At 34.5% G+C, this 72,089-nt stretch overlaps 1 protein-coding gene and 1 long non-coding RNA gene across 4 annotated transcripts; both read right to left on the bottom strand.

Annotated features, from left to right (window-relative positions):
• Positions 1–24,415: 24,415 nt before the first annotated feature.
• Positions 24,416–63,921, bottom strand: LOC114309616 (uncharacterized). Of its 3 annotated transcripts, none has more exons than XM_082882560.1 (6): positions 63,662–63,919; positions 62,049–62,127; positions 47,842–48,075; positions 47,523–47,607; positions 25,221–25,482; positions 24,416–24,741 (listed from the first exon to the last, which is right to left on the bottom strand). In XM_082882560.1, the coding sequence occupies exons 3-6, from the start codon at positions 47,854–47,856 to the stop codon at positions 24,705–24,707; spliced, it is 399 nt and encodes a 132-aa protein (XP_082738686.1). In that variant the 5' UTR covers positions 47,857–48,075; positions 62,049–62,127; positions 63,662–63,919; the 3' UTR covers positions 24,416–24,704. The 3 variants fall into 3 exon arrangements, with proteins under 3 accessions (XP_082738686.1, XP_082738687.1, XP_082738688.1); XM_082882561.1 differs by having other exon boundaries at positions 63,695–63,919; XM_082882562.1 differs by lacking the exon at positions 62,049–62,127 and having other exon boundaries at positions 63,662–63,921.
• Positions 63,922–66,763: 2,842 nt separating this feature from the next.
• Positions 66,764–68,855, bottom strand: LOC114309577 (uncharacterized). The gene is made up of 2 exons (XR_014336996.1): positions 68,428–68,855; positions 66,764–67,028 (listed from the first exon to the last, which is right to left on the bottom strand). It is a non-coding gene; the product is annotated as an uncharacterized LOC114309577 (long non-coding RNA).
• Positions 68,856–72,089: the final 3,234 nt, after the last annotated feature.

Genomic DNA, 72,089 nt, shown 5'->3' with positions numbered 1-72,089 from the left:
TATTAGAAGGGTACTTGATCAATACTCATTCTACTAAGAATTCTTACTATTTCGTGGGACAAATCTCATCGTAAAGGAGTAATCCACATGTGTTTATGTGATTACGTACTTATAAGGGGTAACTCAAAATGAAAAATCATGCATGCATGTACATAATTCAACTCAACTCTTCCAATTCATAGTAATTCTAGCCTCCATTATGCAATTACATGGAAATGAGCTTAAGACGTAGATGAATTCAACTTCTATATGTTTTATCTACAAAAATTAAGGGAGAATTTCATACTTAAAGTGTGAATTCAAGTATATTCTAGCTTAATTCTTCAAATCTCCTCACAATCTCCTTCAAATTATCATTTCTCTCTCTAAAGTGTTGAGTTCACTCTCCCTTTTCTCTAGAATTCTCAGCCCATATGTTGTAAATATGAGTTCAAAACATAATTAAGGCCTTATATATGGTGTAATTAGCTTAGGTTAATTAAGCCTAGTTAGGGCTAATTAATTCCACTTAGTTTTGATTAATTCTAATTATTTTGGTCCGAATTAAATTTCAATTAAAGTTGTCACAAAATTCTAAATATTCTAATTAGCCTATTTGGTCAGTCAATTTCAGTTTCTAAAGTTGTTGAGGCTTTCAATTTGTGTCTCTAAGTTGGCAATTCTAATAGGTATTCCACAATATTAAATAGATATTCACAATTTAAGCATACAATTAAGCAATTAAACTTACACAAATAATATATTAAAAATACTATACGGGTTGGGGTTGTCACACTCTCTTTCTCTCATTTCTTCTTAGATCTCACATCTCTCTGCTCACATCTCTACAGATTTATCTATGTTCTCACATCTCTAAAGATCTGGCCGACAGATTATTTGGATTGTTTGGATTGTTGTATCCAAATTGTTAAACCTCAAATCTCTTTTTTTATCGTACCTCAGATCATTGTTTAGTTGTATATATATTGTTGAAAATATGACATATAAGACCTCATGTGATGCAGATTTGTATTTTTATCTGTATATTTAACTATAAATCTATATGTATGTATATCTACGTATGTATTTTCATCGTTAAGGATCTAGAGCTACAAGGATCCAATGCTTTGACAATCCATTGTGTAGATTTTCCACTGTTTTGATGATGATGATGATGATGATGATGATGATGATGATGAAACAGATTGCAATAGATTAAACAAAAAAAATTATACAGATCTGTTTATATATGATTTTTTTGTTGATCTAGGTCAATACAAGACAACAAAAGGAAAGAAATTTTAAACAAGAGAATAGGAAACTTGAACAGATTTCCTAGATCTAGATTTGTGATTTGGTTTTTTTTTTTAGTTCTTGTTGTAACAAATAGATTGAGTTGTTGAACATATTTTTCAAATTTAGATCTGTTCAAATTATTATTATTATTATTATTATTATTATTATTATTATTATTATTATTATTATTATTATTATTATGTAGTTCTTGTTGTTTGTTGTTGTTGAGTTTGAATTTTATTTGTATATCTATAGCCTTTCTGATTTAGACCCAACCCATTTGATGTTTTAAATCCAAGTTTCATTGTCTCATATAGTTGTTCATATTTTGTTTTCCTTTATCTCTCTTCGAGTTCAGCTTTTGGGATATGTTGGTCATATTTGGAATAGGTTGGTAGCTTGTTTTTTAAGTTGTTGTTGCCCAAAATTTTGTTCCTACGCTCGAGCGGTCTTTGTGAACTCTTAGTACTTTGCAAGTCTGCAAAAGTACTGGGAAGTGGTATTCTACGCTCGACCGAAGCTTTTTGCGCTCAAGCAGTGTAGGATCAAGCGGTCCTTATTACACACGAGCATTGGCCTTCTATCTGTAAAATTATTGAGAGTTTGTATTTCACGCTCGAGTGACAACTTCTTACACTCGAGTGGTCACATCTTTGTGTCTGTACGCTCAAGCATCACTTCTTGTGCTCAAACGGTCTGTGCGTATATCAGTCCTTAAAAGTCACTTTTTACATCACTTTTTCATCCTTCTCTCTTTCTAAAACATTTCAAAACCCTAAGTTGACACACTCTCTCTCTAAAACTCACCTTCTCTCTACAAATACACCTAGATCCGTTGAGTTCTTCACCTGTGTCCCTTTGTTAAAAAAGTAGAGCGCGTCATAAGCTTCTTTTTGATCCGAACGAAGTTGGGTTTCGGCGTCCTTGGAGTATCTTCATTATCTCTCTTGTCTCCTAAGCTTGAGGTAGGGATATCTCCACTCTTTTCATGAGTTTTAACTTAGTTATTTGTTGTTTCTAAATAATGTTGAGATTTATAAAAGATTTGGAACAATCTAGGGTTTGGGTAAAGAAAATCAAAATAGGGGTTTTTGTTATTGATTCTTGAAAATGATTATGATGTTGGAAATAATGTTGAGTTGGGTAGAAATGGTTGATTTTGATACTTTGTGGTTGATTTTGGAAGAAAAATAATTAATGTCTCAAATATTGGTTTTGTATAAACGATGAAATTGATGTTGGAATTGTGAAATTGGATTGGTATTGATAAGGATGGTAGAGTTGGATATGTATTATCACTCACCTTTTGAAATTTGAAAAGTTTATCTTTATAGAATATAAACTATCTGTTTAGAAATACCTGTTTTGAGCTATCGATGGAGGATAGCTATGATTATTGTAGAAATTGCATGAGAATTAGGGAAAATTGAAAATGTTTTTCTCATTCATTTACATCGTTTATCATTTCATATTCATGCATTGCAAATGTATATTGTTTTAAGAAAATGGGTGAATTTGGAAAAGAGTTATTGTTACAACAAATAAGTTGGTTTGTGTGTCCAAGGTAAAAGTCCTAAAAACTGCGCGTATACATGGGTGTCGATCCCACGGACAAAATTTTCGTGAAATGGGCAATAGTAGTGCTTGTATAGCCTACACTTACATGGGTCCTGGTTTACGGTTTCCTCCAGACGAAATTTTCAGGAAAGGTTGTATTGTTTTGGGATTTCTAAAGTGTGATTCACTGTTCTATTTTCTATTGTAAAGAAAGTGATTTATGAATCATGATATTTATTTGACATTGCATGGCTTTTGAAAGGAGATAAAATGTTTTGGCACAAGCATTGCACATGCATTCACTTTATCGCTTTGTTAAAATTCATATATCGTGTTGGATTATCTCCATTAGGCATTGGCTCACTCTATGTGGGAAAAACATTTCAGGTGTTGATGATATGCTTCTGCCAAGGCAATAGCTTGGGAGGACTTGGAGCAAAGGCTTCATTTTTGTTAATAGTTGTATATGTTTTTGTACGGGAAAGAAATAATTCTCCTCATATAATCCTGTTGACTAAGTCCGCGCTCCTCCGTACGACGTCGCTTTGTCACCTGAAAACACAAACGTGAGCTAGCCGGCGGGTGTGTGCCGGAAACCTCTCCGATGCCTAAGTTAGTAAACTTGACAAACAGACAAAGCTCTGAATTCTGAAAGCAAAGTTGTGTGTTACCTCCTTCAAGATGATGTTTGTGAGCTTTTATAAGTTTCGAATGGCACAATCCTAGTAGGACTCTTATTCCTCCATGCAGAGTCCTCCTAGGATTCATACTCCTAAAGGATAATGCTTATCCTTTAACACCCCCCCCCACTGCTTAAACCAAGTGGGATGGTTTTCACCATGGCCGAACTACCATACAACCGAGATAAACCTGGCTATGCTGAGCCACAGAGTAGGCCGAACTATCATTGGTTCGGCTTTTTCGTTTACTCTTTCCTATCTCGGCTTTCTATGTAGAATTCATGGTACGGTTTAGACCGAACTAACAAATCGCGACCGGTATAACTCCAAGACCGGTCTAACTCAAAGGTACCGCTAGACCGACCTATTCAGAATACATCATGACCGGACTAACTCTGAGACCGGCCTAGCTCCAAATTGCCCGGACCGAAGTAGCTTTACAATTCCTGAGCCGAAGTAACTTTATAATTCTCGGGCCGGAGTAACTTTATCTCTCTTGGGCCGGAGTAACTTTTCGGCCTTTTTACCCAGTCCTTCATACTTTGGGCCACAAAGTCCATCTCATAGCTCGGCCCAATTTTTACCAAAAATTACCCTCTCAATTGCCCCTTAATTCCATCTGCACAGCATGATTGGGATTACCTGTCTACCAGCCGAGCTGAAGTTTTTAAGCCTTTAGAGCCAAGCTAAAAAACCGTTTAGCCTCTCCAGCCGAGCTTATTTCACTCCGGCTCAACTCGTTTGGTCAAAACGTCTCTCCAATCATAGTGACTGTAACGCTTCACTTTCTAATGACACGTGGCAGGCTCTGATAGGCTGAGGACAGCTGTCACGCTGTCTTCGTACTTCGTGAAATTTGAACAGTCCCGCCCTTTTTCCTTTCGTCCTTTTCACAAAACAACCCCTTCTATATTTTGGATTATCACTCGACTATCACTCTCTTCTCTCTCCTTCCTGTGTTCTTGCTGTTCTTCCTTTGTACTTGAAGAGGCTGTGACTTTGCTGCCATTTTTCCCTCTTTAGCTTCATCTTCCTCTGGTAAGCATCAAGAAACCTGCTTTGTTTTTCTTCTTTCTGCTTTCTATGTTTTTACGAAACATGCTTGTACATTTTTTGTTTTTACTTCTGAACTTCCATGGAAAAACATTAGCAGAACTCGTGTTTATGAAATATTCTGTAGAAAAATAATCTTAGATCCAAAGTCATGTAGCAACCGAACTAGGATACTATTTGTCTTATATAGGTAGATCGCTTTAGCAAATAACCGAACTTGAACTTGTAGAAGAAACAGCAGTTTCATTAGGTTACCAACTCCCGAATCACTTTGGCCGAGATAAGCTCATTGAACGACGTTTGAACCCGTTAAAATAGGAACCTCGGTCTTAAACCGAACTGAGCCTTGGGGCTAAGCCAGCTTTCCTAGTTTCTGAACCAAACTCGGAAAGCTGCCCCTAGAGGCTCAACCGAAGTAACAAAACTCATAGTTCAACCGATTTAGGCCTTTGGGGCTAAACCGGCTTTCTTAGTTTTTTAGACCGAACTCAGAAAGCTGCCCCTAGACTATGAACCGGTCTGACAAAATTGTTTCCAAAGCCAGTATGCCGAGATGCCTACCAAGATCTAGCTAATAAAAACCTTGCTCAAACCGAGCTACCAAGAATTTTGCTGAACCGAGATAGAGCCTGTCCATAAAGCCGAAGTAGGTCTCTTTTACCTTGCTTTTAATTGTTAGCACGGTCCAAAGATCTGTGCTTAACCCCTTTGTTTTCTACTTTGCAGACTTAGGTTGCCAGGCACTCCTTCGTGCGCTCAACCGAGCTACTGAGCACAATTTTTGTACCGATATAACTTATTCATAATTTATGGGGAAGTATAGGTACCTAGTAAATACTCCGGGCGCCCTAGCCGAATTCCGAAGGGATTATGGCATTCCTGACGATGTACACCTTATCTTAGCCGAAAAAGATGTCATACCTTGGGGAAACACAGGTTTTGTTCCCTTCACCCTACTTTCAATAGTAGAGACCGGACTAAGGTTTCCAGTCCAACCGTTGATTTGTGAGTTTCTTAGGCAAATCAGACTATGCCCAACCCAACTATCAACCAACTCTTACCGCATCATAATGGGAATAGCCGAACTGAACTGCCAAGCCGAACTAAACCTTGGCCTGGCTGAAATTTTCCACCAATACTCCATCGGTTCAAAAGAAGATGGGTGGGTCTATTATTTAAGAATACGCCGTCGCCGAGAGAAGATAATAAAACATACACCGGATAAAGACTTAAATGATGATGACTTTTTCTGGGTGTCTGGCAATTTGGAGGATCAGCAAGCCCAGATCCCAGGCCGAAGTATAAATTGGAACAAAGGAGAACCTGGTATAATTACTTTGGTTTTATGCATGCTTTGGTTTTACTTCGGTTTCCGATTTCATAACCAATCTAACCGTTGTACTCTTTCTTGCAGACTCAGCTCACCTCGCATCTTTGTATAGTTATCCCAATCTGAACATACTCCGAGCCGCATTACGTGTTGAGGAGAGGAGTTGGGCTAAGCTGTTAAATTTTGAGCCGACCTACCGATACAGCGGTCGCCGAAAAGCCAGAGTAACCGACTTTCTCCTTGAAGAGGCCCCAGAACCAGACCCATCCTTGCCCGAGATTAGACTGATCCCACTGACAGCTGAAGAAGAGATGGCAAAAAAGAACAGAGTCAGGGCGCTTTTAACCGAGACAACCAGGCCCGAAGTAACGCCACCCAGCCAATCGCAGCCTACTGTTGTGGCCCTCCCTTCTCAACAGCCGTCCTCTTCCCGCCGAACCAAGCGCGCCCGGACTGCCGAGACCGAACAAATTTTGGTTGACGAAGAAGAACCTGCTCTTCCTCCGAGCTTACCACCGAGCCCCCGACCGGAGTCTTCTGACCGAACTACCAGTTGCTGGGCACCGAAACTTATTTTCAACAACCGAGACATCCAAGCCTCAGACTCGATTGTTGCTGAAAAAGACCATCAGTTGGCCTTCAACCTGGCCAAGAGTGTGTGCCTCCCCAAAGACATGGAGCACCACCAAAAACAACTGAACACCGAACTGAAGGCCATCCGGTCTTCGACCAAATCCATGATTCTGGTAAGTAACTTCGGTCGTCTTCTCTGTCTACTTTCTTTTTTCAACTTTTACTTCGGCTAAATGGAAATCTTTGCTTCGTCAGGCCATTCAGAAAAACCAAATCACTCATAGGAAAGTGCTGGAGCTTAGGAAAATAACAAGGCAAGCCGCGGCAGAAGCTGAAGCAAAAACGACCGAGCTAGAGGAGGCCAGAAAGCAAATGGCCGAGCTCCGTGCTGAGAACGGCAGGCTGACCGGACTGGTTAGTTCGGCCGAAGCAGAAAAGCAGAAGGCTGCCATTGCTTTGAAGGACAAGTACCTGCGCGAGCTGGTGAAGCTCGAAAGGAAGAAAGATGCCGAAATATCCCAAGTGAAGGAGAGCGCAAAAGGCGCCGAAAAACAAGGCTACAAGAAGGCAGAGGACGCCTATGTCAAGTAGTGCGAAGCTGCCAAGGAGCTATTCTTCAAGTGCGGCTGGAGGGCAGCTGTTGAGAAGCTCGGTCACGATCCACAGACCGAGGTTTTCAACCCTCCAGCCTACTTCATACCGAGCTCCCTTGTGGAGTATGCTAACGCCATGCAACAGCAATTCCTCGAAGGCTCTGATTCTGACGAAGATTCCGCTTCTGAGGATACTTCGGTTGTCAATGTGGATCAATCAGTTCGGTTGGAGCCCATGGTTGAAGACCTGACTATTGAACGTCCAGGGGAAACCGTGGTTCCGACCAAAACCACCCTTGCGACCGTGAGCGAGCTCCCGGCTGAAACCGGTTTTCGTGATGATGCCGATGCAACTTTTGATGCCGAAATTGAAGACATTTTCTCCTGATTTTTGTACTTTTTCTTTTTTGTTTCCTTTTGTCTTTGTAACCGGGCTATGCCCCTGTAATTGCTTTTCAATGAATGAAAATTTTGCTTGAACTCTTATTCCGGTTTTGATTTGTATGCTTGCATTTGTAATGTCTTCTATTATTCCAACTGCTATTCCGGTTTTAAATGGTTAAACTAACTATGCTTACCAGCCAACCACTCATTAGCCGACATAATTACTTCGGCTGAGGAGTACTCAGAGTTGGTTTAATCCAGCCAACCACTCTTCAGCCATACCCATACTTCGGCTGAAGAGTACAAAGAGTTGGTTTAATCCAGCCAACCATTCTTCAGCCATACCCATACTTCGGCTGAAGAGTACAAAGAGTTGGTTTAATCCAGCCAACCATTCTTCAGCCATACCCATACTTCGGCTGAAGAGTACAAAGAGTTGGTTTTAATCCAGCCAACCACTCTTCAGCCATACCCATACTTCGGCTGAAGAGTACAAAGAGTTGGTTTAATCCAGCCAACCATTCTTCAGCCATACACATACTTTGGCTGAAGAGTACAAGGAGTTGGTTTAATCCAGCCAACCACTCTTCAGCCATACCCATACTTCGGCTGAAGAGTACAAGGAGTTGGTTTAATCCAGCTAACCACTCTTCAGCCATACCCATACATCGGCTGAAGAGTACAAAGAGTTGGTTATTCCGACCAAACGACCTGCAGCCTGGATCCTTATCCTGAGCTTAGGAAGGGTGTTGATTTATTCCAGCCAACCTCTAAGTTAGTTTTTTTCTGGCTAACTTAGAATAAGGTTTGGTTATTCCGACCAAACGTCCTGCAGCCTGGATCTTTATCCTGGGCTTAGGAAGGGTGTTGGTTTATTCCAGCCAACCTCTAAGTTAGTTTTTTCCAGCTAACTTAGAATAAGGTTTTTGCAATGTTCCTAAACTTTACTAAAGCTAACTTTTACAGAGAACAACTTATGCTGAAAAGAATCGCTTGTTTTATTGAAGAAAGAAAAAATTACACATGTTTAAAAGAGAAAAGCTTAAAAGTAAAATAACTTGAGATTGGCCATGTTCCATGACCTAGGGATTGCTTTGCCGTCCTTGTCTTCTAGGTGGTATGCTCCTTTCCCTGCTAACCCAACCACTTTGTAAGGACCTTCCCAGTTTGGCCCTAACTTGCCATCTCCTGGTACCAAGGTGTTTCCCATTACTTTGCGCAGTATCCAATCGCCGATCTTGAATTGTCTTGGATGCACCTTTTTGTTATATTTTCTAATTAACTCTCGTTGGTATGAAGCAATGTGAACCAGTGCTCTTTCTCTTCTTTCTTCTGCAAGGTCGAGTTCCAATGTTATGGCTTCTCCATTTAAGTCTGGGTCAAAATTTTCGCTTCGAATTGTGGGGAGGCCAACTTCCAGTGGGATTACTGCTTCCATTCCGTAGGCTAAGGAGAATGGTGTCTCTCCTGTCGATCGCCGAGGTGTGGTGCGGTAAGCCCATAAAACATGGGGAAGTTCATCCGCCCACTTGCCTTTTGCCTTTTCTAACCTTTTCTTCAGTCCATCCAAGACGACTTTATTTGATGCTTCTGCTTGTCCATTTGCTTGAGGATATGCTGGTGTAGAATTGTAGAACTCTATCTTGTACTCTTCACAAAAGCCTCTGAAGATTCTGCCGTCGAACTGAGTGCCATTGTCTGAGATTAGGGCTTTTGGTATGCCGAACCGAGTGATGATATTCTGCCAAACGAACTTCTTCACATCTTTTTCTTTGATTGATGCCAATGCTTCTGCTTCCACCCACTTTGTGAAGTAGTCAGTTACTGCGAGAAAGAACTTCCTGTTGCCGGGAGCTGTTGGAAGTGGTCCTACTATGTCCAAGCCCCACATTGCGAAAGGCCATGGGCTAGTTAATGGTAGGAGTTCTCTTGCTGGTTGATGTATTTGGTGTGCGAATTTTTGGCATTTCTCACACTTCTTCACATATTTTTCTGAGTCTGCCTGCATGTATGGCCACCAGTATCCTTGTGAGATGGCCCTGTAAGCTAGCGATCTTCCTCCTTGATGGCTTCCGCACACCCCTTCGTGTATTTCGTACAAGAATGCTTCTACTTTACTGGGATGAATGCACTTTAGGTAGGGTCCTGAGAATGACTTCTTGTATAATGCCAAGGATGGGGAGAGCCAAAATCGTTGCGATTTCGCTCTTATTCAGTTGGCTTCTTTTTTCTCTTCTGGTAGGATGTCGTCTTTTAAGAACAGGATGATGGGATCCATCCAAGAGGGGCCTAGTTCTGTGCAACATACCTCTTCTGCTTCGGGGTCTTCTATGCTTGGTCTAGGTAGGTAGTCGATTAGTAGTGGATGAGGTATGGAGGAATCTGCCATTGATGCGAAGCCTGCTAGTTCGTCTGCTCTGCTGTTTTCCTCCCTGTCGATTTGCTCTATCCTTACTACTTCAAATTTCTTGATTTCTGTTCTGACCAACTCTTGGTACTTGGCCATCCTATCATCCTTGGCTTCATAGTCGCCAGAAATTTGATTTACCACCAGCTGTGAGTCGTTGTAGACCATTAGTTCAGTGGCCTTCATGTAGTATGCTGATTTGAGCCCTGCGAGAAGCGCATCATACTCCGCTTCGTTGTTTGATGCTGGGAAGCCAAGGTTGATTGCTTGCTCTATAACCAGGCCGTCTGGGGAGATGAGGACTATGCCAAGCCCTGCACCATGCCGGTTGGATGCTCCATCCACAAAGAGCTTCCACATCTCTCCGGTGAACAACTTCCAGCAAGTGGAGGGGTCAGACGATGTTGTGGGGTCAAGAATGTCGCTGGTGCTTTCTTCAAGGTCCATGCTTGCTGTCTGCCCCTTGCTATCTGATTGTACCAAGTCTTTTTTTGTTGGAGAACTTTGGTTTGGTATAGCTTCTGACTTGCTGTCTTTAGTCTGGTCTGCCTTGGGGTCTGACTGAGTACCTTCTACTAGGGGTTGTGATATTCCGGCATCAACTTCCGTCCCTAGTTCGGTTGTGTCAGTTAGGTCGACTGGGTAGATATGATGACTTCCAGGAGTAAACTCTGCGACGAAGTCTGCCAAAGATTGGGCTTTTATTGCGGTTCTGGGTTGGAACTTGATGTCGAATTGTCCCAACTCTACTGCCCACTTCAAAATTCGCCCAGAAAAGTTCGCCCTCTCAAACAAAGCTTTTAGTGGGAAAGCTGTGAGGACGACTATGGTGTGGGCGTGAAAGTAGTGTGCCAATTTCCTGGAGGCCATCATCAAGGCTAATGCCAGTTTTTCCAATGGCAAATACCTTGTTTCGGCTCCCAGTAATGTCTTGCTGACATAATAGATGGGCAAGTGTTGGATTCCTTCTGCACGAACCAACACTGCGCTAACTGCGTGCTGAGAGACTGCCAGGTACAAGAAAAGTTCTTCACCAGGTACTGGAGTAACAAGCAGTGGTGGGGAAGACATATACTCCTTCAAGCTTTCCAGAGCTTGGTCGCATTCTTCATCCCACTCAAACTTGGTTCTTAAGGCATGAAAAAATGGTCGTAGTCTATCTGACGACCTGCTTATGAACCGGTTGAGTGCGGCTGCCATGCCGGTGAGATGCTGCACTTCTTTTACTGAGTTTGGCCTCTCCAAATCCTGGATTGCCTTAATTTGAGAAGGGTCTTCTTCTATACCTCGGTTTGTCACAAGGAAGCCTAGGAATTTGCCAGATCCTACTCCGAATGCACACTTGGACGCATTGAGACGTAACCTGTGTTTCTTCAGGACCTCAAACATTTCGCCTAGGTCCTTAAGATGGTCATTCTCATCCTTGCTCTTGACCACAATGTCGTCGATGTAAGCCTCCATTGTTCTGCCTAACAATGGTTCGAACATCTTGGTGACCATCCGTTGGAATGTTGCCCCAGCGTTTTTCAGGCCAAAGGGCATGACCTTGTAACAGTATAGTCCTCTGGGAGTTGTGAAAGATGTGACCTCCTGGTCTGGTTCATGCATGGCGATTTGGTGGTAGCCTCTGTATGCATCCAGAAAGCTAAGTCGGTTGTGCCCCGCCGTTAGGTCTACCAATTGATCTATCCGGGGTAGAGGAAAGCTGTCTTTTGGGCACGCCTTGTTGACTATTTTGTAGTTGACGCAGACACGCCATTTGCCATTTTTCTTTGGCACTACGACTGTGTTGGAGATCCATCTTGGGTAGTGCACTTTTCTAATTGCTCCTGCCTCCAGCAGGTTGCCTACTTCTTCCGCCACTATTTCGGCATGGTGGAGTGCCGATCTGCGGGTGCGCTGAATGACCGGTCTGGCGGATGGGTGGACATTGAGTTGGTGACAGATGAAGTTAGGATCTATGCCTGGCATGTTGTAGAGTGTCCAGGTGAACACTTCGATATTAGAGGTTAAAAATTCCAAGACCTCTAATCTCTCAGTGCTGGACAACGACGAACCGAGCAAAAAGAACTTATCCGGGTTCTTTTCATCTATTTTTACCTCTACCAAGTCCTCCACTGCTTTCTGATCCGCCGCTTTACCGACGTCTGCGAATAGCTCATTACTTTCTGGTTCTTCCACCGAATGAACGTACCCTTTGGCAGCGCGGCTGCCATTCACCGTGGCGAAGCATTGCTTTGACATGATTTGATCTCCATATACTTCTTCAATTATACCAGGGTCGTTGGGAAACCGCATCACTTGGTGGTAGGATGACGCCACCGATCGCATGGCATGCAGCCATGTTCTGCCTAAGATGATGTTGTAAGTGGAGGGGACCTTCAATACCCAGAACTCCACTTGTTTTGTCACGCTTCCTGCTCTAACTGGAAGAATTATTTTGCCGACGGGCCATTCTGGCATAGAGTTGAATCCAATTAAGGGTGATACAGCAGGCGCCAAGTCTTTGTCTTGCAGCTTTAATTGTTTGAATGTGTCATAGTACATGATCTCACATGAACTACCCTGGTCTATCAGAATCCACTTGACGTCAAAATCCTTGACTCGGAGAGTGACGACCAGGGCATCATTGTGAGGACAGTATATTCGATCCAAGTCCTTGTCCGAAAAGGACATGACGTTTGTTGCTTCTGTCTTCCCCTTCTTGATGATAGGTTGGGCACTTAACACCTCTCTAAAGTGCTCAGCCTTTTTGATTGATCCTCTGAGCTCGCATACACGCTCAGGTTCAAAAACTCCATGTATCACATTGATAATGCCTTGAGGCGGGGCGTCAATTGGCATTCCGTTGGGGTTATTGTGATCCTGGGGGGCTGGTTGCGTCCCTCCCTCAATGTATTTGTCCAAGTGGCCTGCTGCCACCAACTCTTCCAGGTGTTGTCGCAATGGTGTGTAATTCTCCGTGCGGTGTCCCTTTTCTTTATGGATGGTGCATCGCGATCTTTCGTCATAGTCCTTCTGGGCTTCTCCTAGCTTGGCTGGCCACTTGACGAAAGACTCATCTCTTATTTCGCTCAGAATCCGATATATCGGTTTCTTAAACACCGTGGTTATGGCAGTGCGGATTCTCAACCATCTCTTATCCGGGTCTTCACCGTTATCTCGTCTGCCACGTCCGTTTCTATTCTGACGATCCACTGTATTGACCTTTGCTGAGGTTTTCTTTTCTGGTACTGTGGTTGCCCCAGATTTTGCTTTGGCACGTGCGCCATCCTCTTCTACCCTGATGTGCTGATGCACTCTTTCCATCAGGGCTTCCATGGTGAGTGGTGGCGTCATGGTGATCGAGTCCCTTAGTCTGTTCCCGACTGGAAGGCCTTTTTTATACTGGACAATGGCGAGATTGGTGGGGCAGTCTCCAATCTGATTGAATGTCTCCCAGTAGCGACTATTGTAAGACCTTAGGGTCTCTTTATCGCCCATGTCGATGGAGAGTAGTTGGTCGATCTCCACTGGAGTTTTAGTGTTTGTTCGGAACCTTGTCACGAACGCTTCTGCCAATTGCGCCCAGGAGGCTATGCTGCCCTCTGGAAGTTTCTCAAACCAAGTCAAGCCTAGATCACCAAGGCTTGATGGGAAGAGTATACACATTAAGGCCTCGTTTCGCCTGTACACAGCCATGACTTGGCGAAAGTGGCTTAAGTGTGAGTACGGGTCCGTCTTCCCTTCATATGTAGTGAATTTCGGCTGAAGAAGGCCGGATGGTAGGGGCGCGTTTTCAATCGCTGGAACAAACGGCGAAGTCTGCAGCCTTGCTAGTGCTTTGTCCGTTGGTTCGTAGGCAGGGCGCGGTATTGGCATTCCAACCTCGACGCTTCCATGCGTTCGAGGAGCCAACCGCTGTAAGGCAGAAATTCTGTGTGGATCCCGTGCCCTAGCATCCTCCTTGCATCGTGCTTTTTCCTCGAGCACGGTTCGTAAGTCGGATGATTTGGGTAACTCCGTTTGTCTGGATATGGTTTGATGCGAATGTGAGGGCCAATATGTGCTTCCTTCAGTGTATGACCTTTCAAATCTCGTCCTCTCAGACCTGGAGTGACGAGTTCTGGAAGATCTGGATTGAGTATCGCCTGTCCTGAGGCTTCTACTCTCTCCTTGCGAGGGTGTGGTATTTCTACTCCGATTTTCTGAGTGGCGAGGAGGCGTCTTGTTTTTGCGCCCCTCTCCTGTCGCCACTTCTTTTTTCTTCATCTGGAGCTTCAAGGCCTCCATGTCCGCCGCCATCTTCCTTATCAATTCATCTTGCTCCTTCACGCGGTCTTCCAAAGCTTGAGGATCAACCCTCCGTCTTTGCCTGTCCAGACTTTGTGAGCGAGAGTGACGGGGGCTGTGAGTCCGTCTCCCCCTTGTATCCCTCCTGGCGTTATGTCGTTGGGACTCCAAGTCCGCCATGGGAGGAACAGAAGGTAATCCCTCACGCCTTGCACCCCCATCTGGAGTTTGCCCGTCGATGGCGAACTGTGGCAATTCTTCAATATGCGCCATTGTTTTTAATAGAGGAGAAGCTTTAATCAAGAGGTTTTGTTCTGTCTGTTACTTCCCACAGACGGCGCCAATTGTACAAGAAAGAAATAATTCTCCTCATATAATCCTGTTGACTAAGTCCGCGCTCCTCCGTACGACGTCGCTTTGTCACCTGAAAATACAAACGTGAGCTAGCCGACGGGTGTGTGCCGGAAACCTCTCCGATGCCTAAGTTAGTAAACTTGACAAACAGACAAAGCTCTGAATTCTGAAAGCAAAGTTGTGTGTTACCTCCTTCAAGATGATGTTTGTGAGCTTTTATAAGTTTCGAATGGCACAATCCTAGTAGGACTCTTATTCCTCCATGCAGAGTCCTCCTAGGATTCATACTCCTAAAGGATAATGCTTATCCTTTAACACCCCCCCCCCCACTGCTTAAACCAAGTGGGATGGTTTTCACCATGGCCGAACTACCATACGACCGAGATAAACCTGGCTATGCTGAGCCACAGAGTAGGCCGAACTATCATTGGTTCGGCTTTTCCGTTTACTCTTTCCTATCTCAGCTTTCTATGTAGAATTCATGGTACGGTTTAGACCGAACTAACAAATCGCGACCGGTATAACTCCAAGACCGGTCTAACTCAAAGGTACCGCTAGACCGACCTATTCAGAATACATCATGACCGGACTAACTCTGAGACCGGCCTTGCTCCAAATTGCCCGGACCGAAGTAGCTTTACAATTCCTGAGCCGAAGTAACTTTATAATTCTCGGGCCGGAGTAACTTTATCTCTCTTGGGCCAGAGTAACTTTTCGACCTTTTTACCCAGTCCTTCATACTTTGGGCCACAAAGTCCATCTCATAGCTCGGCCCAATTTTTACCAAAAATTACCCTCTCAGTTTTGTACAAGCTAAGGGCCTTTAACTGTATTGGATTTAAATTCCACTTTTGATGTGACCAAGTACTATCTTAGAAATTTGTAAGTCTTTAGGGCATTTATTTATCTGTTTTATTCTCATATCTTAACTCTCGCTGTAACATATGCAATAGATTCATGGGTAGGCTTATGAATGTATAACCACGTATGTTACTCTTTTGTAACTCACTTGGAATCAATGAAAGATAATTACTTATGTTGGTATAGTCATTTAATATATAATGGATGGTATATTACCTATTATTTTGGGGCGTTACAATATCTGTGACTGTGTGTATGTATGATATAGATCTAGAAAAAAAAATTGATGTTGATGAAGATGATTGCAACGGATAAACAAAAAAGTTGACATCGAATTTCAACCTATAGAAAAAAAAAATGAACAGATAGGTAGAATTTAGGAGGAAAATTAAACAGATGGTCAAAAAATTTAAATAGATAGATAGAATTTAAGGGGAAAAAAATTGAACAAATAAATAGAATTAAAGAAAATAATTAAACAAATAGATAGAATTTAGGAGAAAATTTGAACAAATAGTTAAAAAAAATTAACAGATACATACAAATTTGAACAGATAGACAAAAAAAATTGAACAGATAGATATAAATTTGAACAGATAGTCAACTAAAAATCAAATAGATAAAATAAAAATAAAAAATGAAGGGATAAAATTAGAAACAAAAAGTCTTGTAGGATTTCTCACCAAACTGTTTCACAAAGAATGGACTCGTCACCAATAAAAAAAATCACTGGACCTAATATCTTACACCCTTCTTAGATTGGATTTATCACCAATTTTCTCTTTATTCTTTATCCTTATTCTATTATTATTTAATTCATTGATGGAGAGGTTGTAGGTGTATGTATTTCGTATATATATATATATATACTGTTAAGAAATCTGAAATGCTAAATTCATGTGTAAAGAATTGGTGTAATTCTTAGTTCAAAAATCAAAAATTCTACACAAAACCATAAACTTTAGAAATTTAGAAACCATATTAAACGAATGAATTTTAAGCTAAGATTTTTATAGTAAGTTAATTACATATTGAGTTTCATACTAGAATTTTCTTATAATTTTTTAGAGTCAAAATTGTTATAAACCGATGCGTTCAAATCTGTCCAGAAAACTAGTATAAAATAGTAACTTCGGAAGTATTGTTCACTTTAGGTATAAATCAAAATAATTATCAAATCAGTGTCATTAAAACCAGTTACTAGTTTCTTAAATTTTTAGCCTTGCATTGATTGCTCTTGTAGATTAAAAGAACCGTCAATTTCTTTAAAGTGCTGCAGAAAACGACTTGTTTGGATATAATTTATTGTAACTAATTCTTTTGATAAGAAAATCGAGCAAAGCCAATTGGGTTTGAAACTTGGAATATAGTGGTTGATATCTAGCGGGTTTTGGAATTTTTCGAACGGCGTTGAGTGAGTTTTTAATTTTCAAAGTTAGCTACCAATTCGCAAAACCTGTCAAAAATTCTATTTTATCTCAAAATCACATTTAATTAAGTTTTGATCTGAACCCATGTCTTGGGTAATTTGAGACCTTAAAGAACATGAACTTAGGTATTATTTAAGAGTAATGGTGAGTTAGGTTGAGCTATGTTAGTGCGCTTTAGCTGGGGATTATTGAGTTTATTATTCTTTTTAGTATTTTTAAATTAGTAGTGACGTATAGTTTTCATATTTGGTTCAGAACACTAATTGAACTTTTATTCTATATTCAAGGATTATACTATTCCATTTTCAGGTGAGTAGTTGCATGATACATATTTTTGTAAATGTTCCGTTACCCTGAACTATCAGTTAAGTTATTATGATATTATTGAAACTGAGCTATTTCTAAAACATCACTACAACATATAAGAGTTTTAGAGACCAAATGCTTTGGTCTCTAAAAGTGAAAATTTTGTTGCAAAAGATATTTAGGGACCAATTTCCATCGTCATGAGATAGTCGCTAAAAGGTCGTCTCGAAAAGTCAAAAACAAGGCATTTAGCGACAAAATTTTGAAAATGTTACTAATAAATAGACTTTTAGGGACAAAATAATTTGGTCTCAAAATAGTTTATTTTTTAGACAAAAAATTTGGTCCCAAAAAGATAATAATTCGTCACTAATGTCTAATTTTTGTTGCTAAAAATATAATAACAACACCTTTCGCAATAAAGTCATTTGGTCCCTAAAAATAATTGTCTCTAAATTTTGGTCTCTAAAACCTTAATTTTTTGTAGTGCATGTGTAAACTTGGCATATTGTAAACTATTTGTTATGGTCTCATATTTATAATGGTGAATTACCACGTTTTCCAAAATTGAATGGTATTGATTACTGGGACAATCTATACATAAAAATCCATGGAATTTATTCCACTGTGTGTGGTGACTCTGGTCACTAAGGAATAGATCCGGGTTAGGTTGTGATGACTCTAGTGCTCAACAATTGTAAGGAAAAGACCTAGTCTAGGCTAGGTAACCTTCAATCGAATCATCCTAGAGAAAATGCCTAGGTTGCCACCCCAAGGATGACTCATGGTGCAATAGTGGATCCAACGAGCTTATTGCCTTGAGAACCTTGTGGCATGTTACTTGTTAATCATGGTACCCAAATTATTGATGATCATGTTGTAATATGTTTTAAGTGGAGAATGTCATTTGTTATGTTCTTGAGAGACATGAGTATTTTTAACTGTTGAACTGTGGAACCTTCTTTTTTAAACAGATTGTCTATATCAAAACTGTATGTCAATCTAGTTTCCGTGATATATATCTTATTTGGGAATTGAACTTTGTTTTCAAAACTATATTACTATCCATTCTTCTACTCATTGAGCTATCAACTGACTTAGTTATTTATCATTTTCAAGTGATAAAATGACTTAGAGTGGACTCATGACGTAGCGGGGACTCAATTGCATGGACCTCTAGGACATCCATTTTATTTTATTTTTATTTTTAGATTGTTATGCCAATTTTGTGCATGCCTTTTTATTGAGATTCATTTAGGATTATTTTGTTATGTGAGTTGTTTATGTGCCATTGGTTTAGATGGCATTGATTAGGGTTGGTTTTGTCGTTTATACTTGTAACATGCCACTGGATTGGGTGTTGATTTATTTATTTATGGACTATTAATACATTTATTCTATGTGATTACGGATTCGTATTTACTTGGGCTAAGGCCTTGTGGGCCATGACCGATCATGCCCAAATTTGGGGTGTGACAATTTTAACCACCTAAATACTTGTTTTACTACTTTAAATGGTCGGTTTTAACCACTTATATATCTATCGTAATTTATTCGAGTGGTTGGTTGAACCACCTACATTTTTGTTGTAATTCATTGGAAATAGTCGGTTGAACCACCTAATTCAAATCAAATATGGACATGTATAGGGGGTTGTGGTCCTCTCATATTCCTTTTTTTATTAGCATCTTATGTCGTCAATGCGTATCTACGTCTTCCTCGAACATCCTTGTGATTGGAAGGTGCAGAAAGGATGAACATCCTTTGGAAATGTCTTGTTTCCTCTGTTTTGGTTTTGTTGCACAAAACAAGAATTTCCAGATATTTGGGTTGGCCGACCAAATTATGGCCAACAAGTTTTTCATACGGCCAGCTAAATGGTGATCCTGTCAGAAATTGGTGGCCAACCAAATGAGTTTAAGGCCGGCCGAATGAGTTTTTCTAAGCAAAATAGAGCAGTCTTCCGGCAACGAACATAGCAATTTCTGGGGGATGATTTTTGAGGCGTTTGCAGATTCTGTCTTTTACTTTGTGCAGTTCGTTAGATTTATTTTGTGTTGTAACCCCACATCATTTATTCGGCTTTTTAATTATTAAGTGCTGTAATAATTCTCCACCCCTACTTTTTTCTATCTCTTTCATTTACTCGCTTTATATATCTGCAAATAAGCATTATGTTTTATTTTTCATCGTATCCATGTTTTGCATCAATATTTCATGCATTTAGATTCAGCTCATTTGCATTTGTGGGCCTAACAAATTCGTATGTGATTTTGTGCGCTACCTCATGCCTTGAGATGATTCACGTGTCATGTATTAGTAGCCGAATCTTTACTTGCATTCTTGTGTATGTATCATATTAGAATCTTGCATTTAGGATCATGTATATTTCTCTAAACTTTGTTTTGCAGTTTTCCACGAAACGCCAATAAATACTAGGTGAGTGTTTATACTTTAACATCTCGCTTGTATATGATTTTCTTACTCAGTTTAAGTATCATACCATACACCTACTTACTTAACTGATATATCTCTATTAGTGCCAGTGGATAGAGATTGTGTCGCTCAATTTGGAATAGTGTTGATCTCTTATGTTCGTGGGCTCAATTTCATTGTGCATTGCACATATCTCAAAATTGTTTCAAAATGTATGAAATCAAACTGTTCCAAAATGAATGACATAGTTTATACTTAATTACTTCACATAATAATTTTTAGTATTATTAAATAATCAGATCATGAGCATATATTATTTATAAAACTCACATCATGGTTTAGTAGAGGCCGATCTTTTGACTGAGTAAGCGGCGGTGCTCAATTAATGACCTTCCCCCCCTCATACCTGAGGTCTCGAACCGAGACATCTTTGATTATGACGAACAGTGACCTTGGCATGAGTCACGATTTTTTTAGTTTTTTCAGGTGGCGACTATGAGATTTGGTGATGTAGTTCATTTCTAGCAAAGGTTTTGTAATAAAATGAGTTTTCTATAAAAGTCATCGAATCTGAACTCTCATTTATGTTTCACATTTTACTCTTGAGACTAGATTGAAGAGATCGACGGTCTGAACTGTCGAGCGCACTCAGGTACCCCCGGACATGCGACAGTTGCTAGGAAAGCCTCCATGCTTAGAGGGAAGACGGTAATTCATAGATTCTCTTAGAATCAATATTTGAAAAAAGGATGTGAAAATTCATTTTATTAAACATGAACTTCATGTGGATTAAAAATTATAATTAAAATTATAGAATAGCAGAAATTCATTTTATTAAACACAAGCTTCATGTCGACTGTTTTTTAGCTAAAATTAAAGTCATATACTTCAATTATTTTTGGCTTTTCACACTAGTTTTGTTGGTTGGAGTTTCCTTCCCGTTATCTTCTCAACTGCACATGCTTTAACAAGGATACAAGTGAAGTTCAAGCAGTATTTTATTAGCATTTTTGGAAGTATTTATGTTGTATGTGAACTAACAAAACAGGCTTTTTACGGCTTCACATCAACAACGTACAGTAAATGTAAACCGTGGTTTCTTATTTTTACGACTTACTTTTTTTGCATGCCGTAATAATTTTCCAACGACAATGTGTCTATTGTGTATGTCATGAATGCTAATAACAATGATTTTTTTACGGCTTGCAATGTTAGCCGTAAATAATAAAACTTTCTATGACGTGCATATGGCATGTCGTTAATACATCAACTATACACGACACACGTACACCAGCTGTTAAAACTATTGAATATTTCACGGCGCACAAAAAGTCAACCGTTAAAAATTACACTTTTCACGATGCACAAAAAGTCAACCGTTGAAAATATTACACTTTCCACGACACGTGATTGTTATTGTGAAAAGTACGATTGAAAAAAAAAATATGCCAAAATGAAAATTTCGACCCCCAAACACCAAAATTATTTTTAACAAAAAAGCCCCAACACCAAAACAAAAATTAAAAAAAGAAAATTCAAAATACATTTAACTCTTTGGCTACTTCTAATCAAAAGTAAAACAATAAACTCTTTGGCTACTTCTAATCAAAAGGAAAGTACGAGGCTAGGGTTCATCACAAGGTACATAAGAGAGACAGAGACAGAGACAGGGACGGAGAAGGAGAGAGAGAGAGAGAAGGAGATGGAGTGCGTTCAATACTGTTGGAGGTAAAGTGTTTCTTACAATCGCCGTCTTTAGAGGCCTCTCTTTCATCACCCCAAACCAACATAACCTCAAAAAGCCCTCCGCCTGCGACGTCGACATCGTCGCCAGCAAGAAGCTTCTAGTCTTCGAAGTCGTCTCCTTTAGCTTCTTCCTCTTCTCCTCCTTAGTCGCTGAGGGCCTCAAGCTTGCCATCAATCTCTTGAACATCAAGGATGTCGATGAGGCATTTCGGGTCAATCAGTGGTCTTATGTTGTTTTCTGGAAGATCGTTTGCAAAACCCTAAGTATGTTTTCACTCAATATTTTTGTTTCCTCATCTACTGTGTAAATATGAATCTATTTTATTGCTGAGAAAATGGAGGGAAAAAAATATATTTTGATCTCTAACCTTTTAGTTTATGTTTTATTACCTCTGTTTGGTTGCTAAGAATATGAAAAAGAAAGAAAAGAGGGGAGTCAATGAAATTATTTGTCCTGCTTTTGCTATTATTTTTGTCCATTTGCTTGTATTCTAATCTTTTCATTTTAGGTTTTGGGCATACTTACTGTTTGGTTACCGAGAAAGTGGAGGGAAAGGGGAAAAGAAAAAAAAAATAGAAAAAAAAAAAAGTAATTATAGTTTTCCAAAACACTGAACTGTCCAGAACTAGGCATATCTTGGTTGTATTAGGTTCATCTAACCTAATATTTTCTCTTTAACCAAACAGGGGCTATAGATCACAATTATAGATTTTGTTAATATAATTGGTCTTATTTTGGGTTGGGGTTTCTAAGATATGATTTGACGTGTTGTGGCTTTATTGGGTATTGCTGTCTGTTTTTGTTTTGTAATTTGAATTCCTTTATTTCCTGTTTTTAAAGTGTTATGTCTGTTTGGTTCTGCTTTGTCTTGTAGAATCATAGTGAAAAAAGTAGATTTGCCTTAGTTTGTCCAAACTCTTTCATGATCTATGCATATATCTAGTGACTTTGAATTGGCCTTTCCTCTAGTATTCTATGTCTTGATTTTCTTGTTTCTTTCTGTAAATGTTTGTCAAGATCTAGTATTAGGTAATTATTTGGTTTTTATTTTCTTAACAAACTCTAAAATATTGTGCCATGTGGACACTTTTTGTAAATTAAAGGTTTAGATGCTCGGGCGGAGAGTGTTTTTATGGTTACTTGAATGCATCACTGTTGTCAGATTGAATGGTAATGAAAAGGGCCTATTAAGTTGTATGTTTGTTTATTTTTTTGGTAGGTATGTGGGTATGAAGATTATCAAAGGGAGAATGAAACAAGAATGCCTTCAAGCCATTAACTTGTGTTTGAATACATGGAACATGACCTCTCCGGCCTCGTCGCAGTCCAGGGTGTCAAGTTCACTGAACCACAAGTGTGATTCTCTCTAACCCATCATTTCTCAGTAATTTTACTCTGTTCTAGATAATAGGGTTGAATTATAGTTGAATTTTAGGTTGGAAGTGCTTTTACTTTGCTTTTCAATATAAAAGTTGAAGTAATTTTTGCTTTCAAAAGCAATGTAAGTACTTTTTATTTATTTATATTTTTGGGGATACTTGTTCGGAACATGTAACACAGACACGGATACGGACACGGAACATGACACGAACATTCAGACATGAAATTTTTCAAAAAATAGGGGACACGACACGCTGGAGACATGTTTAATATATATAATTTTATTTATTTATTATATGTCTAAAATAAAAATAAAATCATTAATTCTTATACAATCACAATAATAATAATAAAAATTAACATAATTTTAAATTTTTTAAATAAAAAATGAGTTTTTTTAAAATAAAAATAATTTATTTTATGAATTTTAAGTTTAACAAAAAAAAATAAGTATAAAAAAAAGAAAAAAAGGGACAGAGAAGAGAGAGTGAAGTCAAAAAGGTAGAGACAGACAGAGTCAGAAAAGGGAGAGACGAAATGGAGGAGGAGAGGAAGAAAATGAAGAGAAGAAGAAGAAGACCAAAGAAGATGGAGACAGAGAAGACGAAGAGAAGATGGAGAAGAAGAGAAGAAGCAGAATACCTCAGCTTCTTAGATTGATCTTAAACAGGTTAGGCTCTCTCCCTCGATCTCTTTCTCTGTCGATCTCTCTCTCTTTCGTTCCCTGTCTCCGTCGATCTCCTTCTCTCTTTCTCTGTCTCCTCTCCAACAGTTAGGGCTTTTCAATCCACCTCATGCGTGTCCTAAAAGTGTCACGCCGTGTCCCTGGCGTGTCAGACTGGAAGATTTCAAAAAAAAAAGACACGTTAGATAGAGTGTCGGACAGGTGTCTACCACGTGTCCCACGCGTGTCCAACACTCGTACGCAGGGCCTGGGGATGTGTCAGTGCTTTATAGTTCAAAACTAACAAATAATTTTTTTGATGTTTGAAATAATATTTTGGTGGTTGATTAATACTTATATATATATATATATATATTTGTGAAACTTGTTTGTAATGTTTTTTTAGATTACACAAAACAGGTAAAATAGAACCTGTTGAATTAAAAAAAAAAAAAAAACAAAAAAAAAAAGAAAAACAAACATATTTGCTAGATTGTACAAAATTGGTCAAATAGAACCTGTTGAATTTAAAAATAAAGATAAAAACTGCATATTTTACGGCAGGCATAATAAGTCGTCATATTACATATTTTACGATGAGCAATCAGCGTATTTGTCTCACCAATTAACGGCATGCAAAAGTAATTGTAGAAAAAATAATGACGCACAAAATCTACCGTTAAATAGTTTTTAACAACGTACTATAGCATGTCATAGAAAAAATAATAACAATGCACAAAATCTACCGTTAAATAGTTTTTAACGACATATTATAACATGTCATAAAAAAAGTAATAACGATACACAAAATCTGCCGTTAAATAGTTTTTAATGACGTACGAAGCATACCGTTGAAAGTAAATGACTTTTCATAACTGGTCATAATATGACGCGCGCTGCACGTCGTAAAAGGGTTTTTACGGCATGCATTACGCGCTGTTAAAATCCTTTTTTGTTGTAGTGACGTTTGGAAAAAAAAATTAAAACCAAACAAATAAAAGATTTACTTGAGATGGCTATTTAATTCAACTAGAATAAGAGTGAAAATAGGAGAGTAGCAGAGGGAGAGGGAGAGGGAGAGAGTGAAAATAGGGAGAGTCAGCTATTGGAGATAGTCAACTGGTTGCTCTGGTTTCCAATTTTTCAAAATTAAAAAATTCAATGGTCAAGATGTATTTGTATTATCCAACAGCAGATAATGAAATTACATACATATTGGTTCCTTTCTGTTTTTTTGAGCCGACCAAGGAAAATAGCTTTGACAATTGTTACAGCTAGCAATGCTGATAAATGAAAAAATGGGAATGAGAATATAAAATACAAGTCTAACAAAACACAATAGAAAAATGAAAACAAATTACGTCCATAGCCAATTGCTCTCTCTCTAATAGGATGGTCCACATCAGTCCACGCGGGGAGGACTTGCACAACTGAAAAGCCTGCCAAGCAAGTAAAACACAATATGGTGCAAAACTTGGTGAAACGAGCTATGCGAAAAGACATCAAAAGCATGCAAATCGACTATATAGTGACTAGCAGTGAAGATATGCTTGTCAACTACAATCAAATCATTCATATATGTGCTTCTTATTGAATTGCTACAGTGACCAAATTTGTTGATTAATTCTAGATTAATTTGCCAGAGTTGAGGAGGTGCATTTTTTTATTCACCCAAATGACAGGTGATGGATGAAGCAACTCCCTTCCCTGATTTGTCATTTCAAAAGAATTGATCTCAGTGAAAAAATCAATAAAGAAAGAGTTAATAATATTAAGTTCACCAACTTATCAGGTGGATGAACAAAACTGGAGTCTGAAGTTCAATTACTTACTACGAGGACTACTAGTTAAGCAAGAATGAAGTACAAATTGCAAACTTGCCAGTATATGAAAGACAATAACCTGTGGATTCCATTACCTCTTTAATGCTGAAACCCAGCCCCGTTTTTGTCTTCCTTGAGGAATCTGCTCTGGTTCCACAGTAACACGTATCTTCTGATACTCTCTCTGACAATATCCACATCTTGCTGAATCTTGTACCCAATACTCTCCACACCTTAGATCTAAGAGGGAGGAGCTGCATTCACATATATTGATTGCATCTCCTCTGATCGGTTCAAAACATAATCTACAAACTGCTCTCGCTTCAAGGATCTTTTTAACACCAAAATTGCCATTCTCTAATTTGCAAGAAACCAAAATTAAATAGAAACAAATTAAAAGCATGATTATTACAAGAATACTCAATATAAGCAATTAAGTTATTTTATTATGGTTCCTTTATTATAACTCAAAAAATGAGCAGCGGACTAAACAAGTCAGTTTTGGACTATTATTCAAGTGGTTATAAATAGGGCACTTAGGTGCCAAGAGCAACTCCCCCAGTGTAAGACAAAATGCCCACTTTTGTCCAACTATTGTCCAACTAGTTTAGCTAATTTGTGTTAGTTCCGCCTCTATTTGATTAACTACAGAAGCCTTTTAAGAAAATAATTGCATTTCCCGAATAATGAACTGGGTCAATTATCAATCGTACAGTGCAGTGTTATTAATTCCGCACCTAGACGTGCTCCTAGGCCCAAAGCTCATCGAGGCATAGTTAGTGTGCTTCCAAAACATCTTAGGTTAGGCGATATAAAATATACGCCATAAAGGCGCATGAAGAGTGCACTTTAGGTCTAGGCTCAAGGTGCACGACTCGTGCTTCTTTTAAAATGTTTATTACAATTACAACACTAGATTACACTTAATCTTTTTTTTTATTTTTAACATGCGATTATAGGAGATTAATCCCCTAAACATACATTGCAATCCAACACTATTTGAGACCTAATTATACAAAAACGTTGATTGAATAGAGCTTTCTCTGCAACTGAATCAGTGTGTTTGGATTGAGTTTTTTGAATTAAGTTTTTTGAAAACTCAGTTTTTTGGTTTTCGTATTTTTTTGTTTTTAGTGATTTTTTTTCAAATTTTAAACATTTTTTTTACTTTTTTAGATGCACCTTACTTAGATGTATCTAAAAAGTAAAAAATTTGTAAAAAAATATTTTAAAATTTTAATAAATACATAAAAATATAAAAAATGTACTGAATTCTCGTATTTTTTTTGTATTTTGGGTATTTAGTGAATTTTTAAAAGGTTTTTTTCACAAATTTTTTACTTTTTAGGTATATTTATATTAGGTATGTATGTCTAAAAAGTAAAAAAAAAAAATTTGCTTAAAATATTAAAAAAATTCACTAAAAACAAAAAAAAAACACGGAAAACAAGAAAGTAGAATTTTCTGAAAAGTGTTTTTGAAAAAACACAACCAAGCAAAGTGAGGTTATTCTTTTTATTTAACTCCTTAATCTCCTTCTTCTCCATCACCTTTCTAGTTTCATATGTTTATGATTTATGAGTTAGATGTTTGTGTTTTTGTGCACTTTGAATTATTTATCTATAATAAAATATTGTTATTTGTTGGTATTTATGTATGAAAATATCTAATATTTCATTTTTACTTATGTTAAACCATGAATTATTTGCTTATATTAAATTATCTATTTTTTATCGTCGACGTGAGCCTCACTTCGATGAAGCCTACGGCCCTAGCTTGTGCTTTGTGCTTTGTGCTTTGAGCCTAGGCCTCAGGGAAAACTTGGTGCTTCAGTTCACCTATCACCTTTAATAACACTGGTGTAATAAATACATGTCATATAATCACTATAACTGACACTGATGATATGAAGTAATCGCAATATTATAATTTCTAAATACATGTCATGTAATCACTATAACCCACACTGATGATATGAAGTAATCGCAATATTATAATTTCTAATAAATCTGAACTAATTAACTATTTTTGAAAAAGTTAATGATCATGATTTATGTGTCAAAATTTTTAATATGGAATCCAATTGAGTAAAAAGCTTTCAAAACAAGTTGCATATTTTTTATAACCATGATTTCATCATAGTCGCTTTAATGGAACAAATGAAAGAATGTTAATTCCACATTTAGTTGAGGGCCACTAGCCTTTATTATTTTAGGAAATTGTTTTAACCCCTTTGAAGATGACTCTCACACCCCTAAAGTGATCCTGACTTTCCATGTATATGTGGAACCCACTCATGTATGTGTGGGGTTCACATCATAAGTGGTTTAGATTTGTGGGGGTTCGTGGGGGTCTTGTAGGGTGGAGGTTTCAATCATTGCTCATTATTTTAACATGGTTTCTATTATTTTGGATTCCACAATTACATAAACTAATTTTTTTAAGATAAAATTCAAAATTACAATTTTAAATAGGGAATAACTAGTATTACCCCCATGCTATATATGGTATCACACAAGTAATTAAAAAATAATGTTAATATTAAATAATAATTAAAAATTAAAAATATTTTAAAATGAAGAGAAAAAAGAGATTTATAATCAAATAAATTTTAATTATTTTTGTGACAATTACAATTAAGGTCTTTTTTTTTTTCTTTCTTTCTTTTGTGGTCTGGTCATCAATGGTGTGTTTTATGTATTAAATATAAAAATATGTGTTATAATATAATTAGAAAAAAATAAAGACAAAAAATATAATAAATCATAAAAATTGTACTTACGGTAAAACATAAATAAATTATGCCATAGAAATTTTGTAATTATACTTCATCTTATATTAAAGTTCATCCGATCATATAACAAATCACATGTGCCAATTAATTTTTAGGAAAATTTATCCATAAATTCTATATGGGAGAATGTTGATCCATTTAGTCTTAAGAGTTTCCTTATGAACTAATTAGTCCTTTTTGTTTTGAAAAGTTATATTTATTTGATTTGATGCTATTTGAGTTTTAAGTAAATGCACTTTTGTGATTTATTTTTCCAATCTTTTTGATTTGTTTTTGGGATGGAAATGGAAAAGGTGAGGTGTGAAATATTCTTTTTTAGGGATTTGGGACTGAAGTATTGATTGTCGAACGTGAAAATCTATATTTTTGTTAGTATGGTTTTCTTGTGTTACATTGAAGTGTTACATTAGAATATTACATTTGGAAAAAATACATTAGAAAATTTTCGTGTGTTACATTTATTGGAGTATTACATTTGAAAAAAATACAATAAGAAATTTTTTTAGAATGTTACACTGTTGCGTTTTAGAAAAGTATATTAAGGAGTTTTTTAGTGTATTACTAAAGAGTTTTTTAGTGTATTACATTAGAGTATTACGTTTGGAAAAAAATATATTAAGAAGTTTTTGTGTGTTACATTGATTGGAGTGTTACATATGAAAAAAGTACACTACGAAATTTGTGTGTATTATATCAATTGGAGTGTTACGTTTGGGAAAAGCACACTATGGGATTTTTTTTGATAATTTACATTGTCACGTTTGAGAAAAGTACAGTAATTAGTTTTTTAGTGTGTTACATTGGAGTGTTACTTTTTTGAGTATTACGTTTTTTGAGTGTTACATTGAAGTGTTACGTTTAGAAAAAATACACTAAGGAGCTTTTTTGAAGTTTACATTTAATAATTTAACATTATGAGAAAATTCACATTTGTCTCTCAACACATAACACGCGCATATATAACACGCGCATATATACTTGGCTCTTTATGTAATTCACACTAGAATGGGACATTTGGGTCCATAAGAAAAAAGATAGGACTAAACAGTTCATACGTTTACTATTGCGGATTTATTGGTGTTTCACCCTAATTTTTAACTTTTACCTTTCTTGTAAAACTCGATAAAAAGGATTAATAAAATAGAAAAGAGAACAAAGGCAATAGTCTCTTTCTCTGTCACTCCTCAAATTAATCTTCCCCTTATTAAGCATAATTGTAAGTTCTCCCCTCAAATAGTTTAATTACAATAAAATTAAGTATTACGTTTTTTGAGTGTTACATTGAAGTGTTACGTTTAGAAAAAATACACTAAGGAGCTTTTTTGAAGTTTACATTTAATAATTTAACATTATGAGAAAATTCACATTTGTCTCTCAACACATAACACACGCGCATATATACTTGGCTCTTTATGTAATTCACACTAGAATGGGACATTTGGGTCCATAAGAAAAAAGATAGGACTAAACAGTTCATACGTTTACTATTGCGGATTTATTGGTGTTTCACCCTAATTTTTAACTTTTACCTTTCTTGTAAAACTCGATAAAAAGGATTAATAAAATAGAAAAGAGAACAAAGGGAATAGTCTCTTTCTCTGTCACTCCTCAAATTAATCTTCCCCTTATCAAGCATAATTGTAAGTTCTCCCCTCAAATAGTTTAATTACAATAAAATTAACTATTGAAAATAAAAATTAAAGTTCAAATTTGGAATAGGTCAGTCTAGCATTTAATCTAATCCAAAGCCATTCTTTTGGTCTGACTTCACCATTAAGACCAATGTTTTCATAATTTTAAAATATATATATATATATTAAAATTTTTCATATTAAAAAAAATAAATTAAACTATTTACCAATGTCAACTTATCTCTCGAAACAACTTATCTTGGTCTAGACCTAACAAACCAATTATCATTGTTTGAATTATATGCCACTAATAAAATTAATTTATTAAACAAAATATATTTGTATATAAAATAATTTTGAGTTAGCCCCCAAACTTAATTTTTTTGGCTCATTTTCTAATTGAACCATTTTAGTGCTTAAAGCGTAACCTATTTCTTTAGATAATATGACTTGTTTTTCAGTGCCGACATAGTTAGGATTGTTTAGTTTTGCTTTAAAACTTCGTGCACTCATTCTTCCTTTATTAATGTTTGTCTCAATACTCTTTGTATATTGATTTTCATCAATAAAGTTTTTTTTTTGTTTTTTAATGATAAAAAAAGTGATCTAACTTACTAATAATAACTCAAGCTTGATTTTTTTTGGGACCAAACTATTTAGACTGTATAAGTTATTCAACCACAGTTACCATTAGAGGATGAAGTCTATTATGATTTATCTTAAGAACAGTTGGTAATCTACCTAAAATTTATATATATATATATATATATATTTGTATTTGTTAAATTATGTATAACTCGCACTTCAAATAATATTTTTTTTATACAGATTTTTAAAAAGAGTAATATTATGTGACCATATTTTGATATCAGATTTTAGTACCGTATATTGTTAACACATTACATGACACTAATCACATTATTTGATAAGCGTCACATGACACATACAGGTATTGTCTTTAAAGTGTCACATTAGATACTATCAAATATGGTCATCATAGCATTGCTAAATTTCATATTTTATTCTTTTAATATTCCAAAATTTTAAATTTTAAATGAAATAGGGCTTAATAATGAATAAGATTCTGTTTTGGGTTTTCCATTTAAAAGATTTTTAAAATTTCAAATTAGATATATGGCTAGATGTGCCAATAGTTTTAGGCTAAATATATTTCTTAAGTTTTAAAAAAATTATAAAAAAATTTAAAAAAAGAATTAAATGTAAACTTTGAACCAAACAAATAAAAATTTGCTTAATAAAATTTGAAAATTAACGTTGATAGGTAATGATCAATATGTATTGCATGGATCCATCTTTTACTATTATCGTAAAAAAACAGAAGTTGTATTTCATTGTTACTGATTTAAAATTATGAAGTAGTGTTCTATTGTTATTATCATTTAAATTTTTGATTTATTTTTCATATCAATATTATTTTAAAAAAAAAAATATCATACATTTAGAAATTTGAAAGTTGATAATTACACCATCTAAAAAAAGTGATAATTGCAGAATTTAAAATATGTTATCATAATGATTGAAGTGTCAATAATTATAATTAAAGTGAAATGATCAATGATTTTATGACACGTGTATTTTTATGTTTTATTAATTTAAAATTATAAAAAAAATTATTAGAAGTTTTAAATTCATTGACCCAACATTTTTACCTATATAATAGTATAGATAGAAGTATTAATATATATATATATATAGATTTCATACTATAACCATTGAAACTAAAATTAGTTTTTTAAGTGACTTTTTGGCTTTTTTAAAAGATAAAAAAAGGGAGCCGCTATTCACACTCTACTTTACTCTAAATACACCCCCTTTCTTGCTCTAACTACATTAATACTCTTGGAGTTTTGGTTTTTTCAGGGAGTGTATTTTGTGTGAAAGTATATTAATATATGCATAATAAAGGACAAAAAAAGGTTGTATTTGGAGTAAACAGGAGCGGGAATAGTGGCTCCTTAAAAAATTAATGTATTTATGAATGATTTTTTTAATTGTATGGGAAAATGCGAATAAGTGATGTCGTATTTTTATTTTTTTACTTAAATCGTTTATTCTCCTTCCAAAGATGTAAACAATTACGCACTCACTCACAAAAATTGTTTCGTCTTTTCAAACTAGTACAAAGATTTCCTAAGCTTTTTTTTTTTTTTTTTTTGGTATATGCCAAACACATTTTAGCACCCTTTAGTTTCTTGACTTTTTAATCAAAAAGATAACATCCCAAACATGGCACGAGTTATACGATTTTTATTTATTTATTTATTTATTTATTTATTTATTTACTGGTTTATTTTCTTCTATTAATGTTTTTTCCTAAGTATTATATAACAAATAGATATATAATAATTCAATTGATAAAAATAAAATAAATGAATTTTCTAAAATTACAAAAAATTATACTTTCGGTCAAGTATAATATAACGATTCTGGTTTAAACCCGACCCGTTTATTGTTTTGGATTCAGGATTCCTTGTCTTCATTGTTGTTCATGTCCTTGTTCATCTCATTCCTTGTTGAATTGGATTGTTTGAGTACTGTGGTTGCATTTGAAACAGGTTGGGAGTTCATTTTTCAAAGAAGTTTTTGCCCAAAATTTGCTTGTTCGCTCGAGCGAAGATTCTGGCGTTTGAGCAATCTTTTACAATCTACAAAACTACTAAGAATTTGATATCTGTGCTCGAGCGACACTTCTTGAGTTCGAGCGAACTTTTACAAGTTTGAACTACTAGGAGGGGTGTCCGGTGTGCTCGAGCGACCATTCTTGCGCTCGAGCGGTGTCTTCGTTTGTGTCTAGTCGCTCAAGCGATCATTCCTGCGCTTGAGTGATCTACGCGTATGTCAATCCGTAAAAGTCACTTTTTGGATCACTTTTTCATTTCTCTCTAAAACTTTCAAAAACCTAGATCTACCCCCTCTCTCTCTAAAACACACCTTTAAACTTCAAATACACCCTCACTCCTGATCTCTACACCTTTGTCCTTTGGAAAAAAGATAGAGTTCGTCGAGAGCTTCTTTCTAATCAGAGCAAAGTTCATTTTCAGCTCCTTCCAAGTTCAACCCTTGCTCTCTCTTGTCTTCTAATCTTAATTAAGGTAGGGATTTTCTTTATGGTGTGCATGTTGTTTAGCTTCGTTATATGTTATTTTTGTTAGTTATGGGTTTTCAAAAAGTTAGATTTGGATATATATTTATTAATGCACAAATTTGGGGAAAAATACTTGTTTTCAGTTATGGTTTCGGATTGGTAACCTAGTGGTTGTGTTATGTATTTTTGAAGAAAACATTTGGTTTAATGGGTTTTCAAAGGCTAATAAAAAAACTAGGGTTTTGGATGCTTTTATGGAAAAAGATGGAATTAGAATGGATGTGGGATTTTAGTTGAAATGAGGTTTGGTTGGAAAATGTTTCGAATAATTGAAAAATACCAAGTATTATTTACTCTTTTGAAATGGTGATTTTGTTGGAGACCACATGCGAGGTTTCGGAAAATTGCATATTTTCGTTGAGATTCACAAGACTTGTGAAGAGTGTGAATGTTGTTTTGGAAATTATGAGATTTTGTATAAATCATTGAGATTCCGACTTGGTTATGATTTTGGAATATTATTGTTGTTGTTGTCTTTTAATTAGAGATAATTGTTTTTTTGGCAATCGATAGAGGGTTGTATTGATAGTTGTAGAAACTGCATAGGAATTAGGGAAGAGAAATATTTACAAATCATACATTACATTGTGCATATCATGGATTTGTAATTGGAGATTTCAATGTTTCGGAAAATGTATGGTTGTTTTGAGATGCATGTATTGTATTACAGAAAGGGTAAATAAAATGGTAAAGCTATGAGGTCGTGTTAAAGCAGAATTAAGTTGGCTTATGTGTCCTTGGTGTAAGACATAAAACCCGCACGGTAGGTATCGAGCCTTCCGGCTAATACCAATAAAAATGGCATAGTGACTTTCATAGTTACTATTATGAACACTAGCCTAGGGAATTTATTCATTTTATTTACCTCTTGATTGTTTTGAAAGAATATTGTTGATTTGGAAAGGTGTTTTGAAAATCTCACTTTACATTGTTTCAAAGAGGGAAAATGCATGTTTCACCATGACACCTCACGTGCATTCATCTTATGACATTGTTAAACTTCATACATGTCATTAAGTTTATTGCTACTGGGCTTTATGCTCACCCTACGAGGAAAACCACTTTCAGGTGAACCAGTGCGCCTCCGCCAAGGTGATGACTTGGGAGGATCTTGGTGCTTGAGGCTCGGATTTATTGTTTTCCTTGGTTATCTATTGTAATTTAAGTCACGGGCTTCTTTGTATTGAGTTGTGACTCATTTGTTGTAACCGGGCAAGGCCTTAGAAATTTGTAGCTTTCCAGGCATTAACTTGAAATAATTTGGTTTTGTATTTTACAGATAAGATTCATGTTGTACAACAAAAAGAATATACTTAGGCATGTGTTGGAAACAATGTTATATATTCATATTGTTGTTGTGATCTGCATGTTAGTGATATTGTGCAGGAGTAGAATATCTTCTTTTTTGGGGAGGGCGTTACATATAATTACATTATCTTGGAAATTCGTAATTATAATTCATCCTACCATAGTTTTTTGGTCTCTCTTTCTCTTTCCCACTCATCCTCTATAACATTCTGAAGATTTTCTTCATTGCTCGAGCGACGGATTGGTCGCTCAAGCGGTCTGGCATGCCATCCAATACTTTAGCAGGTTTGTAATTCTAGTTATTGCTGAAGTTTGCTTGTGCTCAAGATTGGTCACTCGAGCGGTCCGCCTTGTTCGGTCTAAACTTCTGGGAGTTCAAGTTCTTTGCTCAAGCAACGGTTTCTCGAGCGGTCTGTTTGAAGTTAGCATCTTTAAAAAAGCATCTTGGTCCACTGTTCTCCATTCTTTTCTCTCTCTTCTTCTCTTCCACCATTTTTGTGGGTTTCAAGCATTCTAGCTTTGTTTTCATCTATTTCTACTCACTTTCTACCCATAGTTCTATAGATCAAAACGTAGAGGGTCGCGAGAGTTTCATTTTTATCTGAGCTGATCGTGTTTTTGTTGCTGTGGATTTTTCGGCTTTCTCCTTATTGCTTCAAGAAGTAGGGATTTCTTTGTTCATTTTCAATACTTCGTCTATAGATAGACGTGGTAGATTTATTGCATAAAAATCATATCTATTATGGATTTCTTTGAAAATCATGAAAGGGATCTAGGGTTTGAATGTGTGGAGTTGAAATCGTTAAATTGATTGTTGTTTGGGTTAATTGGAGAGTAGTTTAACAAGTTTATGTAGAGAGAGAGAGAGGCCCTAATTTAATATTTTGACTTAGTGAATCAAAAAGGGATAACATTGAACAATATTTGTATTTTGTTAATATAGATTGTGTGATTGTGTTAAAAACAAAAAAGGAGAATCAACCATGGTATTGAAATTATTTTGGATTAATCATGATAGATTGAGTTGGACTATGGCTTTGATATCCATGAATTAGTTTTGTTAAATGAAGAGAATGGATCCTGGAGAAAGATTGGAGTATGGTGATTTGAAAAATGAAAGAATTGAGTTTTGAAAAGAGAAAGAGGTCATAACACTATGTAAAATTAGAAATGAACTTCAGGTTGGATTGTGAATGTTTTGTTTTATTATTGTTCTTGTTGGACTTAAAGTCTCATTTGAATTGAATTATTTTATCACAGGTATAAAGTACACGTGTTTAGAGGTTCTTGTCCTTGGTTATCGGTGGAGGATGACACTTTTGTTGAATAGATTATATGTATGTATTTCACTGGTATTATTTGTACGCTTGACCTGTTGTGATGGTTGGCAATGTATACTTCGCTGAGAATCTGAGCTACCATTACCTTTCAGCTAGCGGGTGGAGAATTGATTACGCTGAGGCCAAGTTTGGCTACAAAGAAAAAAGTGCACTTATTTCATCTTTTTATCTTTTTTGGGTCACATCAATCAGCATCTCCTCTCTACTTTTTCTACACATAATACAAAAAAAGTCAAAAAGTGCACTTATTTAGTCTTTCCAAACTAGGCCTGAGAACTAGAGGTACCATTACCTTCCAACGAGTGTCTAGTAGATTGGCATTTCATTATGGAAAGTTATATCCTTGGCTTGCCGTGCTTAAGGCAGGTAGAGCATAGTTCTGTTAATCATATTTGCCTCAGTGTGTCTATGTGTATAATGCGTTATGATGGTTATGTTTCAGGAAGACCAGGTTGTCTTATATGTTGAGTAGCTAGTTGTTTGGTGTTTGTTGTTTTCATCTTCGTGTTAGATGTTTACGTGTACATATAAGCGTATCAAATTAATTGTTGAAAGTATCTCTTTAACTTGGGCTTAAGGTCGGAAACAGAGGAATTACATCAATAGAGCGGAGGGAAAGGCACAGAAATCATCATAGCATGCCCAACAATCCCAACTAGGTTGGCACCCAAAAGCATGCCCAATCATATGATAGCACCTACCCAAGTTGGCGAGAAACCAACACAGGAAAAAGGAGAAGAACCGAAAAACAAAACCCAGTCATAGTAAAGGAAACACCCTAGCAACAGCAGAACTCCTCACCACATAGCAGCCTTTAAATCAGCCATCCCCTGCTAGACCATGCCTAACTTGGCTCAGACACTCTACTAATTCATGCACTGATTACCGCAAATCCTTCAAATTAGACTTTGCCTATGGTGCCACCCTTTCACAATTTCAACTAGCTCCACCATATTAGGCTGACAGACCTTAAAAGCACTCATTTCTCAATTTCCACACTGACCACAACATAGCCAAAGGAACAAGTTTCCAAATCTTGAGTAATAGTTTTCCAATTTAGTTCCCCACCACCAACAGAGTAAACCTTCAACAGTTGCAGGTGACACCCAATGAATATCCCACCATTGCAGTATTCCTTACCAAGCCTTCCAGATCTCAGGACACAACAGAAACACATGATTCACATTTTCTGGTTCACTCTTACAAAATGGGCATACATTCTCCATACTGTTGCTTAGAACTCCAATTCTCTGTAAATAGCCAGCAGTCTTTACCCTACCTCTCCAAGCTAACCAGCGAAGGAATTGTGCTCTTGGAGGTGCTACATTGCCCCAAATCAATTTGGGGACTAACAGGTTTGGTCCTTTTTTATTCTCTCCCCAATCCCTGGCTGCTGCCATAGAGAAGTGACCTGAAGGGAATGCTCTCCACTTTAAAGAGTCTGAGCAGCCCAAATTGAACCTTGGGGCACGCCTAACAATCCTAATAATCTGACCAACTCCTCTTCCTTCCAAGCAAGTAATTGCCTTCTGAAAATAAGTTACCATTCCCCCGAAATATTCCCTGAGTTACCCCTTGATTGCACACACATATTAGCAGTACCTTCTTTTGCAGTTGAGAGTCTGAACAATCTGGGAAACTCCTCCATTAGAACCACATCCATCAGCCACTAATCACAATCTTTGTATTAGACACAAAGAAGCTAAACAAATCAGGGTTAGATTTAGCAACAACCAGTATATCTTTTCACACATATGACTCCTTACCACTTGCTTCCATATCTGGTAGCCACCTGCCCCACACTGCTCTACATTTGCTTGCAATAACTTTCTTCCACAATGCTTCATCTTCATTACCATACCTCCACCACCACTTTCCTAGAAGATAGTGATTTGTTTCCTTAGTAAAGCCAATGCCTAGCCCTCCTTGCTCCTTGTAACCTCCTTTCAGCTAACCAAGTGCACCTTTCTTTTTAATTCTCAACTACCCCATAAAAAGGCAGCCTGAATCTTATCAACTTCTTTAGCCACAATCTTAGGAATCTTGAATAGAGACATGTAATAGTGAGGTTATCTAGACAACACAGATTTGATTAAAGTTAGCCTACCTGCAAAAGAGAGCTGTCTCCTTCTCCACATTGCCAGCTTTGCTTTGATTTTTTCCACCACAGGTTGCCATGTCTTTCTTCTCCAAGGATTTGCCCCAAGTGGCATCCCCAAATATTTTATAGGCAGCTTCTGACACAAACAGTTTAACTGAGTTGCAAAGAGTTGAGTGACTTCTTTACTTTTCCCCACTCCACAAGTCACACTCTTATGAAAGTTTATCTTCAAGCCTGATATTGCTTCAAAGCATCTTAGGATTCTTTTAACATTTGTAATCTCCCCCTCTTCTACTTCACAAAATATAATTGTGTCATCTACAAATTGCAGATGTGACAATCTCACCTTGTCTTAATCCCTTCATTGGACTAAACTTATCAGTAAGGATCCATTAACAAGTACAAAAATTCTGGCTGTGGCAACACAAGTCTTCATCTAACCCAACCATCTATCTCCTAATCGAAAGCTAGAGATCATAGAGAATACGTACTCCTAATTGACTGAATCATATGCCTTCTCAAAATCAAACTTCAATAGAACCCCCTTTTTCTTTGCCTTTTTTCACCAATCAACTACTTCATTTGCAATCATAATAGCATCAAAGATATTCCTTCCTACCAAAAAAGTTATTTGCACCTCACTGACCACCTCTAGTAATACCTTCTTCAGCTTATTTGACAATGGCTTAGCCAAGATTTTATAAGCCACTCCCACCAAGCTTATTGGCCTGAAGTCTGACAGACATCTAGGACTGATCTTCTTAGGGACTAGAGTTATAAATGAGCTGTTCAATCCTTTAGTCAACTGACTACTAGCATTAAAGTCTTTCACCAGCTGCACTACTTCTTCTGTCATAGGCTCCCAACACTTCTGAATACATGCCAAGTTAAAGCCATCTGACCCTGGGGTTTTCTTGTGATGAAAACTCAGCTTCAAGTATGCCTGCCACCTTGTTTCTGTTCACTGTCATAAATGGGCCTGCAAACTTTGGTCTAAAAATCCACTCTTCAGAGAAAGCATTTTGTAAGTGCCTTAAGACCTCTAACTTCACCAACTCAGGTTCCTCACTGCTGATTCCATCCACCATCACTGAGTCCACTATGTTTTGACTTTGCCTCTTTCTAGCAACTAGATGGATGTATCTAGTGTCTTTGTCGCCCTTTTTTGCCCATGAAAGTCTAGACTTTTGGAACCAAATCCAATCCTTCTTTCTTAAATTCCACACCAGAGACAGAATCCCTCTTCCTCTAGTCAGTCCCTGTGGTTCAAGAGCTTGACTCAGCTAGAATATCAAGTCCATGCAACTCATCTTCAGCCTTTCTTAGCTGATCTTCAATGTTTCCAAAAACTTCTTTGTTCCATTTTTTCAACTATGTAAGAACTACTAACCTATCAATCGCTAAAAAAAAAAAAGGTCAATTTAATTGGTCAAAAAGTTCGAGTTTTATTCACTTTAATTTGTCATAAATAAATTACTTTGGCCAATAGTTTTAACAAAAGTTTCTCGTTATTGAGATAAGCTTTATCTGTATCCACACAGATCATGTTATACTCTTCTCACCATATTTCAACTCATTATATCTATCTGCATTGCTTGTACTTATCTGATGTGTATATAGATATACAAAGAACACTACACATGTTTGTGTATGAGAGTTTTGCTACAACAACATATAAGTTCCAACTTGATATCATAGCAAAAAATGGCGTCTGTCAACTCCTCTTCCAGTGTTGTGTCTTCAACCTTTGCCTCCATGTCATCTACTGTTTCATCCACCCCTCAGCCTATGTCCCTCAACCATGCTCACCATTTCATCTGTCTCAAGTTAACCTCTAAAAACTATCTATACTGGAAAACCCAAATGCTTCCCTATCTTTGTGGCCAAAAACTTCATGGCTATGTTGATGGGTCCTTCTTGTGCCCTCCGGCCACCATCATGACTGACGATATTTCCAACCCAAATCCTGCCCTTTCCTCTTGGGCAAGTCAGGATCAATTGCTCATGAATGAGCCTTCTCATTACATCTGTCTGACGAGTTTCTTCCTCTTGCCATTGGTTGCCAAACCTCTCGTGAAATTTGGCTCACTCTTGAATTCTCTGTTGCTTCTCCATCTCAAACACAACTTCTTCAACTTCGCCTCAGTCTCCAGCAATTGAAACAACACAACAGCTCCACAACCGCTTTTCTTCATGAAGCTAAGATCCTTGCCGATTTCTAAAGGCTCCCCTATGGCTGATCTAATGTTGTATCGGATGGTGGTTGGTTTACTTTAGTATCTTACATTAAGCAGATCCGCTATTTTCTTCACGATAAATCAGGTATATCAATTTACGCACTCTCCAATTGAAGATCATTAGCAAATCGTAAAACGGAATTTCAATATCTTAAACAGACATCCAACTTTGTGTTATTGCTTCAGCCTACTTCTACTACTCATCTTCAGGCATTTCGAATGTTGATTGGGCTGGTTGTGTGGATGATCGGTGGTCCACGAGTGGTTATGAAATTTTCATCGACTCCAATTTGATCTCTTGGGCCTATCGCAAGCAATGAACTACGGCTCAATCATCTATTGAATCCGAGTACAAAGCCTTAGTCGATGCTACTGTTGAAATCTCTTGGCTTCAATTCTCATTGTTTGAACTTGGTGTTACCTTGCACACACCTCTGATTTTGTGGTGCGACAATCTTGGATATACCTAGCTGTCAGCTATACTGGTCTTCCATGCACGCATTAAACACATTGAAATTGACTTGTATTTTGTTCAGGAAGAGTTTGCTCGGTGGTACCTCCAAATCCAGTTCATCTCTTCTCGAGATCAGATCACCGACGTTCTCAACAAAGGCTTACCTTCTCAGTCCTTCTAGTTCTTTTGCAACAAGCTGCAAATTCGCTCCTAGGAATCTTCAGCTTGAAGGGGGCTATTGATCAATATGTAGAGAGATTTAAAGGGTGGCCCTATTTGCACTCCAAAAGATTGGTTAGACACCCCAACTTTATAAAAAAAAAATTATTATTATTATTATTATGTCCCTATTCAAAATGGTCAAAAAATAGATACTAAAAAAAGTAAAAATCATTCTATTTTGGACACCCCCTCTCATAACCATTCCCAAACTTCTATTATTTTTTCTCTTACTCTCTTACTTTCTTCACTTTTCATTTTCATACTCAACCCTATTTCCCTTAAATTTATCATTTTTGCATTCTATTTTACATTGAAATCAACAATGAACAATGCAAAAGACATTTCAAGCTCTTTTCGATAGAGAGAGTATGTTTTCCATTCATCTTCTTCATTTTTGTTTGATAGTTTTACAAAATTTGTTCAAGAATTCAATATCGAACAAATTACATTTATTTGGAAACTTGTTTCTAAACAAATTTCACATTTTCAACGATATGTTTCTGAATTATTTGACACTATTCAATATTTTTTATATTCAAACAAAATGTCTATGTTCGACTCTGTGTTTTCGTGCAAAGAAAAAGAAAAAAAAAATCATAGCAGAATATCTTTGCTACTACAAAAAATCACCATAGTTTCTCAATAAAGCACAAATGAGGAGTAGACTGTTTGTTTAGTTTCCTATAGTCATCATATTAGATTGTCAATGGAAAAACTACTTTGTGTTACAACATATTTCTATGATAAGAGTTTGTGATTGAAAGAAAACTTAAGATTTCAGAGAGAGTTTATGGGGGTCATTGATTTAGAGAAACAATGGAATGAAGAGAGAAAAGAAATATAGAGTTTGATATTGAAAACTTGTGGTTTCTTTGAATGATGACGGGGTTGGCTCTACCATGAGAAGTTGGGTTTGTTGTTCTTCTCTACCGCTAGAGGTTGGTTTTGGGTGGATTGGGAGCCTATTTGCTTGTGGGGGTGTCCTAAGCATGTTTCTAGGGTTTTATATAATAGATATTATTTGGAGTTTTCAAAATAATAGAGTAAATTTCAAATTTTAGATTGGAGCGTCCAAAATATTAGGATGTCCAACCAATCTTTTACGCGCAAATGGAGCCACTGAGATTTGAAATACATAGTGAAGATGGTCAAAATGAATATGCAACGCTATGTCAAACACCCGTTTGGTCGTGGATCAGACCTTTTTATGGTCTTGCGTAGTACGAACAAGGCTAGCCCAACCATCCAGGAGACCCAAAGCGAAAACTCAAAGGTTAAATACCAACTAGTCCCACTAAGTAGACTTAAATACCTATAAGTTCTATTGACTTTTGAATGCACCATACCAATAAGTCCTACAATACCTATATTGCCCTCATTAAGTTCTCACCAATAGTTCTTTCATCTTGTCTTTACTTTTTCTTTTTTAGCTTCTCTCTCTATCTCTCTGTCTCTCTCTCTTCAAAGAGCCTCACACCACCATTATTTCCGGACACCACCACCTCCATCGTTGTCGATCACCGCCGTCCATTGGCTACCATCGTTATCATCATCCACTCACTACCACTACCGTTGTGGCTCATCGGCTACCGCCACAGTCTATACTCCACCATCGCCGATCCACCAACATCATTCACGAACCATATCCACCATCACCAATCTACATTCTATCGTCGATGATCTACACTCTATATCTTTGATCTCTACTTTACCATCTAGATCTACATTGATCTAGCTGTTTTAATGGTGAAATCAACTTCAAATGACTCCAATTAATGGTGAAATCAACTTCAAATGACTCCAAATAATAGTGTTTTCTAGATCTCACCCCTTCTCTCTTATCACTGTCTCTTTTCTCAAAGGAAATTTGCTTCAAATTTATTGATCAGTGATAAATTTATCAATCTATCTTATTTTGTATGTGTATGTATGAGGGGTATGTCTTGTGACTCGTTTGGGAACAGACTTTTTTAGTAACTTTTTGACTAAAATGTGATATAAAAAAAACTAGTATCTTTGGGATGACTTTTTGGTTTTTTACGAAAAGATGTGCAAAAAGTAGAGAGAAAAGGAAATCTTTAACTTTTTGATATGGGTTGTTGGCTTTTTTATTTTTTTAGTGACTTTTTAACTTTTTAGCTAAAAAAGCCACTTTCCAAACTAGGCCGAAGTGATTGTTAGTGTGAATGATTGAATAAATTAGATTTGGTGTTTTTAATTTTTTTTTTACACAAATCACTTAGTGATAAATTTACCACTAAAACCGAACTTGTCAGTCATAAATTTATCATTGAATGTGTTTTTTTATTATTTTGTTGATCTTATATTGATCTATGGCGATAAAAACTAATGTAAACTATTTTTTGGTAAAGACATTATTTTTCCTCCTCATCTCTCTCCCTCATTCTCCTCTCTCTCTCTCTCTCTCTCTCTCTCTCTCTCTCTCTCTCTGTTGTTGCTACTAGATCTGAAGGTGGTGGCAGTAGTGATGTAGTGGCGATGAACATTTGTTTTTGTTGGAAAATGGAGAGAAAAATGTCTTCAAAATTCACCAGAGATTGGAGGTGGTTGCTGGTAGTAAGAGATAGCGGCTATAGGTGGTCGCTAGTAACCCAAGGTAATTGCTAGTAGTGGGGGTCATGATAGTGCTGTTATTGTTGATGTGTTAAATGATATAAGGCGAGGGTATTTTGGAGATATTGATAGTTAAAAAAAGTTATAGGAGTTGTAGATAACTCCGGTCAATAGGATTGGCCCGTGTCTCAAAACTCAATTGGAGGCTTTTTTTTTAATATTATTTAAATTTAAATTTAAATCATTGCAATTTTTTACTGTAGTTTATTATGTATAACTCATTTTTCACTTTAATTTTCATGATAAAAAAAAATGAGTTATTTAAAACCTTTATGAAGGCTATGACAATGAAAAGAAATAAAAAGTGTAAACTATCCAATAAATATAATTTATAAGTTCAAAGAAGGCAATGATACATATATATATATATATAAATTATGTGAAAATTGAGGACTAAACTTGTAGAATTTATTCTAAATTTATGAATGCATTTTTCAAAGTAGAGTTTATTAAATTAACAGGTTGGATACTTTCAAAATATATGGAATTTTTTTTAATGTGGACTTCCAAGACATGTAGAAGAGGATTCTCTTTAGAACTTTTTTCATTCAACTATCATCCAATAGCTAGTCTAAAGGCCCAGATAATGGTTGGATCAAAAAGTATTAGAGAGGATTCCAATTCAATATATATGACATGTATTATATTCATGGCTGGGGTCTTTTATTATTGTTTTCTAATTTTGTGGAGGGCTTTTCCAAAATCAAATATTTTGAAAAATATACAACCCTAATTGTAATTTGCTTAAATTTTGGAGCCTTCTTCAAAATGGGGCCTAAAGCCCTTGCTCTAGTGGCTTAGCTATTCAGCCCACCATAAGTACGGGTTAAGGGTGAGCATAATTCGATTTGGTTTGGTTTTGAAATAAACCAAGACTAAATTATTACCTACGATTCTATAAAATTTGAAACTAAATTGAAGTATAAAAAATATAGAATCAAATCAAATTGAATCATGAAAACGTGGTTCAATTAGGTTTAGAATCACGGTTTTTATGAACTTTGTCATTATTCACAACATAATCACAACTCGCTCGAGAATCAATCAATACATTATCATTTTATAAATAAAATTATTTAAATGATTGTTTAGAAGTAGTTTTACTATTATACAAGAATACACTTGAAAGTAAAGGATTAATAATTTATGAATATGTATAGGATACTAATAAGATATTTGATAGTGTCTACCGTAATAATAAATTATACTCAATCCATCGCACAATAATAGTCCCTGTTGGGGATTTTAACTTTTTAGTGGGACATGTAATTATTGTTTTGAAGTCAAATAAGAATATATTAATTTGCCATATTGCCCTTTTTATTCTCATTATTAAATATATTTATAATTATTTTTAAATCGTAGTGTTGAAATTCTCTGAAGTTTTATGTTTTGACTATTCAAAATGGACAAATATTTTTTGAGACATCCAAAAAAAAAGATGGATAAATAATATAGAACGAAGAGAGTATATGTACATATTTTTTAACAGTTCAATTCAGTTCTAAACCATAACCAACCATGTGAGGTTTTGCTTTAAGAACAAGCATGTGTTAAATCTTTTAATAAAAATAAAATATTATTTAATTATTTTTTGTTACAAATTTAATGTGGTTTAACTATTTTAATTATAATATTTATACTCGATATTATTACAAGAATAATAATACTTTATTTACACTGGTTACAAGTTTTATATGAAAATCAATATGACATTTACACCAAATGAATTGGTAGTTGTTTTATATACACTGAATTACACATCATGGAATCAGAAAAAATATTTATAAAAAAAAAAAAAAAAAAATTATATTTTTAAATATTTTATCCTGACATCACTTATGTGTAATTCTTCCTTTTATACTAGTTTACACAGGCCCATGCAAGACACGAGCTATTATTACAATATGTTTAAGTTCTGTATTTTGATAATTTTTTTAAAATTTCAACTATTGTTTTATGAAATTGAATAGAATAAATCATTAGATACATGATAGTATTTTGTGGTATAATATGTATCATTTTTTGATTTGTTATACACCTAATGATGTCGACTCCAATTCTATTATCATATCATTTTTGGTGAATTTATGAATCTTTAACATGTCTTCTGAAATTTTTTTTTAAAAAAAAAAAACTATGGTGTGTAACTTTTCTCAACAGATAAATATAAAATAAATATTAAGATGATTTTCCAATCTAAAAAAACTATTAAGATAAGTCACTGAACTAATAAAGAAGCAGCAAAAAATACATACCTATACGAATGACTAATTTTATTAATACATAAATCATACTCGTATAGCAAATGATCAATTTTATTCATAAATAAATCATTAAATAAATTAACAATTTTTAATGATATGAAAAATATTTTTCAACTAACCATTTTATTAATAAATAAATCATTAAGGCAATTAATAATTTTTCATGATATGAGAAATATTTTTCAATAAAAACTTTGATAATATATTATTGCATAGGAGAATAGTTTTTTTTCCTTGGGTATTGTGTTACATTAAAATTTATAGGATCACTTCATATTTTAAACAAACTTTATGGGTGTATCTGTAATTTGTCTAAAAAGAAAAGATTTATGATTCATAATTGACCAAGAATATTTGCATAATTATGAGAAAAACATATTTCATAATTGACCAAGAATATTTGTATAATTACGGAAAAACTTATTACATAATTGACCGAGAATATTTGCATAATTACAAAAAAAAAAAAACTTTTATTTAACATATAAGCCACCATTAATAAATTACTTAAAATGAAATGGTAAAATCGAGGGAGGAAAAAAAGAAAAAAGAAAAAAATACGAGCTATAAAAAAGGAGGAGCTTCTTATACATATATACATATATATATAGATATTAGTAACCAACCTATGTTATATACGGAAATAATTTTTTATTTTAAATATTTTTAAAAAATAAAATAGTGAAATTAGTCTTGCAGATTCTTTGAATAAGAAAACGGTGGGCCCCATCTCTAGGCATGATAATGACGTGAGAAGTGGCCTCGTCAGGTAGTTATTATTTTCTTCTTCTTCTTCTTTGATTTATTTATTTATTTATTTTTTATTCAAACAGGTAGCTATTATCAGGTGATTCTTGGAGAGAGTAATTATGTAAAAGATAAATCTCATTCTTTTTACGTTGTGTTTGGTTAGAAGTTTAAAAAGGGAAAAAAAAAATATATATATATATATATATGAAAGTAGGTAAAATATAAATATATTTTATTCATACTTTACCTATCTTTTTCCGTTTTATTTTCTAAATCTCTTTTTAAATCTTTCAACCAAATACAATGTTAGAGAATACCTTCTCTCAACTCTAATTTTTTTGTTGGCTTCTATTATCAAACTTTGACTGAACAACACTCACGGTGCACTTTTGTTCGCAAGTCATTGTTTCTGGATTATTGAAATGGACACATTTAGCTGTGCAACAGTGGATGCTGTGCACCCCTACATAACAGCCATCCCAAATTCATAAAATTCAATTTCTCTTTGAGAATTCTTCTTTTCTTTGTAGATTCAAAGTTTCGTTTCCATAGATTCAGAATTATTTTTTGCCTATTGAAATGATATCTAATTTTCGTGTATATTCTGTTTCTAACAAGTCCTATAAACATTGAGAAAAAAATATAGGCAAATAGCATAAAACTCAACCAAGTTTCAACATTTTGAATGTAGTGAATTAGGAACAAGAAATTTTGCTTGTGCTGAAGGAGCAACATGATGAGTAATTAAGGAATTGAAATATTGCATAGGGTGAAACATCAGAGGCTATATATGTGTAAGAGTAAAGTGCAAAGTACAAATCTCATTTTGATCCCTACATATCAAATTATAACAGCCAAGCCATGCACTTCTGGTCAAGTGTTTATGTCTTCCTTATGTTACTCCATTGTTTAATTTCTTAACAGAATCAAATCATGTGGCAAGCACATGACTATGAAATAAGAGTAAGAGAGAAAAATCATTCTTATTTTCCACCGACACACACTTTGTCTCACATGTTAAGCATGCAAGAGTTATATATATATATATATTTATATATTTATATGTTCATATACTGAAAATAGAAAAAAAAAAAGGTAAGAAAATAGAGTTTTTGAAATAGAAAATTCGAAAAAATGAAAAGGAATAAATAGAAGACTATTGTGAAAAACAAAATTTCGTGATTCTAATTTCTATAAAACCCTAGTTTATCTCTTTAATCATTCATAATTTGCATTTTGTTTTACCCGAATACAATCATAATTTGATGTAAATTTTGAAATGAAATGTTTATAAAGGAAATGGAGGTGTTTTTCCTCTTTCGCCCTTATTTCATAGTCATATGTTTATCACATGACTAGATTCTGTTAAAAACTTCAACAATGGAGTAATAGGAGAGAGACATTGACACTTCACTAAAAGTGCAATGGGTTGACTGTCGCAATTTAATGTGCAGGGATCAAAATAATGTTTGGTGCAAAGATAGTGTATGTACCTCGAGGATTTGTTTGAGATGTAGGAGCTGTAGTAGGTCTTATTATTAACATATTTCCAGACACAGATCCACGCTGATATGTACCCTTGTTCCAAACAATACCAAAAAAGAGAGGAAAAAAATTAGCATTACTTTTTACATTATTAGTTTCTTGCAATCACAATTTGATTTAGTTTCATGCAATCTACTTCTAAGGTAATGCTGCAGAACATAGTGGGTTCACAAATTTGTTCAACTGATGAATGAGCAGCAGGAAAAATAAATAAATGAACTTTATTCACCAAAGTTCATAAACCAAGTAGAAAGCAATGGTACTTACACCGGGATCACCCATTTCATCAAATGTCGTCCTTTTAGACTTGTATCAGAGACTAGACGAAATTCAATTAATTGAATCCTTCGTTTAATCAGCTATTTTCAGCTATATTTCATCTGTTGACGGTGTCCGTCCTCCCTCTAGCAGTCTTTGAACAAAAGGGTACTCGTGCTAAACTAAGCTATCTGGGCCTTCTAATGCTTCTTCATTTAACAGTTTCGGCACATGGAGATTAACCTGCATGCAAGACGCATTCAAAGGCCATTTGGAGATAAAAATCATGGCATTGTAAAAGACCATCATCATATTTCCATCTACCTTTTTACTCTATTTTTTCATCTTGCATATCAATCATCTTGTTGACAAATCACTGAATATAAAAAGTATATCTAAAATATGGACTTGTATATCATTTTTCTGATATAAATTCTATCATTTTGCATCTAAGAGTAAATGAATAATAACAATAATAAATTGAGAATTTAAAATTAAATGTCGATTACATAATTGGAAATTTCAAATTAGTTAGATAATAATAATAATAAATAATAAGTCATTTTTTTAGGGCAAGTATGTCTTCTATTTGATGTATGTCCTTTTTATGTGTGAAGCTTGCATCTAAATTTTTTTTATAGTACACTTTCTTCTAAGAAAATGATATACAAGCTCATTTTCTAAATTCACTTTTTAAATTCAAAGATGTGTAAATGAAATGATTGACTGATAATTAGATAATATATGATAAAGATAGAGAGTAGTCTTACATATTCTAATAGACTGTTACAATTGGGTCTAATTTTTGGACCTAGGTAATACAACCAAGACATTTACTAATAAATCTTATATCCATAACTTATGGACTATTTAGTCCTATAAATATTCTTGTGATCCTATAAGTCCTTTTCTATGTAAAATGACACAATTACCACAAGATTTTAAATATTAGGTGATAACAATATGTTCGTAGTGTTTTCCATTTAATGAGTGATACATTTGAAAAAAAATTAATAAGGCATTAGTAAACATACTACGGTGATATGGGTAATCTTACATTAAAATCTCTCAAATATAACAGTGGATAAATATTAATTCTTGTCGTTTAATTGAATAACACATTTAGAAAAAGTTTAATAAGATATTACTATACATACTATGGTAATATGAGTAATCTCACATCAAAATCTCTCAAATTTCACATCAAAATCTCCCCAGTGGAGCAATTTCACATTAGAATCGAATGACACATTTAAAAAAAAGTTTCAAAAGATATACAGTAATATGAGTAATCTAACATTAAAATCAAATGCAAATACTGTGGATAATCATATAATAACAATAATTCCAAACATATAAGATTGTGAATAATAAATAAAGGTATAAAATAGGACTTATGTAACTAAAAAAAAAAATCATTTAACTTTTCAATACATATGTTTTTGAAACAAGACTTTTGAGTAAATTTCTCTCTTTTAATCTGTCCCACTAATTCACAGTTCTCCCAAATATTAAAGAGCGACGTGTGTGTATGTTCCGTCATGTGGATCCCACTGTCTATTAGTAAACAAATTTCATTTAGTACACAAGTAAGAGTTGTCCCATTCTTAGTAAAACTAAAGATTTTGGGCCAAAATTCTACAAATAAATTGCATCTTGTGAGAAATCTACGCTAAAAGATTCTAATGTCTTAAGTCCTTTACTTATATTTCTTATTGCGAAAAAGACTTCAACATTTTTACCCATTTCTTCTACAACATTCTCATATTTTTTCTCTTTCTTTTTCTTTATTCTCTCTCTCTCTCTCTCTCTCTCTCTCTCTCTCTCTCTCTCACGCTTGCACACACACATACATAATATCTAGCCATTGAAGACTTGACAACATCATCTCCACTATCTCTATTGCATGTTGCCAGCATTCATCGTCTCCACTATTCGCCACCATCTCAAATCTATCACTGGTAACTACCATCTTTACCATCAACCTCCAACATCTTAGATCCAATATAAACGAATTCAAATTTGAGAACGACAATCTTAGAACGAAAACCTTAGATTTGAGATTGAAAATATTAAATTTGTCAGAAGAAGATTGCGAGAATTGTCCATTCACTCTTAGTAGGAAACAATAAAATTTTACTGTTCACCATAGTAAACTTTTAATCTGTTCAGATTATTCATTCAATGTTTTGATAATTTTTCATTTAATATTTCTACTAATAATAGTAAAATTATAGTGAGTATTGTGGCCAGTGATGGTAATGTTAAAAATTTACTGTTTAAATATTAAATTCATACAATAAAATTTTACTATCATATTAGACTAAGTCTTACTATCTACATAATAGTAAATTTTGAAAAAAAGTTGTTATTTGCTAAGTGGTGGTTGTGATGGTGCTTGTTCTCGTCATCATCAAAAAATGGTCAATGAAGATTCACTTTAGAAAGTGCTCGTTAGGAGGTTATTGGTGACCGACCATTAGAAAACAATCGCTAGAGGTAATTGGAGGTCATGTTTCGTTATGTCTATTAAACTATTGGAATGGAATAAGTTTTTATTTTTTATTTTTCTTTTTAAGACGCTAGTAACAAACAAGTTAAAAATTTACAAAGATCGTAAGTGTTAACATTTGTGGAAGTGATGATGTGAGACGTGGTAGTAGTGGTGGCAGTGGCGATGGCAACATCGATGATGGTAATAGCAATTATAGTAATATAGTAGTTGTGGTAGTGGTAGATCATTGTACATTTGTGGTGGTGGTAGTTATGGCGGCGGCGGTGGTGTTGGTAGTAGTGGTGTGGTTTTTATGAAGATGGTAGTAGTGGTGGTAAGGTAGTGGTGGTAAGGTAGTGGTTGTAGCGATGGAGACAGTGGTAATGATGGGAGTGGTAGTAGAGTAGTGGTTCTAACGATGGTGGTGGTGATGGTTTTGTAGTTGTAGAGATCGTGGTAATGGTTGTTGTGGTAGTGGTAGTGGTAGTAGTGGCAACGGCAGTAGTAAGATTGTAGTATAGTGGTGTAGTGGTTGTGGTGGTGGTTGTAGCGGTGGTGGTAATAAGGTTGTAGTTGTTATGGTGGCAGCGTTGGTGATATTGTGGTAACGGTGGTGATGTGATGGTTGTAGTTATGGCAATGGTAGTTGTGGTGATGATAGTGATGATGGTAGCATTGGCGGTGGTAGTAATCGCGGTGGTGGTGGTAGGATAGTGGAAATGTTGGTAGCAGAAGGAAATTGTGGTAGTAGCTAAATGGAAATATTTTATGGTGATTCTATAATGGAATAGAATTCCTTAGGCTTGAGAAAGGAATAGGCATTTCCACATTGGAATGACCATCCCACACTTATACCAAACAAGTGAAAGGCAATGCAAAGCTAGAATTGACATTTCATTCCAACCCATCACATCGTACCAAACGTGCAGTGTTGAAAAAATGTATTGAAATGTGTAAACGTGTTTTGAGCTATGTGAAAAGTATATTGAGATTATAAATAATAAAAAAAAAAAAAAAAGACAAATTTAAATTAATAAACTTTAACTTGAGTTTATAATATATGGGGATGTCAATAAGAAGAAGAAGGTACACTTAATAAATTGGGAGACATACTCAGTAAGTAAAAAAATCAAGGGCTTAGTCTTTCGAAAAACCATCAAGTTTAATGAATCGCTTCTTTGCAAGTGGTGGTTGAGATTTGCAACCGAAGACAATGCACTTTAGAGAAGGGTTATTTATGCAAAAATTAATATGGATCAATCTACTTGGTTACCATGTTTATCTGGATGAGAAACTTGCTCTGTTATTTGGAGAAACACTGTTTCATTGGACAGAATTAACTCTTGGGTTTTCAATCAATTCATGGCCTACACTTGTCTCAAACTTGGTGATGGAGTTAGATTAAAGTTTTGGAAAGATTTATGGCTTACAAATTCTCCTCTATTCAATGTTTATCCAAGACTTTACTCTCTTGTTGCAGATAAAGACTCCTGCATTCGACACTACTCCAGAACAACATCTAACTCCAACCAACTTGTATAGACCATTGAATATAGGAGAAACTGAAGAACGTGAGAGGGAGAGCTTTATTTTGCTCTGATTCATCGTCTGCAACAGGTTGTACATCTCAGAGAAAGATTTAAGGATTCATTGGTCTGGAAGCATCCTTCTTCACACTCTTTTACGGTCAAAGCACTTTATATGGCCTTTGAAGAGTCTTTAAATCTTTCACCATTTTCTATTTTGAAGCTATTGAAATCAATCGCACCGCTAAAGATTAAAGCTTTTGGATGGTTGGCATGGTGGAATAGAGTTGCAACATCGGACTTCCTCTTCAATCGACGCATTCTAAAAACCTCTATTCCTTGTGCTTTTTGTGGTCTTGAGATGGAATCAACTAACCACCTATTGCTTCTCTATCAATCCTCTTGGAAGGTATGGATTGATTGTATTAAATGGTAGGGCTTAAGTTGGGTTTGGCCAAGATCTGTGCGTGATCTTGTATCATGGTGGTATGGGCATAGTTTTAAGCATTTGGCAAAAACCATCTGGGAAGCACTGCCATTAACAATTTTATGGATTCTTTGGTTAGCAAGAAATTATAGGCTCTGTTTGGTTGTGCTCTGAAATCAATTTTCTACCCGTGTGTTGGAGTGTGATGTTTGGTTTCGTTTTCAAATCAATTTTCTACACTCTGCAGAGAGAACTCTGATGCACAGGCGCCTTTTTTGTCCACCCGGATGACCACCCGGTAGACCACCCGGATGTCCACCCGGATGTCCGGCTGGTTCCAGATTTTTTTTTTTTTTTATATAATCGGGACAAATATTTTCTGAAAATTTTTAAATTTTTTATGTGCTTTAAAATAATTTTGAATTGTATGTTTAGTTATGAGTTGTAAATTTTTGTATCACATATCAAATGTCACATCAATAATTTCCCACTCAAATCAAACCTCTTTTCCAAAACTATTTTCAAAACTCTTTACCAAACAAATTTTCTACACTCAAATCATAATTCCACAACACACAAACTCAAAATACAACTCATACTCTCAAATCACATTTACAAAACTCTACCAAACACTACCATAGTGTTCTCACAAAAAGAACCTAATTGGAAATAATTAATAGAGTCGATGAAAGTAAAAGCAGCCACTTGGGTTAAATAATCGTACAATATCAATGAGTACTCAATGAACGATTTCATATTTTCTCTCGAAGGAATTACGAAACAATTCTGGAAATATAGGGTTCGCTCGAGCGCAGAAGTTAGCGCTTGAGCGGTCTTTTGAGGCATCCAGTATCTTGCTATACAGACTTGAGATTCTAGGAGCTTGCGTTTTACACTTGAGCGCTGGAGTTTTTTCTCAAGCGATCTTCGCTCTCACAGCACTAGAGTGCAGAAATGAGCCCTCGAGCAATTTATTCAGGATCAGCAACTTAAAATCTACTTTTTGCCTCAAATCTATCACTTTTCTTACTCTCTTTTCTCTCACTCTTCCATTTTCCAACTTAAAATCTACTTTTTGCCTTGTCAATATTCTTGGGTTTCCATAAGGCTTAGAGCCTTTTTGCTGTCTTAGCACAGCTCTAATGTTACTTGATCCCCCAAAGCATGGGTGAACAGGAACTCCTTGGAACAAGAATGGAGCGTCGTCCTCACCATAATTTTCTGCAAGCCCAAATATCCCTAGGTCTGATCCATCATAAAACACGTGGTTATTGTCAAATATTTACAGATCACCACCTTCCATGGTGTTAAATCTAAGACCAATATCTTTTCCTGTCTTTTGGCCACACTTAATAAATTGGGAGACATACTCAGTAAGATATTGGTCTTACATACTCACCACCTTCCATATTTACAAATCACGACCTTCCATTTTTCTATTACTACCATCACACCTTTATCTTTCTCAGCATATTTCAGCATCCCCTTTTGAATTAAATCCTGCACACAATTCCGAAATATGACACAGTTGTTAGTGGAATGCCTAAAAGAATTGTGCCATTTACAATACTCTTTTCCAACTCTATCTCTCTCTTTAGGAATACTATGGCCAGGAGTTAAGAATTTGTTGGCCAATAACTCATCAACCAAGGCATCTGCCTGTGATAAGTCAAATGAATATTGTCGACTAGATGCAACTACATTCCTTTTTGTTGGTTATGTTGACGGCATATCCACAGGTTTTTCAACCTTTTTCAAAGTCTCATAAACCATAGGTTTTTTTGCCAATAACTTATGCTACATCAATGTCTATATCAAAGTCAAACCCAACTTCTTGATAATAAGTACCCAGCGAGGTTGCTTTTCTTTATTGTTCTTCCCTAAGGATTGACTCATAACTAGTTGCCCTAGAAGACAACTCATACAAGTCTCTAAACATCATTCCCTCAATTTTCTTCCTTAGTTCAAAATCTAAACCATTTTGAGCCAGTCTTATGACCTTTGGAATATATGCATAACATCTGTTTTTTGCCCTCTTAAACCTGTCTATACATTGTTCTGCAGTTTCCCCTTACTTTTGCTTAAATTTCGACATGTCCACTAGAGTAACTTCAATTGAGCTTGAAATTGACTCTCCATCTCTGGCAATTTGATGAACCAAGTGAATGTAGTCTTAGACAACGAATTAGGGAATAATTTCATTTTGAAAAGGTCATTTTGCCCATCTTCTCCACATTGTAAAACAAATCTCCCTATGTGCTCAATGGTGGATTGCCTCTCCTCTCTTGTGAATAAAGAAAATTTAGGCACTTTAAAATTCCTCGAGAGAAGTTGTTATCCACATCAAGGGGATATGGACTCCTAAATATGGGGTCTGTCTGGCCTCCTCAAGCCTGGGCCATACATTTCTTGAATTAAATTCATTATTTGTTGTCTATTATTCATCTGAGGATCTGAGTATTATTGCTATTGTACCCCTCCTTGAACTTCTGGTTGGAAGTAAAGAAGATGAAGACCAAGCCCTCTAGGTGTTGGGTTCATCATGTTGGGTTCATAGTATGGTTGTTGCATGGCATGGTCTTACATATGCTGAGGCCTCACTTGATTGAATGACCTATTCCTCTGGTCAACCATATCGTGATAACCTGCTGCAGGCCTATCAAATGCATGATTATCATATATTTGTGGCCTTGGTTGCCCCCAGGTCTTAGTCCCACATCAATTGGGTTATAATTGAACACTAGGTTTGTAGGATATTCCCTCATTCTTGTGTATTCAAACACAAGATTTACAGTCATTCCCTCCTCGTATCTTTCTTAAGGTGTGGGAGGTCTATAAAATGACACATGTTCATTTACAGTTGTATGTTTTTTAGGAGTCACAGGGGTTATAAGAGGACCACATTGTACTTTGCTTACCTAAGTCTCCTCTACAACTCTCCTTGACTGGCTAGGCTTGATATTAGCCTTCTCAAACAAGGCCAGCAAGTCATCTACCATCATCTGGTTCCCATGTGCAAATATGGAGCCAATTGCTTGCTGAGTGTATAGTAGAAGAGCCATTCTTAGATCAACAGGAGGACAATTTGACTGGCCAGTTATGGCCACATTGTGGCCATTTCCTTGGCTTGCTTCTTGTCCAGCCACTGAATGGCCATCGTCTGAGTTGTCTCTTACTCCTTCGAGCCCACCATTGAGTTCTTCTCCATCCACAACCCTTTTCTCAAGGTCTTCAAAGACTTCATGTTGTTTCTTCTTAGCCATTACTTCCAAATTAGATGGGTCCCACTGGGCGTGCCAAAATATATTATCAAAAATTTGATTTGGGTCAAATCGACAGGGAAGCTAGTCTTCACAAACAGCAACTCAATCAGGCAATATGGTTAATGTCCTATGCCTTGACAGTTTTAAGGATTTCTTTGGAGGTTGCAATGTGAAGAAACAAGTGCAAATAAACTGAAACTCAATTGAAGAACAAGTAAACTCGCCACTTAATTGTAAGAATTAAATTACAAGTTTAAAAAGCATAACAATCGATAGAGCCAAACTCAGTTGCAAGGACTAAAATACAAATAGGCTACTCCTAAGTGCAAAAACTACTCCTAATTAAGTTATGATACTCCTAATTTCACATGAATTGTGAATTTGATTGAAAGTCCTCTTTCCTTTAAATTCCTAGCTTTTATATGGCCTCCAATGGCTAGGCTGTGCTGCCACGCATCCATTTGCTAGGCTCCTATAACTGTCCATGAACTGCAACTGCCGCAACTGCCTTTGCACTCTCTTCTCCTGCAACTACCATGTGCTACACCCCCATTCCTCTTTCTTAGGCCACTAACTCCACTTCTCTCATTCTTGGTCCTTCTCTGCACGTGCTCATGGCTCTATCAACAAAGGATTCTAAGTTTTGATGCCAACAAGGTGTCCACAAGCTTGCCGTTTCAGGAGTCGACGAAAGTGGAGAGGGAAAGGTTTTGGGTGCCCATCGCCCCACCGTTTTTAGAGTCGGCAAATGTGAGAATATTTTCTGTATATAAATCTATATATGTATGTATGGTTTTACGGCTCTTTCTTGGGACGTCATAACATATTTACTACCCCATGCTTGTAGACGAGATTTTCGATTGAAGGCATGCATTGAACACTTTTGGCATTAAAAGAGAAAATATGAATTTTATCATAACAAGTGCAAGGCATGATCATATGCATCTCAGTTATTTATATAGCTTATTAAATTTATTTCCTATTGGGTACTAGCTCACCCAAACTAACCACCTTTCAGGAAATGATGTTGATGCGCCACCTCAATGATTGAACTGCGGAAAGATTTTGGGCAAGGGCACATAAGCTCTCTTATTATGTTTTATGTTTAAGACTAGGGCTATTTTTGTATGGAAATTTCGAACTCCATTGTTGTGTATTCAAGGACACTCCTAGAGAAGATGTTTGTCTTTTTGGCTCTTTCTTTACATTACCTCCTGTTTTTTGAACTATTTTTATTTTGTCAATAAATGTAAACAAACAATGATGTAATCACTAGTATAGTTCAATGGGGAAGAGGTAGTCTTGGAATTTATTATATTATTATTATTAATTTACTTCTCTCTCACACACACATTTCTATATTGGGTAAACCTAAGTGAACATGATTTATGAGGCATTTTTCCCGGGGCGTTACAATTTGGTATCATAGCTAACCGTGTTTGAATACCTGGAGCTCGTGGGATGTGGCTTATGCCACAATGGGTTATCGTGTTGGTAAGGGACATTAGTACTTTATATGTTCATGTGCTTATGTGACTATGTGGGTATGAGGTCGAGTTTCTAAGATACGATTTGCGTCCATCACACTTATCGAAGTCCCTATGGAAAGGCACTTGATCAAAGCTTTTTCCACTTGGAAGTCCTTGAGTGTCATGGAATGAGTCGGTATCTTAGAAGAATGATTCATATGTGCTCTATGTGTTTATGTGCTTATGTAGGTAGTTTTATGTTTAATGAATATATGGTTAGGATTGTGACTATTCGATTGTGACGCGTGGGTTGGCATGGGTGTATAAATTGTGAGTTAATTCCATTCTCTCTTACTCTTATATAGGATGTCTGGATGTGGCAAAGGCAGTGGAGACCTCGTCGGGGTGTTTGGGGTATTCCGGCCCAACAAGATCTTCCTTCCCAAGAAGATGTAGGATAAAACAATGTGGCCGCTCCTTCGGCCCAAGATGCGATGGCGGCACTAGCCCTAGAAATGGTTAGGGCTCTTCGATAGTCCATGGACATACTCGAGCAAGCAGCAAGGACAATAGAGGAAGAAACTCAAACCTCCTTTGTGAAGAAAGAATTCTTTCACTCCAACCCTACTGAGTTTAGTGGCGGACCCAATCCCATGAAAGATGATGAATGATTAGAGCAAATTGTTAAGTCCTTTGAGATCTTGGACATCCGTGTCGGAGAGCTCTGAGTAGCATTGGTGGCTTATCAACTAAAAGGGGAGGCTAGGCAGTGATGGAAATCTGTTAAGCATAGGGTCGAGCACACTTGGGAGGCATTCACCCATGCCTTCTAGGAGAAGTTCTTGCCTCCCACAGCTAGGGAGAGGTTGATGAAACAGTTCGAGAATCTTAGACAACTAGATACACCGGTGGCAAAATGTGAGGCCATTTTCACTAGTTTGGCACGCTTTGCACCCGAGCTCGTGGCGACCTAGGAGCGCCGATGCTTGGTGTTTGAGAAGAGATTGAGGCCCAAGATCTTGATGAAGGTGATGGGCAATATGTTCAGAGAGTATGATAGGCTAGTTGAGGCAGCGGCTCATGTAGAGATCATGTTAGAAGTTGAGGAATCTAAGCTAAAACATAAGAGGTCGGGTTATGCTGAATCTCACGGTGACATGGGATCCTCTAAGAAGTCTAGGGGCTCTTGTTCTTCTTCATCCTTCCAGTCCTTGCCCCAACAGAACAAGTCTTCGAGGTCTGTTTCTATGAAGAGTTCGGGGAATACGGTTCCTAGTCGTATTACTTGTTTCAGGTATGGCCAACAGGGTCATAAGGCATCGGAGTGTAAGCAGAATCTCAACCACCAGCAGTCGGCTCGTTCTCAGAGCCAATCCCATGGAAGGGGCCAGGCAAAATGGAGTTAACTCAAATGAATATGATAAGAAGTACAAAGTTGTCAAAGGAAGTTAAGTATGCACATAATCATCCAAAAGAACTTATCATCAGTGATCCACACCAAGGTATAATGACTTGTTCTTCTCTTCATAATATATGTAATAATCTTGTGTTTTTATCACAAATTGAGCCAAAATCTTTGGAAGAAGCTAAAAATAATGAGCCGGTTTCTAACCATGCAAGAGGAACTCAATCAGTTTGAAAGAAATAAGGTTTGGACCTTAGTACCTAAACTTGATCATCATCCTGTAATTAGAACAAAATGGATGAATATGGTACTGTTGTTAGAAATAAGGCTCTTTTATTGGCTGAAGTTTATAATCAAGAGGAATATATTGATTTTGATAAAACTTTTTCTCATGTGGTCAGATTAGAATTTTATTTGCATTTGCATGTTTTAAGAATTTTAAATTTTATCAAATGGATGTGAAAAATGCATTTTTGAATGGTTAAATTTTTGAAAAAAAAATATATATGTATATGTTAACGAACCACCTAATTTCAAAATCATGAGTTTCCAAATCATGTTTTCAAACTTACTAAAGCTTGATATTGTTTAAAACAAGCACCAAGAGCTTGGTATGAAAGGCTAAACAAATTTTTGACGAAAAATGATTTTCAAGAGGCAAAAGTGAAACTACTTTTTTAATAAAAACAAAAGGTCATGATATGCTTGTCAAGCAAATATATGTTGATGATATAATATTTGGTGCTACTAATGAGAATTTGTGCTAGGATTTTGCAAATTACATACAAGGAGAATTTGAGATGAGCATGATGGGTAAACTCAATTATCTGACTTCAAATAAAACAATGAAAGGAATAGATATTCATCAATCAGTCAAAGTACATCCATGATCTGGTAAAAAGGTTTGGCATGGATAATGCAAAGCCAATGGGAACTTCAATGATTCCTCCCATCAAACTTGACAATGATGAAAAGGGTAAGACTTTTAATACGAATGTATGATTGGCTCTCTACTCCATTTAACTACTAGAAGGCCTGATATAATGTTCAGTGTCTGCTTATGTGCTAGATTTCAGTCCTCACCAAAAGAATCTCACCATATTGCTATCAAAAGGATTTTTAAATATTTGTTAGGTACACAATCATTAGGGTTATGGTATCCTACAGAAACTTCTTTTAATTTAATTAGTTACTCTGATGCTGATTTTGTTGGTAATAAAGTTGGTAGAAAAAGCACTAGTGATAAATGTCAATTTCATGGACCCTCACTTGTCTCTAGGTTTAGTAAAAAACAAAATTTAGGCTCTGTTTGGAAGGATTTTCAAATCCTGATTCTACCCCTACATTGGAACATTATGTTTGGATAGAGTTTTGAAATTAGTTTTCCACAACAAACACAAAACTCTGCAAAAAAAACTCGCTGTAAAGCGTGATTTTTGAAATTTTTTTTTTAAAATTTGGCCTAATCGGTTGTCCAGCCGGTTGACCGGAAGAGTGCAATTTTTTTTTTTTTTTACAATTGATATGTTAATTTTTATATATTCAAAAAAAATATTTTCCGAATTTTAAAAAAAAAATTATATGCTTTAATAGAACTTTGAGTTGTATGTTTGGTTATGAGTTTTAAATTTTTGTATCGAATATCAAATGTCACATCAAAAATTCCTCACTCAATTCTAAACTCTTTTCAAAGCTATTTTCAAAACTCTTTCGCCAAACAAATTTTTCACACTCAAATCATAATTCCAAAACTCACAAACTCAAAATACAACTCATACTCTCAAATTATAGTTAGAAAGCTCTACCAAACGCAACCTTAGTTACTCTATCTAATGTTCAAGTTCAATATCTTCTTGTTGGAAGTTGTTGTGCGCAAATTATTTGGATGAAACAACAGTTAGAAGACTTTAGGCCTCGTTTGGGAACAAGCTAATTTAGTAACTTTTTGACTATTTGGCTAAAATATGAGCTAAAAAAAACTAGTATGTTTGTGATGACTTTTTAGTTTTTTATGAAAAGATGTGCAAAAAGAGAATCTTTGACTTTTTGGTATGGGGTGTTGGCTTTTTTATTTTTTTAGTGACTTTTTGACTTTTTGGCTAAAAAAATCACTTGCCAAACGAGGCCTTAGTATGTATTTCGATCATGTTCCTATTAAATATGATAATACAAGTGCTATCAATTTGACTACGAATCATATTCAACATTCAAGAACCAAACATATTGAATTTAGACATCACTTTATAAGAGATTATGTTCATGAAGGTGATATTGTTCTTGATTTTGTGAGCACTAATAATCGATTGGTAGATATCTTTACAAAACAATTTACTGAGGACAGATTTTATGATATAAGAAGAGAACTTGGCATGTCAAATCCTCCTTAGTATTGATTTATGTGATTTATTTTATGTTGAGCACTAACAAATTTTTTTATAAGGATTGAAAGCTTCACTTTTTATTGATGACAAAAAGTGGAGAAATATAGAGACTGAAGTACAAATTCAAGGGAAGTATTTTTAATTTTGCACTATTCTTCTATTCTTAATTGCCTATCTTTATATTTTAGAATTTAATCATCAATGTTTGTTATCATCATAAGGGAGAGATTGTTAACTCCAAGGTTTTTGAAAGACTATATAATTGATTTTGATGACAATAAAGCATAGCTAATTGTTATTCAATATTGTATTAGGAATAGTGGTTGAGCTGCATTTTGCTTTGGTATTGTTATTCACCAGGTTTGATTGCTCTGGATCTGCTCTTGGACTGCAGGGCAACTCTGTTTTTGGTCTTTCTTGCTTTGTCTTTTGTTGGTTTCTCACCAACTTGGGGTGCTAACAAATAATAGTGTGCATTTTGGTATCAAAACAGTTGGAATGATTTTGCTCACCACACTCGCTATCTTTCATTGATGGTATGGTATATGTATCTTGTATTATGTTATTCATCAATAATCTCTTTTTTTGCCAATAAAAAAAATAAAAAATAAAAAATAAAAGTGGGGTTGGAGGCTAATTGGGGTGGTAGAAGTCACAAGGTAGGTGGGTGAGAACTAGAAAATGGGTCCTATGTGTATTAACCAACGCTTGGGGGGAGGCGGGGGAGGGGGGGGGAGTTGTGTTTGACATATCAGAGACTGATTTGAGGAGTAACTTAAGAATAGAGATCACTGCTCGCTTTTTGGTCCTCTCCATTTTATTCTCTAATTTAATTTTGATTGATTGAGTTTTAGAGCAAAAAATCAAAATTGATAAATTAACACAATGATTTACAATATCATGGATGACCTTTGATATAGCGAAAACTAAAATTATGAAACATTTTGGACATGTATAAAGTTTAGTTTTATAATTTGTTATATTTTTCTTTAATTTATGTGACTGTTATTATATGTATTTGTTAATTAAAACTCAAAACAAAACCAAAAAAAAGTGATTTTAATTTACATTTATATGTTTTAATAGTTTTGTTATTATTGTATTCGAAATATGTTTTTATTATTTATTTAAAGCTGTGGATAACAAAAATTTCATGTTAGTATAATTTATCACAAAAGTAATTGTTCAAATTTTAAAGAAACATTAATTTGCATAACAATAAAAATATTCCGTCAAACTATTCATACATACCTATTGATTATTTTTCACTGCCACCGTTCCTTCAACTTATTATCATTGTCTCTCTGTCATCTCCGCTTTATCAACATCACTGCACAAGATATTTAACATGAAATGTTTCATTTTTTTCTACATGTATATCTACATCAATATTAAGCAAAAATGACATTTTATCCAAAAGGCTCTAGAAGTTTTTATTTTTTTTTTTAAAAAAAAAAAATCTGTTTTTAAAATTAATAAGTGCACATGGCACAAATTTATTGTCCCATCTAGCCACATCTAATTTAAAATAATTTATATAAAAAGTCCAAAATGAATTTGTCACTATATTTAATTTGAGAATTCAAAATCTTTAAATGAAAAGCGTAATACCGAATTTCAGTCATATTAATAATTGTACAAGGTGTCATATACAAAGTTTTTCTTAATCCATTTTCCTAAAGTTTTGGATTTTTAAAATGTATAAATATATATTAGTTTTTTCGTACAGTTTTCTTACATTTTATGATTAATATGACAATTTTTTCTTTTCAGATTGTCAAAAACAGTAATTTTTTGAACTTTTATGTAATAAGTTAGATATGTATTGTCTAAAAACAGAGATGACAAATGTTACAAAATTATCATTCTTTAACATTTATTTTGTATTGCAAAACTAAAATTTCTCATTAATCCACATTGTTATTTTTAGCAATGCTTTTATATATATATATATATATATATATTATATTTTTTAACAACAAATAGTTATATATCATACCCTTCCAAAAATGTTTACATACAAAAAATAATGTTGATTTAAAATAAAAATAATAATAAGTACTTCAAATGTTTAAAACTCTTCTCCAATATTATTTTGGCATGGTTTGGCAAGTGGGTTTGGATGGGTTTGGGGCTATTTTAGCTACAAAAAAGACAAAATAAATTATTTTAATCACAACAAACAAAATATCACATCCAACTCATAATCATTACGCCCTTCTCTCGCAAAAAAAGTAAAAAAAAACAAAAAGTCAAAAAAATCTTTCCCAAACCAAGCTTTTTAACTCAGGCTAAAATAGCCAAAAAAAAAAAATTAAAAAACCAACCCACTTAAATATTCTAAATTTTGCCCCCTTATAATTTATTTATTTCTTTATTTATTGAATAGCTTTAGATCATAATATTTCCAAGATATTTGTATGAAATCTAAATTAAAATTTTACAATATAAGCATAAAATTTTACAGAAGAAATCAAATTTGTTCCAAATATTTTCATCTCAAGGTCATTCTTGAAAAAAAATAAAAATTTTGGGCACAGTTATAACATAATTTCTTTTATTTTTGAAAAATAATTCTTGATAATTTCATGTTATATAGAAGGTTTGGTATGGTGAATGATTTGATCATTTTTTTCATAAAGATTGATTTTCATTATATAAATGCATAAACTTGGGCTTGATCGAACTTTTTAAGTTGAATTAATGAGAATTGAAATAAATTGATCTTGGAATATATAACAAAGATCTACGAAACTTAATTTAATTTAGTAATAAATTTTTATAAAGCTGAGAAATCTAAAACAGGAAAAAGTTTAAAGTTGATAAATCAGGAAAAAGTTTATAAAGATGAGAAATCTAAAAACCTGACAAGAAGAAGAAGAAGAATCGTCACGGACTTCAGCAGTAACTTTCAGAGACTTATCTTCCATTTTCTTTCATTTTTGTAGTCAAAGATGCTGAGAAGAAGACTGATGAGAGAGGCCTCTGAGCAAAACTTGGGATGTGTATATGCTCTTGCTACTTGCAAGGTGAAACAATAATTAATGAAGATTTTTTTTCTTTTTCTTTTTTATTTATTCATTTATTTTCTATACGAAGTATGAAGTTTCTCACAAGTTTGGCCCAAGGATACATTACTCATTGACTCCTTAAAAATTCTATTTTTTATTTTTTATTTTTTATTTTTTTGCTTGGAACATTAAAAAATGTAAGGGGGGTTTGGTATCTTTTATATAATCTATTTTTTTATCTTTTTATTTTTTTTTTATTACATCACTTCTTTATTTTTTTATATATTTTTTTATAAAAAATAAAAAATACATTTATTTAGATCATTCCAAAGAACGATCTCAATTTGTTTGAGAAGTTTGGCTAATGAAAGAGAACTTATATTAATCAGCCCGTGGCCGGGGCCCACAGCTCACCAACTGGCCTCCCCCAGTTGAATTCAAATGACAAGACTTTTATATGAGGAAGGTTCCTACATAATTAAATCAGGATTTCGTGAACACATCACTAATTTAAAAAATGAGTCTATAATAAAAATGATTTTGTTAAACACATCACTAATTTGAAAAATAGTCTACAATAAAAATAAGTTTGTATATTATTATTGCTTTATATGCACACATTAATATAAGGATTTAATTTTGAATTTGAAGAACTATTAGGAGTTGTAGAGTTTATTACAAGTTTTGTTTTAGTTGTTTAAATTATTTATTTTGTAGGAGTCCTCTACATATTATTCACAAAAAGAAAAATTAAGTCCATATAATATTTGTAATATTTTTTTTTATTTCATAGCGTTTGACTCTAAAATTGTAAATAGTTTAATTATAAAATTAATAGTTTAAAGGATAAATTACAATAAAACTCCTTAAATTATAACCCAGCTGCATTTTACTCCCTGAACTTTAAAATTACAGTTAATCACTTTAAAGTGTTATCTTATTGCAGTTAACTTTCTCTGTTAGGATTCTGTTAAGAAGTTACACAAAATCAAATTAGTACATGACACATTTATTAAATTTTTAAGTCAATAATACTCTGTGATCATGTTTACAGTTTGACATTAAAATAAGGAAGCTAAAGTATAAATGAATTACTAGATAAGAGTATTATTATCTTAGAATCCTAATGAAAAATATTAAATATAACACATTAATAATTTTAGATAATTAACTTTTTAATTTTAAAATTCAAAAGGACAATGTGCAAATAAGGCAAAGTTTGAGTTTAAATTACTGAAACTAAGACCTGGTTTGGCATAACCTATCTAATCCATCTTTTTATCTTTTTATATTTTTTTCATCACATCACCTCTCTATTTTTCTGCACATCTTTTTATAAAAAGACAAAAAATACACTTTTTTAAGACACCTCAAACCAAGCCTAAACCAAACACGTTATACGCCCCGAAGGACCCGGACAGTGGTCTCAAATCCACAAACAACCAAAAAAAGAAAAACGCTTGTAAATTTTATTTACACCGTTCTCCTTTGTATATAGAGCATGTGAAAGATTCTCAACTTTAGAATATCCATGAAAATACTCTTTTGCAGAGCATCTTCTTCACCTACCAGAAAGCAAGCAACAACAGATGGAATATCGATGAAAAGATTCCTTTCTTGTTTTTTTTTTTTTTCCAAGAAGGAAGTTTCTGCTAAATTTTTCTGAGGAAGTTTGGCTAATCAAAGGAAAGTTTTTATTATATTTAGATCTCGTTTGGGAATAGATTAATTTAATAATTTTTTAATTATTTAGTTAAAATATGAGTTAAAAAAATTAATATATTTGGAATGACTTTTTAACTTTTTACGAAAAGATGTATAAAAAGGAGAGAAAATAGAATATTTGACTTTTTTATATGAGTTGTTAGCTTTTTTGCTTTTTTAGTAACTCTTTGACTTTTTAACTAAATGAGCTGGTTCCCAAACGAGGCCTTAAGTCTTTGGTCGGGACTCGTGGCTCACTTAGGGTGCATTTGTTTTGACGGACTGAATAAGGGGATTGTAATCCATCGAACTATTAGTGGTAGGATACATTGTCCTGGGACTATTTGGTTAGATTAAATTTGTATCCTATTTTTGTTTAGTCATAGGATTAGATGTCTGGATTTGACTATTTTTAATTATCCAATTTTGTTTGGGATATTATGGAGAAGAATAAATGCTCAAATGACAATTTTATCCTTTTCAATTATTTACTAACTAATAGAATATTAAATATAGCTTTAATATTTTAATTATTTTAGCTAGATCAAATAAAAAATTATTTTATTTTATTTTTTGCACAATATTTTAATTATTTTAATTTATTATTTTCAATTAAATTAAATTTATAATTTATAATTTATATTTTTTATTTAATATATAATTTTAAATTAACAACAATAAAAAATAATTTTATTTAATATATAAATTAAATTTTCAACAACACAACAAAATTTAATTTATAAGGCCATAATTTATAATTTATTATTTTTAAATAAATTTAATTTATAATTTATATTTTTTATTTAATATATAATTTTAAATTAACAACACTAAAAAAATAATTTAATTTAATATGTAAATTTAATTTTTTAACAACGCTAAAAAAATTTAATTTATAAGGCCACAATTTATAATTTATTATTTTTAATTAAATTTAATGTATAATTTAAATTTTTTATTTAATATATAATTTTAAATTAACAACGCTAAAAAAATAATTTATAAATGTTCAAAAGACTATTTTATCATTTTCTAATTGTTTGCTAAGTAATAGCATGGAGAGTAAAATGGACATTTCACAAAATAATCTCATGGGATACCAATCCCATGGTTTTTATCCCACCTCCCCCCATGGGATAGGATAGTCCCATATTTGTGGGACTAATAGTCCGGCCAGTAATCCTTTGACTACCGAAGGCCTTTGAACAGATTAACAAGATTAAGGGGCTAGCGGAAACAAATACATAAATATAGTTGTCCAATAAGCTGTGCTGACTTATATGAACAAAATATTTAAAACTTTATATAAGTATGCAATAGTCATTCATACATTATATCCTCACACATTAAAGTATCTTAAGTACAACCAACAAAACTACCAAGTCTTATATGTACAGAAACGACGGAACTTAAACATAGGACTCTTCGGGAACCTCCACGTGAGGCACAATGGTTGATTGACAACAGAACACAGATCCGAACAAAAGCTTTCAGGCTCGAACTCCAGAATGCCCACCTACATATATATATACACACAGTGAGGTAAAGTCTAGTGAATAATATTAAAGTAAAGGAGTTAGTGAACGAAATCCGAATATATCATAAGCAGAAAACAGACCAAAGTATAATCATTCTCATATCAAAACATAATAATGGTACATCCCATAGAACACATCACAGAACGTCTTCCGACTAGAGTAATCGGTTCCGAATACCGATTAAACACATATCACCACAATGAAATGGCTAACGAGATCTTGTAATTACTTGTATGTCATAGACCCGCATTTTCATGCCGTCCCCCCATGACTTGGGACTATCTATGGATGCCATAATAGATTTCAAACATAGAATATTTGTTCATGAAAACAGATATCATTTCAGAAATCAGAACTTATCATATTTCATTTGGAAAGTAATTTATATGAACGTATCTTTACAATAACGTTACTCACAGTGGTTTCCTACAATGTTCAATCAACCCTCGAGTCTTGACCTACAACCACAAAATACATAACACAAGCATATTTTATCATTACATATTCAAGTGGCCAACATGGCTAGCTTTCTCACTTTAATTACCCATTCATTCCATGCTACATAACTTGTTCGTATGGCCCATATACTCGGATTCAACACATTTTCTAATTTACTTACTTATGCTATTTCTTAGCTTATTAATCTTTAACGACTCATAAATCATGCCTAAGAATGCCCATAAAGAGATGGAAAGTGAAGATATGTACATAAAACATCTTTTGAAAACATGCTGAAAATAAGTTGGTGGCTAGAGCCAGCTTTTCTTGGCTAGAGCCAGCAAAAGGCAAAATAGAGCTCGCTCGAGCCAGAACTTCTTCGCTCGAGCCAGTTTCTGCAGAGTTCAAAATTCTGAGAGCTCAAAATGTTGGCTCGAGCCACCACTTCTTCACTCAAGCCAACTGTAAATTTTTGGACAGTAAGCTTAACAAAAATGGCTTCCAAACCACCTTCAAACCTTGGGGTCTTGCATGATTTGATCAAATACACAAAAAATAGCTTTAGAAAACTTCAATATAAGACCTTTGAAAATATCTTTTATTAAAAAACTCATCAATTCTTGAAAGATTTGAGTCAAAACTTCTTCATGCAACACATTTTCAACTCTTTCATGGTTTTTTTCGTAACATGCAAATGGTGATCAATAACTTCATGAATTCTAAAACCATGGACAAGATTAAAGCTCACGTGCATGCAAGGACTTTAAAACTCAAACTCAACATGATAAAATCAAAGATGGTCTACCATAAATGTATATGTAAGCCATCTACATGTTCTAAGACCTATTTCCTTACAAATATCATGAAATTAGCTCAAAAACATGCTGAAATCATGATGCAGAGAAGGTTAACTACAGAAAATAGGCTCAAGACTCTTACCTAGATTCTTGATTTCAAACAACAAGAGATGGTCTTCCTAGTTCCCTTCTTCTTCTTCTAACTTGAACTCCCTCTCTCTCTCTCTCTCTACACAAGGACCACATGAGTAAAGGAATGGTACAATACTCCCTCAACTCTCATCAGAATATACACAACACACACCTCACATTTGAATACACAACACGTGCACACACATGCATTAATCCAACACACTCACAAGAGTTTTAATCCTCTACATTCAATATCACCAAATGCCTTAGCACATCAACACTTAATCCCATATTGGATCATTAATAGGATTAGATTAGGTACCAATCATGCATCATTTAAATCAAACACAAGTAACCTTAATTAGTCAAGGTTAGCACAAAATTCAATTATTCAAAAATAGTTCCAGTTAAGGCTTAATTTAATCACATGCGATTTTACTAAACTGAATCAGTTTTTAACAAGACTTTTCAGATGGTTCTAAAAATTCTAATTAGTCAACCCATGTGCTCAATTCGGTTTCTAAAAGCATTTAGGCTAACAACTTCAGATTCAAAGTAGGAATCATGGCAAATAATTTTCAAATCAGATAAATATGCACAAATTACTACAAAACACATATCACAATTAACAATAACACATAATTTCATTCTAAACACTTAGTTAGCATTATTGATTACAAATTAATAGCTAATTACGGACCGGGGTTGTTACAGTCTGGAGTAAAAAAAATGAAACAAACAATGGACTATTAGTCCGGTAGGACTAATAGTCCAATCCCACCCCCTAATCCTTCCAAACAAACACACCCTTAATGGCTGTCGAAATCACAAGGTATTATGGACATTCTTAGAAATTTGAATAATTTCTAAATGAAATATATTTCAATTATAACCCTCAACTTAAATATTGTACACACACTTTCCTCCAAAACACGCACATGCACACGCACACAAACATCCATGGACATGCACTCTCTTTCAAGAAATATAACTCAAAAATGACTTAGAACCGAATAAATTTTAATTATTTTCATGACAATTATAATTAAGGTATTTTTTGTGGTCTTGTCATCAATTGTATGTTTTATGTATTAAATATAAAAATGTGTTATAATATAGTTAGTAAGAAATAAAGACAAAAAATAGAATAAATTATAAAAATTGTGCTTATGATAAAACATAAATAAATTATGCCATTGAAATTTTGTAATTATAATTCATCTTATATTAAAATTCACCCGATTATATAACAAATTACATGTGCCAATTAATTTTTAACCTATATATTTCTTTTGAAACTCAATAAAAATGATTAATAAAATAAAAAACAAAGCAAATGGGGTAGTCTCTTTCTTCGTCACTTCTCAAATTAATCTTCCCTTGTTAAGCATAATTGCTTGCTAGTTCTCTCCTCAAATAGTTCAATTACAATAAAATTAACCATTGAAAATAAAAATTAAAGTTCAAATTTAGAGTAGGTCAGTCTAGCATTTAGCCCAATCCAAAACAATTCTTTTGGTCTGACTTTACCATTAAGACCAATGTTTTCATAATTTTAAAATTAATATATATTTTAAAAAATCTCATAGTAAAAAGAATAAATTAAATTATTTACCAATATCAACTTATCTCCCCAAACAACTTTTCTTCGTCTAGACCTAACAAAACAATTCTCATTTTCGAATTGTACGCCCCTGTTAAAATTAAATCTATTAAGCAAACAAATAAAATATATTTGTATATAAAATAATTTTGAGTTAGCTCCCAAACTTATGTTTTGGCTCATTTTCTAATCGAAGAATTTTAGTATTTAAAGCCTAACCTATTAGTGTAAATGATATGACTTGTTTTCCAGTGTCAACTCAGTTAAAATTGTCTAGTTTTACTTTGAAATTTTGTGCACTCATCCTTTGATATTTGTCTCAGTACTATTTGTATATTGATTTTCATCAATATATATATATATGTATATATTGGCTAATAAAAAAAGACCTAACTCGTTTGGCAATTCAATCTTTTAATCTAAAAAAATTGAAAAGTTATTAAAAGTTAAAATGTCAATAACTTATACTAAAAAGTCAAAAAAAAAATTCTCTCTATTTCTTGCACAACTTTTCATAAAAAGTCAAAAAAGTATCCTAAATATACTAATTGTTTTTTAGCTCATATTTTAGTAAAAAAGTTATTAAAATAATATGTTCTCAAACAAGTTATTGATAAGAACTCGAGTCTAGGCTTGATTTTTTTTTTTTTTGAGAACCAAACTATTTACACTGCATAGACCATTCGAGTACGGTTACCACTGCAGGATGAAATCTATTATGATTTATCTTAAGAATAGTTTGGTAATCTACCTAAATTTTTTATATATTTGTATTTTAATAAATTATGTATAACTCGGACTTCAAATAATATTTTTTATATAGATTTTTAAAATGAGTAATGTTATGTGAATATATTTTGATATCAGATTTTAGTACCATGCATTGTAACACGTTACACGACACTAATCGCGTTTTTAATCGACGTTACATGGCACATTTAATTATTATTTTTAAAATATCACATCAGATACTATCAAATATGATCACCATAACGTTACTAAATTTCATATATATATAGTTATTTTCTAAAATTTCAAATTTCAAACTTCAAATGTGATGGTATTTAATAATGAATGAAATTGTGTTTTGAATATTTCATTTAGAAGATTTTCAAATTGGATATATGGGTAGATGTGCCAATAGTTTTATGCTAAATATATTTCTCAACTTTAAAAAAAAAAATTATAGAAGAATTTAAAAAAAGAATTAAATGTAAACTTTGAACTAAAGAAATAAAATTTGAAAATTAACATTGATAGGTCATGATCAATGTGCACTGCATGGATTCATCTTTTAGTATTATCGTTTAAAAAAAAAAAAGAAGAAAGTAGTCGTATTTTATTTTATTAATTTAAAATTATGAAGTAGTGTTCAATTGTTATTATTATTTATTTTCCATATTAATATTATAAAAGAATCATACATTTAAGAATGGGGCAGGCTTGTTCGAGATCGGACTACTGTGTGCTGCTGGGCTCATGGGACTCATTACGAGTCTTGTTTTGATAATCTAAATCGTTAATGTGTAGGGCTCGTCAAGTACTCTATCCTTATAAAAAATTACGTTGATCGGATATCTATAACTATTTGATTATATCAGATTTCTTTCAACGGTAAATACAATTTTCAAAATAATTTATTGATAAAAATATGATCCGGTCAAGTAACTATCGATATTCAATCAATATATTTTTTTACAGGAATAAAGTATTCGACGAAGTCTACACATTGAATGGTTCGAATTATTGAAACAAAACTCATGGTAAACCCTATAGACCCAATAATACTGTCTAATCCACTTTATAGATAGAAGACAAGCCTCTCTTTAGGTGATAATTACACTATCTAAAAAAAAGTAATAATTACACAATTTAAAATATATTATCATCATAATTAAAATGTCAATAATTTTAATTAAAGTGAAATAATAATAATCAATGATTTTATGATACTTGTATTTTAATATTTTATTAATTTAAAATTATAAAAATTTAGATTATAAGTTTTAAATTCATTGACCCAACAATATTTTACTTATATAAATAGTATACATAGAAATATAAATATA

This window comes from Camellia sinensis, chromosome 8 (genome assembly GCF_055761805.1).
Source record: "Camellia sinensis isolate YWXY chromosome 8, ASM5576180v1, whole genome shotgun sequence".
NCBI classification, from domain to species: Eukaryota; Viridiplantae; Streptophyta; class Magnoliopsida; order Ericales; family Theaceae; genus Camellia; species Camellia sinensis.
This window is presented reverse-complemented; position numbering and strand designations above follow the sequence as displayed.

Coding starts and splice junctions, on each gene's coding strand:
- LOC114309616 (XM_082882562.1), bottom strand. Junction 25,483..47,522: donor ATCTCAAACAAATCCTCGAG/GTACATACACTA, acceptor CTTGCAAATTAG/AGAATGGCAATTTTGGTGTT. Junction 24,742..25,220: donor TGGGTTTCAGCATTAAAGAG/GTAATGGAATCC, acceptor CTTGCTTGGCAG/GCTTTTCAGTTGTGCAAGTC.